This window comes from Amborella trichopoda, chromosome 10 (genome assembly GCF_054954075.1).
Source record: "Amborella trichopoda isolate Santa Cruz 75 chromosome 10, AtrichopodaSantaCruz75HAP2 v2.0, whole genome shotgun sequence".
Taxonomy (NCBI): Eukaryota; Viridiplantae; Streptophyta; class Magnoliopsida; order Amborellales; family Amborellaceae; genus Amborella; species Amborella trichopoda.
Window position 1 is genome coordinate 18,736,373 of NC_142345.1, and position 72,089 is coordinate 18,808,461.

The 72,089-nt window shown below is 36.9% G+C and overlaps 1 pseudogene across 1 annotated transcript; it reads right to left on the reverse strand.

The window, feature by feature from the left end:
* Positions 1-18,082: 18,082 nt before the first annotated feature.
* LOC105421922 (uncharacterized) lies at positions 18,083-49,176 on the reverse strand (annotated as a pseudogene). The gene is made up of 8 exons (XR_016043004.1): positions 48,830-49,176; positions 31,181-31,334; positions 27,234-27,340; positions 26,950-27,000; positions 26,695-26,779; positions 22,462-22,555; positions 18,446-18,543; positions 18,083-18,336 (listed from the first exon to the last, which is right to left on the reverse strand). The product of XR_016043004.1 is annotated as an uncharacterized LOC105421922 (transcript).
* Positions 49,177-72,089: the final 22,913 nt, after the last annotated feature.

Here is a 72,089-nt window from a genome sequence, read left to right on the forward strand (position 1 = left end):
CTCTCTGAGGGGCCTTCACCATTGCCAGATCTTGAAAGCTTTTTCGGATGCTTATGGCAGTGATTCAGATGATCCATCATTATAGTCTTGATGCTTATTTGATTCTGAAGTGTTTGATGTCCTTTGATCGTCTTGAGACAGACTTTTTTCGAGAGGTAGAAATACTGCTAGATCGTGAACTTTTGACTGTCAATGCAATGTGATCAATGGTGTTTCAAGTCTTTATTTTGATTGCAAATTAAAGAGGAGACTACTACAGTCGTTTTGCACCAAATTTTGTCCATTTTGGTTATTGCTTGAAGTTCTTTCTAAATTCGAGAGATCGCCGAAAAAAGGGATTCTGGCGACGGGGTGATCTTCCTTTTCTTCAACCTTAGAATTTGTGATTATCCGACCTTGGATTGAGTGTAAAATTTATACCAGCTTGTAGCCTTAGTGATACAGTCTCAAGAGACTTGTTTTTACGATGATCCGATGTACAGCTCTCAAGTTATTGCTTCACAAAATTCAAGATGTCCTTTCTTCAAAAGCTCTGATTTCCACGGTTTCAGGCTCATCTTCTATATATAAAAGCTTTGATTCTAGGTCATGTCACGATGCGTGCTATATGTCAAAATGACCGGGTTGTCGAGACTAAGCTTGTGTCCGAATTTGAGCTTGTTCCAACTCCAAACGACTAACGTGTGGGTGTTTGTAAGTCATCCCGAGATGTGATGAACATAACCTCCATGATTGGGGATTGGTTTGGTAAGGTCACACCGCAATAGTATACAACCTACCTATTTTGTTATAATTTGGGCCCATAACTTTCTCAGGAGGTCCGATTGAGCCCAAATTTGGTCCTTGGGGGTTTTTCGACATTTTGGATGCAATGGCAGTGGTTTGGTATTGTTTTGAACCCCTTAGTATAGAGATGTAATTTTAAGGTCTCTTTTTGGCATGATAATACTTATTTCCATGGTTGCCTAGTGTTAGGTTTATTTTGCAGTGTTCTCTTGATATGGCGGTGTCTTGGGTACCGGCAGAACTAGGTCATCACTGGCTCTCCTTATTTGTACTAGGGATGTAAGCATGTCAAAAATGATGTACAACAAGTACATCCATTCAACACTCATTATTACAAAAGCAAAACCATTTTCAATAAGTAAAACAATTGACAAAAAGTAAAACCACCAAATGAAAACCATGCGTTCCTTTTTTTCTGGGATATAAACAAATTGTGAAATGACCATGATGTGTTTCACATGATCTTCAAGATTTAGAATATTGTAATATTCGATTTGATGCATCATGTAGAAATGTTCCCTATTTCGGTAATGACAACAATTTGTAATGTTTTTGCAGTGATGGTCTAACAGTTGTATTGATGTGGGTGGGTTTATGCTGGAAGCGTCATGGTTGTAGAGAAATTCATCTTTGCATCTTCGAATGAATGCTTTCTCAGAAATTTTATCCTTTGAAAATACTTGCATAAGTCATTTTCCCAATTTGTATATTCTAATAAAGTTGTTAAGAAGTCTCTGGCAATATTATTTGGATATAATTGTCTTCTGAAAATGATCAAGTCAAACAAAAGTTTCTTTTGAACTAGCCAAATCAATTCAGGTTCCAAAGATATCCATATGAAATTGTTTATAACATTGCTTATTCTTCCTGTAAAGGCTAGAAAGCAATCAATTTTGGATAAGATCCGGCCGCTGGATCTGTTTCCTCAGGTCCACTAGAGAAATATCTCCATATTTTTTTACAAAACTTCTTTGGACCATATTTATCACTTTCATTTCTCTAGTGAGGGTATCTGGTAGATGATGCTCTACTCCTGGAACTTTTTCTATTGACAAATAGTATTAAAAAATGATAAACTACCACCACGCATATCTTTTTAATTTTGGTATGTTAGTGATCTTCTTTTTCATAATAATGACCAGATTAGAGGAATTTGTTTTGAGTATCAAGTTTTCACTAATTAGACTGGTGTGAAACTTCTTTACTCCTCTGACTACAGCCAATATTTCTTTTTCTGCAAGCCAATAGTTTAGCTAATGTTTCTTGAATTGGCCACTAATGGATGTACATATCTTTTCTTCTTTGTTTTCCTTTTTCAATAGGACAACTAGACAGGTATTAGACAAAGCATCTGTAGATAGAATGATAGGGCCTTCAAATACAGGTGTCAAAGGAGGCATATTTTGATCTTCTACTTTGAGCTGTCTTATTTCTTGAGCAGCATCTTCAATCCATCGGATCTTCCTCCATAGCTTTTCTAAGTTTCTTAGTTTTTTCAGAAAGCTTGGGAATAAAATCTCACACATAGTTGAGACAACCAAGAAATTTTTAGGATTGCAGTTTGTCTGGGAGCTTCTCTATTTTTTTGATAACAGGAGGTTGCATTTGTATCTAGCATTTGGAGATATGTACACCAAGAAAATCAATTGATTATTTTGTAGTTTGAAATTTATCTTTTGAAGAAGAAAGTCATATTCCATGTATTTGCACAGTCTTTGCAAATGTCCTGAGATGCTCCAGATGATCCTCATACTGTTAGAAAAGATAACAAAATTATCTGTATAGTTAGCAACAAAATCTGAGCATGGTTTGAATACTGAATCCATCCCCTTTTAGAATATTGAAGGAGTATTTTTTAATCTAAAGGGCATCAGTAGCAATTCATATAATCCCTCAGGGGTAGAAAAAATTGTTTTATGAATATTTTCTTCTTCAATTTTTATTTGATGATAACCTGAGTTACAGTTAAATTTTGAGAAAACCTCTTTTCCAATTGTTGTAAGGTATTTTTAACACACTTTGTCCCTAATGCGCATAAAAGAGGAGGCAGTTGCAACCTAGGCCCGTAGGTACCAAATATGCATATGGACTATGGAAACCCGCATGGAAATAAGCCTAATTTTGAAAAGTTGTTAAAATGGCGTCATCTCGACACCAAAAGGCAAAGTCTATCCTAAATTTTTGCCCCAACCATACAAAGGGCATAGTGAACATGATGAAGGTTCAGTTTGGAGTGTTGTAATCTTATGTGCATGAGCTACCCCATAACTAATGCCCTATTAGCATGATCTCTGATGGTCACCAAACCACACAGACAACTTCAAAAGGCCCCAAAACTCTTAACTACCAAATTTCAGCTCAAAAATACTTTTGTTGGGTCCTACTTTCTTAAAAAAGGTAGGTCGTTTACTATTCATGTGTAAGCAGCAAAACTAGTTACTAAAAATAGTAAAAAACTGATGCACCCGCCAAAAATGAGACAATCTTACGAGGCTTGTATCTCATTGACCTTGAGGTAGATCGAGCTCAAATTTTAGAATGTTGTTCCCCTCATCAAGAGGAAGATTTTGACATATGGCATGCATAGAACCAATCATCGAGCCAAGAGAAATCTTAGAGAGAAGGTTGCTCATAAAACACATTATGCAGATTTTTGTGTGTGGCCTCCCGTCACTCCGACGGACATATCTCAAAGCCCAGAAGTCGTGCCAACCTAAAAATAGAGGCATTTTAACCGTGACTTGAAGGGCTTTGATTTGAGGTAAAATATACTCAAGAAGATGATAGGGAAGGCATCTGTTCTAAGCTCGCACGAAGGCACAATGTTTGGGTCGCTGGAAAACCATTTTTTGATGATTCCCAAAAATCATAAAGTGGTCAATCGGAGTCTAAATCGCGTTGGTATTTATGCAAAACATCCACGATGACTTCCTCTTCGATTTCCCATAAAAAATATGACCAAAGAGGTAGCGATGCAAGACAATCTAGGTTTTCATACTGGATAACACGAGAGAAGCCCTCAAACTTTGTGGATGGGAAGAGGCCCCTTTTCAAGAACTTATTTGTCATTTTGACCTTTTCTTATGAGTATATTTGGTCATTTTTTCCTAATTTCGGGATTTCACTTATAATTTACTTAATTATATTTTCTAGTAACTTCTTTGAGTTTTGAGTGTACACCTTTGTTTAGTCGTTGATGAATGGAGACTTGAAACAGCAACAATTAAATATATGTAAATTGCAATTGTTTGGTGGTGCATGTAACCACCACTACACTAAATGAGCATGTGCATGTAACTTGTAGTTGTTGGTAGTGTATATAACCACTGCTACACTAAATGGACATCATCTTGGTACTCCATATAAGGGGCCCTTATTTCCATATGAAAACACACTTTTGAGCCTCTCTACAAACACTTGCAACACCTTTCTCTGTAAAATTTTGGGGAGCATATTTGTGAACTTAACTCTCTCTCTCTACTTGGTTTGGTCTCTTTCTTTGGATGACCATTGGATCTGCTGTTACAAGCTTCCATTTCATCAACGGCTAGATGACCATTGGATGATCCACACAAGCTGGGTTCACAAAAAGATATCAAACTTTGAGCCCAACCTGTACATGTGCGAGGGGCGCCTCTCGCGCCAATGCGAAATGCAAAGTGCACCGTCACGCGTCTTTGCACCCACACCCTTGCACACGCACATCCTCCATCTCTCTTATAAGTTTGGAAAATTGTTTCATGCGTCGGGGACCATATTTTTACATTTTGCAGTTCCCGAGGTTAAAGCATCCATCTTAAAGATAAACGCAAATAAGTGGTCCATCTAAAAATAATTGAAATCAATCTTGTGGAGATCTATGTGGGTGAGTATCTTGTGGGGTGTATGGAAGGAGAGAAACAAAAGGGCGCTTGAAGGAACCATTATAGAGCTGTTTATGCTTAAATCTAAGGCATAAGTTGCAGACTGGTCTACAGCTCATAAAGGCGGTGGCTCTACTCTGAAGAGTCAAGTTATCAATAATCATTTTGTTGGGTTTATGTGGCCTTTAAAGGCTTTAGGAGTACTTGTAAAATGAAATGATATAATGGAACATGAACTCAGTGGGAGTGTAGTCCCTCGTGGACCATACTAAGCAAATGATGTTTGCAGATACCGGACTGTGCTTGACGATCTAGGCCAGTCTGTTGGAAAAAACCCATGTTATCTAGGCATAAAGAACAAACCGAGAAGGGTTCTAATAGGTTTGCCCTTGATCAGGTCAAAGAATATGCCCAGATGAGTGAGCCGAGGGACTGTGTGACCCTTGTGTGTGATGGTGGTCTACAGAGACCGGGGCCGAAACCTCATCCATGTACCATCACACGGCATGCATATTGATAAATCGTTTGCAACAACCAGAAATCCACCTTTTAGGGTGAAGCGTATGCATGTGCAAGAGATACCCCTATGCGCTATAGAGTTGTGGTCACATAAGGTCTTGGTGACCTTGACTTGTCTCTAGGGGAGAACCTGAAATCCACAGACTGGGATTGCGATCCCTTGGCTTATCGATCGGACTTTGGTGACCCGCTAATGAGCCCCTACTTGGCCTGTGGGTCATGGGAAACACTGGATCGGTCTGATAAAACAAGTGTGGTCTGTAGTCCACAGTTAAAGGTGGAGTGCCCCATGATTGTTGATTCCGAAACTATATGGATCATTTTCCCATCAAATTAATTTAATTACATTTGTTTTATGATGAAAATTATTTTAAGATTATTATTTGAATTTTTATGAACCCCTAGATATTTTAATTATAATTTTTGGATTTATAAAATTAAATATATTAATTTTACATTTGTTTAAAGATGCAAATAATATTTTAAAATCGTTTTATTTATTTTTAATATATAAAATATCATGGGGGCCCATTGTGCACATGGGCCCGCCATATGTTTTTAGAAGGTGGGGCCCATGAGTGCCTCCCTTGGGTGGCACGCCCCACCCTTACTCTCTTTCATATTTTTTGGTGATATGGCATGTGGCCATATGATTGAAAGATATTGACTAAATATTGATTTGATATATCTTTGAAAGATTTTATAGAAAGATTGAGTAGACTTGTGTTATTTTATGGTATGCACAATATTTTGATTAGATTTAATTTATTTAATTTCTATTGATGGAAAAATGGTTTAGGAAATGGTGATAATGGTTCATGCACCGTCCATAATGTTGATGGCCCATCTATAGAATAAATGGTTTAGATCTCTCATCCCACAAGTCACCCTTGATCGACGGTCTACGTTCAATCTCACAAGAAGAGGCAAGCTAAAGAAAACCCTAAGAAACCCTAATCTTATTCAAAGCCTATAAAAAGAGATTATCTCTACTAAAAAATCTCTACACCTTATCTCTTGTACGTAATTCCCATCTTTTTCTCTCATATCCCAAAAAGGGGGCAAGACCTCTCTCTCATGTTTGATCTCTATCTCCCATATTGTAAAAGAACCTAAGGGTTTATATTATAGAGTTATTCTCTCCTATCTATCAAATATGGATTTATGGCTAAGGGTTTTAAGGTTTAGCAAAAAGAGAATTCATCTCTCTCAAATTAGGTTGCTAAGAGAATTCACCTAGGGTTTGAGTTTGTGATCAAAGGGATTCATGTTCCATTGGTGTGGCTTGACCTAAATTTGTTTTCCAGGTTCGAGATTGAAGCTAGACCGTTGATCCCGCACCATCGGATGATGGTGACTCGGTGTGGGGTGTACTAAGCCCAGTTGAGGTAATCTTCGGCACTCTTCCTTTTTGTTTCTTGCAATCTTGTCTTTTATTTCCAAGCACAGTGCATAATTGTTTCAATAGCATCAAGTTGTTAAGATCTTGATTTTATTGTTATGTTAATTTTATTTTGAAATTTATCTTAATATAATAAAGACCACTTATAAGTGATCTTTTGTCAAAAGAAAGGGGTGAAAAAAAAAAAATTGTATTCCCCGGTAAAAGATCACGTAGGTCTTTCTTTCATTGGTATCAGAGCTATTGATACTTGATGGCATTAGTTATCTTTTTTCTTTATTGAGGTTGAGATCAAGCATGGGAATGAGATATAAGAAAGCTAATGACCTTTGTGGTCAAGCAATACACACACGGTTAAGAATTATTGAAATACTCCAACACCGAAAAGGCACTCTGAATAATGAGTATTCTGGACCATTTTGGAGTAGAGATATGAAGAATATAATGAGGTCTTTTTCTATTACATAGTCAGTGATATTTTGTGTATTTAAGATTATGATCTACCTGAAAAATTTCAGTGGGAGATCCTAAGGGAAATGAGAGTTATGGAATCATCAATGAAGGGTGTCAGTTCTGACCCTGCAAAATCCAGGAACTGTCTATTGAGTTCCGTGATTTTTTCTACCAATCATATGATTTTATTTATTGCTAAAATTTTATTTTAATTCACAAAATTGAGTCTACTTTCAAGAAAAAAACTTTTCATCAAGAAATTCCTTGTGGTTTGAAAGATATTATCAATTTATTGAAGGGTACATAAGTGTTGTTTTCTGCAACCAAAACTATTTTTATGACTTGGAAGTCATAATTTTATTTCTATATTTAACATAATATTCTATGGTCCACACTAAATTTTTAGACTTCCATTCTGAGTCTATTTTCTAATAAAATTTATTTTAAAGAGAAATATTTATGGGAAGCGAGGAATAAAATTTTTTGTTGAAGTGAGGTCATCCTGAATTTTATGCAATTTGGTATGTTATTCATTGAAGACATGAATATCTATATTCATCAAGCCTACTTAACAGAGTGATATAAGGCTTGTGAAAATATATGTGTTATAATTATGTATCTAATTTCAAACAAAATTAGTTTGAAAGAGAAACTCCATGATGGTAGAGAGAAAAGACAATTTTACTAGATAGTATTCATCTTGTAATTCTACAGTATGATTTATTTTGTGATGTGAATGTCACTTATTTATTTCTCTGAAGGAAAGTATTATTTGGGATTCAAACTATGATGTTATGATTTATTTTTTAGTCTAGTTTTTAACACAAAAGATTTCAAGAAGAAATTCTTTGAGAATTGAGAGAAACAATTTTTTATTGAGTGGTGCTCAATCTGATTTTCTGCTGAAAAATTAGCTTTGTGACCTAAATGTCACTGAAATGAAGACTCACTATATGGTATGATTTAGGAATGGAACTAATCATTATTTATATTTTTGAGTCTATTTCAATACTCAAAAGGATTCGGAGATAAACTTTTTATGAGTAGACAGATATCATATTTTTATCATGGGATGCTCATGTTCTATGCTGCAGTAAATTAAAAGATGTGACATGCTCATGTTCTATGCTGCAATAAATTAAAAGATACTCATGTTAAGGCACATCCTTTAATTCCCAATTATGGAAACCTTTAATACTCATTTCAAAAGGCTTTATAGTGTGCCATGAGTATGGTTTATTATAGTAGAACTTCAGAGAGATATAATGTAGTGTTAGCAAGATAAGAGACTCTATGTGAAGAGTATTCAATTTGGAAGTAGTAGAAAGAAGAAGAAATACAATACCTATAAAAGCATATTGATTTCTTCGAAATGAAGGGATATATAGAGAGACTTGGTGGTAGCATAGATCGCCAAAGATCAATGGGAGAATCGAAATTGTGGTATTTAAAATAATGGGATGAAGAAGATATTTTTTTTCACGGTGTAAGACAGGAGAATCCAAGTGCCGAAGAGATTGACACTTCGTAACATGTAAAACCAATGACCAATATATTCTCCATCAGTTGCGTACACTTCCAATATTACAAAAGCTTGTCAAACAAGTAAAAGCGATGTATCAAGAAAGCCCAGGTACCACACTACATGGTTTTGAGGTATGAAATCTATCCCACATTATATGGTAAGGTCATATACGGAAAGAGGATTCAATAACTTTGTTTAATGTGCTTTGGTTATTTTTTTGCTAATTGTTTTATGAATATGTATGGAGTGTATGGACATTAAGTGATAAGTGCGAACAAATTTGAAAGTACCGGTTTTGAATACCTTGTGTTTTTGGGTCGCCTTGTGCTTGAGTATGAACTCCTTAAGGTAGTGATACACATGGAGATATGATTTGATCAAGGACTTTGGGCCCTAGGATGAAACACGAGATATGGGTGTGGCTCATTTAAATATGTAAGCACAAAGGGAGTGTTCTGATGGAACTTGGTCTTGGTGACCATCCTCTCAATAATGTCTATAATATAATGTGTTGCATGTGATGATGATCTCTTGATATATTCTTCATAATTGCTAAAAAGGAAGTATCTTGTCAAAGCTTTAATAGACATTATTTAGTCATACTTTATTTTGGATAAAATTATAAAATGGTATATATGATTTGTTTTTTTGACATGAACTTGACTTGGTAGGAAATTATAGGTGAATGCAGTAAATGATTTATGAAGGCTAAGCATGTATTTTAAAATTAAATTGGATGATTTGAAAAAAGCCTAAGTCTATGAATATGGTTTTGAGAAAACCACATGGTCTTGCAAGGTCTATTAAGTCTTTATGAAAATCATTTTAAACTGTCATACTATTATATAACTATTGCTTGTGGATGCATACATATATATACCAAGTCTTTTTTTTTATTATTAAAAGGAAAAACATTATGTCTTGAATGTATTTATAAAAGTGAGAGAAAAACTATCATGTATTTTTTTAAAACACCTATATGCTTTGACCCATATTTCTAGTTATTTAGAATCGTCGATTACCTAAGACTTTGAACCATAAGGAATGTTGGGCTTCCCTAACACATGTTGTGTTGATTAGATAACTTCGTTTATATGAATTTACCACCAAGATGTCTAGTGTGGTTGAACCTTTGTGATTCATAAAGGTTTTTGCATATTGTGAAACGAACAGGTATTGAACTACATCTTGCATGAGACTTGATACGTTATCTCATGATATATGCATAAGAATGTTAAGAATGTATATGTTGTATGTGCAATAATTGAGTGGGAGCTGCTACAGTCCCACATTTTTTTTAGCTGCTTGGATCAGGTATACAGGTGCAAGCTATCTCACAGATCTAGATGATGCGAAGTCTACATCTGAATTCATGCTTGAAGGGGGTGCAGTTTCTTAGAAATCAAAGAAACAGGATGTGACGAAATTATCCACCATGAAGGTAGAGTACGTGGCGTGCTGTTTGGCGATCGAGGAGGCCGTATGGATTAAGAAATTTCTTAATCGACTTCAATTTCACCTCTTGCATTGTGAGGCAGTAAGAATTTTCTACGACAGTACGGTGATGATATGCGTGTCAAAGGAGTCACGATTTCATAAGAACTCCAAGCATATAATACCAGGTTTTTATCACCTGGGGAATGAGGTGAGATTGAGAAAGATCGAGATCCAGATAAATTAAATATTCTAATGGGAGAATCTGCTAGTATTTGACATACCAAATGGAACAACATACTATAATATTGTTCTCCCATGGAACCCAAATGTTTGGTGTTGGTTGTATGGCTACAAAAGGGAGCAGCTTATTTGAATAACTCTTTTGAGCCCATGAACATACGATCCCACGCGCTTAGGGTACATGATGGTCTTTTGCGATAACAGGTCCATGATTCGCGATGTAATGTGAAAGATGAGCTACGACCATTTTTTGGATGAGATCCGAGCAGCAAAGAGAAAAATGTGTTGCCTCTATAAATCTTTTTGTGAAAGGATTGATGGCGAAAGCCATGATTAATGTATTGAGAGAATAAGTAAAAATACTTGAGAGAGATTGTAATTGGGAGGGAGAGATGGGAATGAGAGAAAGTGAGAAAGAGAGAATGTAACGCCTTCAAAGGCCCAGTGGCAGATGTTAGGTTTATGTAGCCTTTAAAGGCCTTATGAGTACTTGTAAAATAAAATGATATAGTGGAACATGAACTCAGTGGGAGTGTGGTCCCTCATGGACCATACTAAGCAAACGATGCTTGTAGATACCGGACTGTGCTTAACGATCTAGGCCAGTCGGTTGGAAAAAACCCATGTTATCTGGGCATAAAGAACAAATCGAGAAGGGTTCTAATGGGTTAGCCCTTGATGAGGTCAGAGAATATGTCCGAATGAGTGAGCCGAGGGACTGTGTGATCCTTGTGTGTGATGGTGGCCTACAGAGACAGGGGTCAAAACCTCATTCATGTACCATCACACATGGCATGCATATTGATAGATCGTTCGTGAAATCTAGAAATCTACCTTTTAGGGTTAAGTGTATGCATGTGCGAGAGATACCCCTATGCGCCATAGAGCTATGGTCACATATAAGTCTTGGTGACCTGGACTTGTCTCTAGGGGAGAACCTGAAATCCACAGACTAGGATTGCGATCCCTTAGCTCATCGACCAGACTTTGGTGACCCGCTAATGAGCCTCTGCTTGGACTGTAGGTCATGGAAAACACTGGGTCGGTCTGATAAAACAAGTGTGGTCTGTAGTCCACAGTTGAAGGTGGAGTGCCTCATGATTGTTGATTCCTAAACCATATGGATCATTTTCCCATCAAATTAATTTAACTGCGTTTATTTTATAATGGAAATTATTTTAAGATTATTATTTGAATTTTTATGAACCCCTGGATATTTTATTTATAATTTTTGGATTTATAAAATTAAATATATTGATTTTACAATTGTTTAAATATTTAAATAAAATTCTAAAATCGTTTTATTAATTTTAAATATATAAAAATATTATGGGGGCCCATTGTGCACATAGGCCCACATATTTTTTTGGAAGGTGGGGCCCATGAGTGCCTCCCTAGGTGGCACCCCCACCCTTATTCTCTTTCCTATTTTTTGGTGATACGGCATGTGGACATATGGTTGGAAAATATTGACTAAATATTGACTTGATATATCTTTGAAAGATTTTGTAGAAAGATTGAGTAGACTTGTGCTATTTATGGTGTGCACAACATTTTGACTAGATTGAATTTATTTAATTTCTATTGATGGGAAAATGGTTTAAAAAAGGGGGATAATGGTTCGTGCACTTTCCATAATGTTGATAGCTCATCTATGGAATGGATGGCTCAGATCTCTCACCCCACAAGTCACCTTTGATCGATGGTATATGTTCAATCTCATAAGAAGATATAAGCGAAAGAAAACCCTAAGAAACCCTAATATTATTCAAAACCTATAAAAAGGGATTGTCTCTACCCAAAAATCTCTACACCTTATCTCTTGTACCTAATTTTCATCTTTCTCTCTCATATCCCAAAAAGGGGGCACGCACCTCTCTCTCATGTTTGATCTCTCTCTCCCACATTATGAAAGAACCTAAGGGTTTAGGTTATGAAGTTCTTCTCTCATATCTCTCAGATATGGATTTATAGCTAAGGGTTTTAGGGTTTAGCAAAAAGAGAATACATCTCTCTCAAACTAGGTTGTTAAAAGAATTCACCTAAGGTTTGAGTTTATGATCAAAGGAGTTCATGTTCCATTGGTGTGGCTTGGCCGAAATTTACTTTCTCGGTTCGAGATTGAAGCTAGACCGTTGATCCCGCGCCATCAGATGGTGGTGACTCAGTCTGGGGTGTAATAAGCCTGATTGAGGTAATCGCCAGATTGAGGTAATCGCCAGCACTCTTCCTCTTTGTTTCTTATAATCTTGTCTTTTATTCTCAAGCACAGTGCATAGTTGTTTCAATGGCATCTAGTTGTTAAGATCTTCATTTTATTGTTATGTTGATTTTATTTTGAAATTTATCTTATTATAATAAAGACCACATGTGAGTGATCTTTTGCCAAAAGAAAGGGGTAAAATATATATATATATATATATATATATATATATATATATATATATATATATATATATATATGTATTCCCCAGTAAAAGATCACATAGGTCTTTCTTTTACATTTGGCCATGGCATCTTTGGGTTTGGTTAGAACCTACCGTAAAACTGCAGTTTGGCTTCCATCACCATCAAATTCAATCAACATAACCTTTGATGGGAGTTAGCTTTGGTAACCCTGGCCAAGCAAGTTTTGGAGAACTCATAAGAAAAACTTCGGGTTACATTTTGTGTACGTTCTCTGGCCCTTGTGGCATCACCACAACTAATGAGGCAGAAGCTCGTCGCTTACTAGAAGGACTTAAATTGCTGTCTAGAAGGGAGGGTGTAAAGATTATCGAAGGAGATTCGACAAATGTGATAGCTTGAAGTAGTGGAATTCTTAAGATTAAGATCTTTATTTTATGAAATTAGAGATAATACATCGCTCTAAAATGTTGATATTCATCACTGTTACAGGGAGGCCAACGAGGAGGCATATTGCTTAGCCAAGGGGGTGTTAACCATGCTTCCTTGGCAGTTAATTTTTTCTAATTTATTATGTCTCTCATGTTTTTCTTGTAAACTGTTGGAGGACTCATAAGAAATACTTTGGGTTACATTTTGTGTACGTTCTCTGGCCCATGTGGCGTCACCACAACTAATGAGGCAGAAGCTCGTTGCTTACTAGAAGGACTTAAATTGCTTTCTAGAAGGGAGGGTGTAAAGATTATCGAAGGAGATTCGGCAAATGTGATAGCTTGGAGTAGTGGAATCTTCTGATTAAGATCTTTATTTCATGAAATTAGAGATAATATATCGCTCCAAAATGTTGATATTCATCACTGTTATAGGAAGGCCAATGAGGAGGCATATTGCTTAGCCAAGGGGGTGTTAACCATGCTTCTTTGGCAGTTAATTTTTTCTAATTTATTATGTCTCTCATGTTTTTTTTGTGAACTTTTGATAGTTAATGGAAAACTTGTATGAACATTCTAAAAAAAAAATCTTAATAGAGTCATTATTTTAAATTTTTAAAATTTATTTATTTATTCATAGTCATGATTTTCATGTTAGAGATTACATGTCTTTGAAAATGAGGTCCAAAAATCCATCTCAAAAATTGATTTTTAAGAGGTGACTCATTTCTGGACTCAGACAAACCATGTCCTCTAGGTTTTTCATTAAGATGAACATGCCGTATGACAAGTTTAAATCGCCGATCCAAACTGCTTTGCCTCTTGTGACCGTGATTTCAATTTTCTGAGCACTAATCAAAACTAGTCGAGACCCGCTACTTATACCAGCCAATCCGACAAGTTTAGACTAACAACTTTTTTATATTTATATTTTCCAGATATATTTTCTGGATACATAGCGCCGGTTTGAACCCTAACCACCCCATTGGCCGGTCCCATACTAATGACATTGAGAAAAAGAGTCTTTTAATCAATTTGCTAATGCTTTCAACTAACAGTCAATAAATTCAATCGGGACATCTAAATGAATCAATCACCATTGACAATAAAAATTGAAGGTTAAGATCAACTCGTGGACCTATTTGAAATAAGAACCCAATTTTTATGCGCTCTGGACCACACCTATTAATATGTAGGCCTTAATGTTCATGGCGTGTGGGGGAGAAAGTCCCCTAACTGTTTTTTATTAATAAAATTAAAAAACAAAGAGTTCCTTAATTTATAACCCTATAATAGGGCCGCTGCGCTAAATCATGAAGTAAAAAAAAAGAAATAAAATCCGGCAATCGAAAACGTCAAATAGTAGCTTCAGAACTAAAAGTAGCCTTCTTAACAAGGTCATTGGCTACCATATTGACTTCACGATAGATATGAGAAATTGACCATATACGATTTAAAAGATTACTTCAACAATTAGCTGCAACCACATGTAATCTCCATGGCGCTCGGCAACGTTCATGAATGGCATTCACAGGTAAGATGAATCATTTTCTAGTTGTAGAGGAAAGTAATTCGCCAAAATAGCTAGGCAGATACCTTCCTCAAGAGCATGAAACTCTGCATAATTGTTAGAGGCATATCCAAATGGTTTAGACAAAAACAGTTATAACAACATCATTATTATCTCTAATAACACCACCACCACCTACCAAACTTGGGTTCTGCATAGAAGAACCATAAATATTCAACTTGAAATATTGGGGCTGAGGGAATGATAATGCCACCTGAATAATGGATCGGGGTCTCTGTTGACGCCATGTGATTTGAAAATTATCAATGATTACTTTCTCTGATAAATGAAAAACCCACTTTTTTGCATCCACCAATTCTTTAACATGAAAAGAGATTCGTTTAATAATATGTTCCCTTCTTGCAGATCTTGACTGAAAGATTCTCCTATTTCGCTCTTTCCACAAGAACCAGATTGTTGTAAAGAAGATAGAAGTCCAAATATTAAGGTCATTTGATTTAAATCGGAATGATAATCATTTCCTCAACATTACAACAGCCGAAATACCAGGAGTAAGCTGCTTACCACACCGCCATGCAACTGATCTCCATACACCCTACGAAAATACACATTGAAACAATAGATGACAAAGACTATCATCATTGTTCCCACATAAGGGGCATACGGAATCCAAGTTCATACCACGTTGATTCAATAAAAATGCCGTGGGTAAACAATTATGGAGTGCCAACCAAGAAAATCATTTGGCTCTAGGGTAACATTTGGAAGACCAAAGAGCTCGAAAAATAGGCTGTTATATTGTTTATCTCGAATAAAATCCCAAGCCTCTTTAATCGAAAATAAACCATTAGCAAAATGCATTCATACTAAGAAATCATTTTTAAGCTGTAAAGGTATAATATAAATCTCAATCTCACCCATAAACTGACAAGAGAAGCTGAAATTGGTGGAAGAAGCGCTCAAGACTGAGGTGAACCTTCTATGTAATCAGAAACTTGCCTCCCAACCCAATCTCCCAAATCCTCATATAGACTGTCACCGATGGAATTTCACCATTGGTCGTTAACATTTCTGGATTTTATGCTCTTAGTATGCATCACATCTTGTAATCTGGTGTTATGATTAATGCAAAGCTTGTGTTGATGTTACAAAAAAACAAAAGAAAAGGTGGATTTTCACGTGGAAAGCCACGCATCCCAAACCCCTTGAAGTGTCCATGCAATAATAGCCTTGTTATCCCATCTTTTTTTTAGTGAAAATTTATTTTTGGCTTTTCTTTACTTGCTATTTCTCTGTGTCAAAGTTTTTTTCCAACGATTTTTTGTCATCTTTATGAACTTTTCGTCAGTTCGAATTTCTCTATACTCTTTTCGGCGAGTTTCCAACAAGTAATAGTTTTCATTTGTTGGCGGCCATGATTTTTTATTTTTTTTTCTTTGTTTTCCAGTGACTATTCTCTCATTCTGAGGTCTTAAATTTTTTTTTCCGGCAGCTCTTTTATTGTCCTTGTATACTTCTCTGCCTATTTATAATTGCCTATTTATAATTGCACCGTATACTTCCCAGAGGGTTTCCAAGTTATAGGAGTCATCTTCCAGTGGGTTTTACCTTTGGCCATCCTTTTCGGGCAATTGTTCTCTCATTCCAGGATCGCACTCCATTTTTTGGTGACTTCGCTTATTTTTCTGGCATTCATTTTCTCTCCATTCTATTTCAAAGAGAGAAATCTTCCCATCAATTTCTTGTCTAGCAATATTTTGTTATCTTTGTTCTATTTCAAAGAGAGAAATCTTCCCATCAATTTCTTGTCTAGCAATATTTTGTTATCTTTGTAAACTTCTTGGTCTGTTTTCAGTGTCTCCTTGCCATTTTGGTGAGTTTCAAGTACAGGTTGTAGTTCTCATTAGCCGGACATTCATTGTCTCCTTTATCCAGCTATTGTTATTTCATTTTCCAATGGGTGCGATTTGTATAGAGCCTAAGCTCTAAACAATCAAATTAAAGCCTACCTTCAAATATTATAGAGAAATGTGGTTTCAAAACTGGAAATCTTTGTGATAGCCTTAAAATATACTTGCATCTTTCTTTATAAAGTTTAAAGCTTCAAAAATAGTGTATATCGACATATCTATGAAAACATGAAAATCTTGAAAATTAACGGTCCAAAAATGCATTACAAAATACACTGTTTTCAAAACTAAACATCTATTTTTTTTCTCATGTCCATATATTATTGAGGTCAAGATGATCAATTTGAAGATATTTAAGCATAAAAACAACCTTTTCTAGTGAATTTTTTATGGGAGGGTCCAATTTGATTGTTTAAGCCTCAGCCGTCTATAAACTTTTTCCTTTTCGAATATTAGTTTATTTTCTGCTTATCAGCCTTTCAGCGTGTCAATTGCCAGCAGCTTTTACAGCCATGCATCCTTTCCTAGCGATTGTTACACTGCCCAATTCCATGTGGCTTCTCCGATTTTTTTACGGCAATCATTTTTTCCTAGAGAGAAAATAAATAAAACGCTGAGAGGTTGGTATCTCCCAATGAAGTGAGAGGCCAGAGGCAACTGCCTCCTAGTGACAGTGAGTGGCCGAAGAAGTTACGCCTCCAGGATCACCAGTTGCATTCTGACACATCACTGTTGAATTACATGGAGGGCTCATAAGACTTTTCCTTGAAATAATCATCGAAGTAAAGGAAAAGATTGCCTATTAGTTGGAGACAGACAGATAGGCCACTAAACCGGGCAAGCAATCCAACTAATAAGAAATTAGTAGGGTTGAATAGTAATAAATTGGTATAACATGATCATCTTTCCAATTAATTTATTTACACAATAAGCCCTGTCAGGTTACTTGCATCAATATCAGTGTTTGCAAAATCGAACCGGAACGGTTAATCGGACATAGGCTTCAAACGGGTTGATTCGGCCTCACCTGTCAACCAGCCGATTCAACCACTCTAACCAAACAAGTCCCGAACGATCAAAAAAGTGTTGAAAAAAAAAAAAAATACAAAAAAATCTAATAAAATATAAAAAACATATAAAAAATGATTAAAACAAAACACATTCAAATGAAGTTGAAAATTAATAAAAAAATAAAAAAAAAAAAAAAATAGATTTTAACTCATTTTATATTTTCCGTTTTAAATTTCAAAAGAAGATGAGAAAATATAAAATAAATATTAATGACCAAAACAATTTTTAATCTTTACCATAATGTAAAAAATATTTAAAAACGCATTACAAATCAAATTCTTTATTTTTGAAAATTTATATACATTTTTTTATTTTTTTTAAAAAATACCGGTTGATCACCCTAACCGCCCAAAACCAACCGGTTCCGATCTAACCGGACGGTAAGCGGTTAGATCAAGCGATTTTGCGAACAATTTTGCGAACAATGATCAATATGCAATTATTTGAATTAATCAGAAACTATTTAAATTAAACAGAAATTTTGGCAAATTCTTGAGAACCCAGTAGGTTTTCTCGATCAAATCAAAAAACCCGTAGATACATAAATTGAAATTGATATACAATGCCCCCATACAAAGTTTTTAAGGTTTTGCTTAGAGAGTTAACAATCTAACAACGTATGTTCTAATAAGATAGATTATTTCATATATTTTTGCAGGAACTTGCGGTGAAAATCATTCCTGATGGTGTCATTGATAAAAGCGCTTGGGAGTCTTGGTTTCCCCACGGGTCTGATTTTTGAAGACAACATCATCATCCCACCTGAAATATCCATGCACCCATCATGGTTATCAAATTGCAATTTCCTTTTCATCGAAGAAATTAAAGTCGATTATTCAGAATGTGAATGTGTGAATTAATGAATGCGTACCTCCTTTTGACACTGAAGGAAGTCGAATTGAGTAGTGGGTTGCCCCTAATAAGTTCTGCCTCTTTGGCTTTTAGCTCCTCCTCTTGCTTTTGCCGCTCCTGCAACACCAAAAAATCATGCAACTCATTCTCAATTGCACTCCAATGTCACTGCAAAAATTTCATAAGCAGACACCAACTTCAGAATGAAGGAACATTAGTACCAATAAATCTGAATTAACTCAGGAAGGACCAATTACAATTACATGCAGTGAAACAGTAACCGGGTCTATCAGGCGGAAAAAAAAAAAAAAAAGCTGCGAAGTAGTTCTATTTACCATACTCAACATGAACACAATTTATGCAGTAGTTAAAACTTAATACACCTCAGTATGAATTCAATTTATATAGCTGTATCCATTTTAAACTTAATACACCCAGTATGAACTCAATTTATATAGCTGTGTCCATTTACATTTTGATAGTAATGGTTTTCCAATTTTATTCAATTAATACTTTGCTGTTTTATTAAAGATATTATCATGGACCATCGATATTCTTTCAAATGTTCGTTTAAAAAATCAAAGGTACAAGGATGGTTGACATATTCAGATATTATTTAGAATTGTCTGATGGAAGACTATCCAAGATCAAGCACATTGTGAACAAAAGAATTTAAGTGCTGTAATTGGCAATGTTAGAATAAATTGCAACAAAATTCTACAATTGAATAAGCACCCTTAGAAGCCACAACCCACCATGCTCCTGCTCTAAACCCTTGGTTCCCCAGTTCAAACAAGGGAGGATGTGTTAATTGACCTGTGCCTGTTGGTCATTCATGCACACAAACAAATGCAAGCATGCACGTGCACACGCACACGCACGCATGCACATGCACACGCACATGCACGCTCACATACACAGTTCAGTAATTCTTATTCAGAATATGCACACAAACAAAGCTTGTTTATTCTTATGCAGCGCATGTATACTATTCCCAATAAACAGAAAAGATGTACTGTACACAAATTGACATACGACAAGAGTATATATAAACAATACAAATAAAAGAGAAAACAATACAAATAAAAGAGAAGGATGCAGTACAGTAAGGTACTAATATATTACATTACATGATAATCCAGAGTATTTCACATTATATCAGTATACCAGGTGACCAAAAAAATATCAAAAAATAGACGCAGATAATGTTGAAAGCACTAAGATATGACATTCCATGTGTAATGTGCCAACAGGGTCATCCACCTAAAGTGAACAACATAGTTCCTAGTATAAGAGCCATAGATACCATTCATACCATTTTGACTGTTTGAAAAGTCGCCTAGTCGAACCGGACTCGCCCGGTTTGACACGGGAATCGGCACCTCCGTGCCGATTCTATCACAATATGCAAAATCACCCGTGTCTAGAGAGAACCGGCCGGTTTGTAGCGATAACTCGGCGAGTAGCTATAATGATACGGGCGATTTCAAAAGTTGGGGGTAAAGGCTGAAATTTTTTTAAAATTCAAGAGCATATTTGTCTCCACACGTTAGGCGTGCGCGGGTCTCAATCTTGCTAAGCAGCCTGCTAAGCAACCAACGTGATTATAAATGGCCCACCAAAAGGATTTATACAATGCAGACTTAGATTACATCTTCGATGTGGGATAATTCCCACATGCACGCAAAATGATTATCATGTTTATACGGCAATTAAAAGCACACTATTATTAAGTGGTGTAGTTGGTTATGATTCTCAAAATCTTCTTGGACATCTCATCTTCGAGCCCCTTGGGCACCATCCAACTCTTGTTTTGTCCTCTACAAGGAAGAAAATAAAGTAAAAGGAAAAAAATAAAAAATAAAAAGTTTTTCAAAAAAAAAAAACTCCTTTTTGTCCTCTACAAGGAAGAAAATAAAATAAAAAGAAAAAAACAAAAAACAAAAGGTTTTTCAAAAAAAAAAAGTGTAAAAGGAAGAAAATAAATTAAAAGGAAAAAATAAATAAATAAAATGTTTTTCAAAAAGAAAATGTAATGCAATATTTTTTTATTTTCTTGTCAAAAAAACAAAAGGTACTATAACAAGTACTAAAAGGTAATATAACAAGTATTTCTTGTCAAAAAATAAAATAAAAAGTATAAAAAAATAAAAGGTACCTTGGTAGATCATTTTCTTATTTTTGTTATCAAAAAAAATGAAAAGTAATACAACAAGAAAAAAAAATGTAGCACAACATCTTATTTTTTTGGATTTGTTATTATTTGTATAATAAAATAATTATAAAATATAAACCAACAATTTCAATTTCAATAGATAATATTATAGTTAATTAGGTTGTAATAATTTGGGGTTTTTTTAGCTGATTAGAGTTTTCCACCAATTCGATTTTAGTGGCCATTTTTTCATCGATTTAATTCACTCTTTATTAAGTCCATGTATGATTATATACTTTATCCATGATAATTCTATGATTTTTCTTTTGTATGACGTAAATTTAATGGTTAACATAAGTTCATATAAGGAAATAACATCTCAGTATTCGCAAATTGATGAAAAAAATGATAGTTAATAATGCAGTACCCCTATTTTTTACTGGATTCCTAAAAAACAACATTTATAATGAAATTTAATAATTTTTTTGGACTTTTTTTAAAGCTTAATCCGATCGATTTGGCCTATTCCCGATCCGAATCGCCGATTCACCGGTCCGGATGGGTTTTTGGAGTGCCCGATCCGGAGCACCGATCCGTTTTTTAAACCACTGATTTTGACACAGTATGAGTGACACTGAAATCTATGATCATGCACATACTCATAAATATGTACCTAGAAAGCGAGGGGAAGCCATAGGTGTGGTACCACATGCCAGGATTGTATATGTACCACAACACTCCCTGTGTTGCATTGTTAACCATAAACACCGCAGAACTTGCAAATGCGTGCACATCCAGTGTACAGGGAGTGATGTAAATGTGTTATCTCTTATGTACGTATTATAAATGTAAATAATGGAATTATGCAGGCTCCATATCAGTAGAAGAAAGCACGCCCAAGGAAGACTTGGACATGGAAACAAGTCAAATGAAGGTAGCCCAACGGCAATCACATATATGACACAATCACACAATGACAAAGGTAGGCAATAGAATCAAGGTTTCAAAAAACGTTAGGCGGCCCCTAGGCAGCCTGCCTGGCGCCCAGCGCCTAGGCAGGCGCCCTGCGGTGCAAATTCTTAGTTTTTTTTTTTTATATATTTGCTATCCAAATGCACATATATGCATATATTTGTGTCAAAATTTGTAATTTATTCCAAATTTTGAACCATACAAAACATTTAAAAGTCTAATAGGCTACTGTAAGGTCTCCAACGCTCATATTCTCCATATTCCATATCCATAAAGTAAACCATAATAACATCCAAGTCTCTAACTTTCTAAGTCATCAACAAACTGACTTCCAAAACTATAAAAAACCAGTAAACCACACAACGAAAATAATTTCAATCAGAAATACAAATTTTTTCAACCCACAATAAGTACTTTTGATTCTCAGCAATTGTTTTAGATTCTCATAAATAAGTTTAAGATTGAGGGTTTCTTGTTTTTTTTTAGTTTGGGGTCGAAAAATAAACCCCTAAACTTCTTTTATACAAACTTGAGGGTCAAAATGACCCCCTTTGTCCTTTTGGGCAAAGTTAAAAAAAAAACAAATTCGTAAACTGTGCTGGGCGCCCACCCAGGTACAGCCGCCTGTGTTGGGGCGCCCAGGTCAAGGCATGCGGAAAATGTTTTTTGGGCGCCTAGGCATCGGGCGGTCCGTTTTTTTAAACATTGAATAGAATATGCATAACCTAGAGAGCTCAGAACTTGAATTGTGAATTAAATAATGCATCAGACTACCTCAATCATCATGATCAAACATCATCAGCAACTGGGTGCAACCAAAAGAATTAAAAAAGGCGAAATTTTGTAGAATTACCATCACACACAAAGAAAATATAAATCTAATTGATCAAAAGATTAACAAAATATACCTTCCGTAATTTCTCTTCAGCTCTTTCTTTCTTTATTTGTTCAAGTTCTGCCAACAAAGCCTCAGTATCATCCTCATCATCATCCTCATCATCACTAATAGATGTCATAAAATTGAGTAGTTCAGCAAAACAATAAAAACTTGCAAGATAAAATACCAAGTGTGCACACATGCAGGCATATGGCACTACTGCAAAGCAATGAAAACATGACAAATATTGGAACCTCAAATATGATGAAAATAAATAAACATTTAAATGTTTTCTGCTTTCCCTAATTAAACAGAGGGTTATCTAAAGTAAGACAATAATCCATAAATGTCCCTAGACCAAAAATGTAACAAGAGTTAGATTAGTCCCTAACCCAGTCATATTATTCTACAAGACATGCAATGTATATATCATCATCATCATCATAGCCATTTCCCAATTATTTGGAGTCGGCCACATTAATCCGGGTCCGTCAGTCAGCTCTATTAAATGTCACGCCCTCAGTGAGCCCACAAGTCCACATATATTTACGGACTACTTCCAACCACGTCCTTTTGGACCTGCCCCTTGCCCTTTTCAATCTTCCCACTTGAACTAACTTGCACCTCCTAAGAGGTGTTATACTAGGTCGGCGCCACACATGGCCAGCCCACTGAAGTCTACTCTCTCTCATCTTATCGCCGATTGGTGCCATACGTAAATTTTTTCAAATGAATTCATTTCGACTTTTATCCCTTCTTGTCTTGCCATTCATTCATCTCAACATCCTCATCTCCACCACACTCACTCTATGGGTATATTGTTTTGTCTGCACAACATTCTGCCCCATAGAACAAAGCTGGTCTCACAGCTTTCCTATAGAACTTGCCGGGCGATCACATAAAATTCCAGCTGCACATCTCTAATTTTGTGTGCAACATCTTCCTCAACTCTCTATTTTCCAGCATTATTAACGCAAGATATCGAAAGTGCGGTCTTTTTTGTACCTCTTGGCCATCAATGTGTATATATATAGGGATTGTATATTACAACACCATTTATCTCTATTACAAATTCGGTCACAATTACTCGTAGCCATTAGATGTCAAATTGGCTGGCTTGGGTGTGTCACAAAGTTTGAAAAAATATTTTTGAATTTTAAATGTAGTCAATGACACTCTTACAACCACCAAATTTAAAATCTAACGGACGAGTGATTGAGACTTGTACTAGATTGTAAATGGTCTCTTCGTATTTGATATATATATATATATATATATATATATATATATATATATATATATATAAGATTCATAATAGTATCACTAACAACAATGGCTTGTACTTTCAATGCATTATTATCATTATAATTTTCCTAAATATATTATAACATTCAGGAGACAGTAAGAACAACTATGAATATTAATGAAGTGAAACATCAATACTCTTTTGATAGACTAGCAGGTGTTTGTATGGGAACCCCGCCCGCTTATCAATCTCAAAGAGTGTACATTAGGCCCAAGACACTAGACTCCGGTTTATAGTCCAGATGCAAGTGTGAGCACAACAGTCCCGACATGATGGGTTCTCTCTTCTCTTTTTCGACCAGTGTTTCAAAAAGTGCTAGGCAGCACCTAGGCGGTCGGGGGGGTCCAAGCCGCCCAGTGCTTAGGCCGCTCAAAACCTGAGCGGCCTAGTAGAAATTTTTTTTGGGTTTTTTCTCTCTAAAATAGCCTCTAATGGGTTTTAGATTTCAAGTGAACCTAAAACCCACAATTTTTCCCCTTTAGTATTACAAAAATGACCCAAAAATACCCTCAAGGAGCTGCATTTCCGCCCGTAGGCGGGTTCAGGCAGGCGCCTAGGTGGGTTCCCGGGCGCCTAGGAAGGCGCCTAGGGATATCCGCCTAGGTTGGCCGGCCTGGGCGCCTAGGCGTTGGGCGGTCTGCTTTTTAAAACTATGTTTTCGACATCTCTTTATACTTGTATATTTTGCACTAAGTCCCAAAAAGGCCGGCTGCCTCCTTGATGGTGACCTCAACAGCTATTTCTTCTTCTTTCCCGCCCTCTTAATCTCTCCTCCCTCTTTTTATTTCCTACCTTAAAACCCTCCAAGCTATTATTTTCTCCTCCTCTATTCCCATCTTTCTTACCCTGCCCCCTCCCCCGCCCCAACCCCCCTCTTCTTTTTCTCTCCCCCTCTTTCTTTCCTCTTCTCCTTTTGAGCGTTCTTACTCATACAAAATATAAACTCCATGGTTTATAGTCCCAATACGAGTGTGAGCACAAGAGCTCTCGACATGATGCCTTCTCTCTTCACTTTGTCAACATCTCTTTCTACTTGTATATTTTGTAGAGAGTAACCAAAAAGGGCGGCTGCCTCCTCGATGGTGACCTCAGCCGCTCTTTCTTCTTCTTTCCTGCCCTCTTAATCTCTCCTCCCTCGTTTTTTGTCCTACCTTAAAACCTTCCGAGCTATTACTTATCTTCTCCTCTTCTTTTCCCATCTTTCTTACCCTCTTTCCCCCATCCCCCTTTCTTTTTCTCTCCCCCTCTTTCTTTCCTCCTGTTCTCCTTTTGATCCTTCTTACTCATACAAAATATTATTTGTACAAGAGCACTTGGTTTTGTGGGCTGCCTTTGTGATGCAGGGAGAAAATTAACAAACCAGGAAATAACAATAAAAATAAATAGATGAGAAATTATACCCTCTCTCAAGGTTTGCAAGGGAGTCCACCGCAAAGATCTCTTCACAAGATCAAAGGGAACTCTTTCTTTACTCAATTCACATCTCTTTTTTTTACAAAGAAGGGACCCCTTCCCTTTAATAATAATAAAAAATCAAATAAAATAGAAAACTAATTCTATCTCTCCTCAACCTTTTTTCCCTCTCTCCTTCTCTCTCTTTGTTTCAAATCCCATACATATCTTCTTAAGAAAATCTCCAACTAAATACTTTACAACTAGGATTCCCTTAATCTACAATCTTTAACAAAATATATCCTAACTATAACTCCCATAAAAGAACTTGCTATTTTGCCCCTTAAATCTCTTTAAGGAAACACAAAAGTAACTCTACACATAAAATCTAAAAGTAGCAAAAAAAAAAAAAAAGCATTGCATACAATGAGACATTTATCTTTGGTACAAGGTCACAATTACTTATAACCACCTGATGTAAAATCTGATAGCTTGGGTGTATCACAAAGTTCGAGAAAGTTTCTTTTGAACTTTGAGCTTGGTTAATGGAATAAATGCAGCCACCCAATTTCACATCAAATAGTCAAGATTAATTGTGATCACCTTGTATCAAAGACAAATGGTCTCATTGTTGGTACAAGGTAAATGGTCTCATTGTATCCTTTTCCATAATAAAAAAAAAAAAACCACCGCATCACTTTGTCTCACTTCTCATGAGAAACCTTTTTGTACTCCATCCAATTTAGAAATATATTGTCACTATCTTCCAAAAAAAATCATGATTAAAAATAAAAAGTATATAATTTGAGAACTTAGTTTTTACTTATACATGCAAAGAAAACTTATTTATTTAGAGACCAGAATATGAGAGTAAAATTATTCCACGTCCCTAAAATTAAATTGTTAATTATTTAAATAGTAAAATTCATAATTCATAAAAATTTAAAACCTATGACACCATCATATTTCTTTTACTTTTATTTGAAAATCAAAAATAAAAAGTTAGAACATAGATTTTTTTTTTTTTTTTTAATTGAGTTTGTAACTTAATCTAATTCATCAGAATACCATAAGGAGAGATTCCTACTTTGAGGGCTACACAATATATCTGAAATCTCCATTCCACTCTTGACTAGGATTCTCAAATAACAACTAGTATTTATATCAACTCTCTCTCTCCTTACTGCATGATTATGAAATTGACATACATCCTAAGAAATTTAGTATTTGTAGAATTGATCGAACAAGCCCAAGCTGTGTCCAAGCTGCAGTTGGGTTGTGTAATGACTGAGCTAGTGGGCTCACTTGGCTTGCCTCATCGAGCAAGACATTTGTTCAAGCGTGATCAGAGCCAAGCCAGCTTGTGAACTAGCTTGCTTGGCTTGTGGAAAGCCCTACTACATAAAAAGGCATCTAAGCATGCTCACCAAATGTGTACATAATCAATATGATGGATATTTCCTGTCTGGCAAATAATTCCACACTAGAATCATTGTAGATCCACACCAAATTAACAGTACTGTAACACAAATATGTGCATATAATATTAAGTGGGAAGAAGCGTACTCTTCATCTTCACTTTTAGCATCTACATCAGAATCGTCAGCATCTACATTACGTGGAACAAGCCTATCCTCAGCATCTCTTCTCCCTGTATTTGAAATGGTGATAAACAAATGGTGTAAGATAGCAGTTATCTTGACAATGAACCACCAATAAGTAATTGAGAGTGGGCTCTGGGTTAGAGCAGTGAATTAGGAATGTAGTGTCAGGAGTTCCAATTCCACTGCAAACTACTCAGGTGAAAAAAAATAACCTCACCTTCCAATAGTAGGTGGCCTCCACTTCCTCCTTTTCTGCGATCTCTATCTTCTGCAATTAAGCCCATATATTTTTAAGCTAAGCTCCAAACAGAAAAAAAAAGCACAAAATGGCATAGAAATCTCATATATGAGATCGAGATGCCATAGCTGAATAGGATTTATTTTACACAATAGGATTTTTAGCAAACAAGACAGAACTACCAAAGCCACTATATATTTCAAACTCAAAAAGAAGAAATGATTAGGCAAAACATTGTGAGGATGCTTAAAAAGTGTCATTACCAGCATAAGCCTTATCTTTAGAAGCAAAATACCTCCTCTCACGGTCGTCCAACTCCTCCCTAAGGTTCCTCTTTTGCAGTTCCTCTTGCGTATCCTGTCCATCTTTTCTGTAATCAAAGACCGATTATTAAAAATGACAGAGAATCTATCTGAATTTTTAATACATATAAATATAACCTTGTAAATATCCAGAGAAGACACCATTAAGCACAGCAGATAATTCAAATGATAGCTTCAACCTTTTAGGCACTATACAGTAGTCATAATCCTGAACCAAAAGAGTATTCATATAATCTAGTTATCAATATGGTAGTTTTTCATATAACACTTCAGAATATGACACCCCCATTCCACATTTTGTTTAAATGAACTCTGTATCCTACTCCCCAAAGGCAGGGCAGAATAAGAGTAGCACACCCAGCGGGAGTAGCACAGCAGCAAACCACTCATGAGTCAGCCAGTAAGTTATTTTGCCATCACAAAGATAGCCTTGGGAAATACTCAGAAACAGAAAGAATGAATGTCTGAGCAGAAAGAATGTCTGAGCTAACGAGCCAAGGAGGTCAAAATTATTACATTTGTCAACAGGAGGTTCTTTTTTTGTTTTTTTTTTCTTTTATTTTTATTTTCTTTTTTAGGGCCTGTTTGGGTACTTAGAAATCTATTACGTGACAACAAATTAGAAGGAAATATGGGCACAAAGAAATGGAAATAGATTACGCCAGATTTCTCCAAAATCAGGAAATCCATTATGCGCGGTAATTTTAAGAAATCTTTCACGTTCGTTACCCTATCCCTATCCCTGATTAAAAAATTTCGAAAATCTTTCACGTTCGTTTTGTCTACCCTATCCCTGATTAAAAATTTTCGGAAATCTTTCACGTTCGTTTTTGTCTACCCTATCCCTGATTAAAAAAATCATCTCTGGTATGCCCTCTCTTCATAGTCTACCCTATCCCTGATTAAAAAAATCATCTCTTGTAAGCTCTCTCTTCGTAATAACTAGAATACGTGATCCCTCCCTTTTTAAGCTCCTCCCCTTATTATCTGAAGGCATTAATTATCATATAAAAACAACAATAATAAAAATAAAAATCAGTAATCAATAATAAATTACACAACACAATCATAATAAAAAATTTCACACAACATAATTCTCATAAGAGATTACTAAAATCTCAATTGAAATGACATACCTCTTTAGTCTCCTCCAATACCTCAAAATTGTATACTGCAATTACCAAACCTTCTAGTTTACTTATCAAACTTCTTCCCATTTTTTAACTTGTACCATAGAGATTTTGAATTTAGTATCATAAATTTATTATTTATTTGAAATTATATAGAGAAACATTTGAAAGACTTCTATAAAAAAATAAATAAAAATAAGGCTTATCATAATAAAATCATGTTATTCCAATCATATTGTTCCAATGACTTATCATGTTGAAACCAATGTCATGTTAGAAGACATGTGATTCCATGTGACAAAAAAGAAAGAAATGATAGTTTATAGGCGTAAAATGTTGGTAATGCATTTCCTATATTTCTTCCAAACATAGCCAAACAATAACAATGTATTTCCCAGGTTGCATCTAAATACTACCTAAACAGTAACAATCCATTTACAGGTAATGTATTACACAATAATGTATTACGCCAGTAATATATTTCACGAACAATATATTTCCGGATATCCAAACGGCCTCTTAGAGAACATTTGACTAGATTAAGTAACGTATAAGTAATACATACTATAAGGAACGGCCACCCATAGGTCAGAAGATCCATACAAAAGGAACAAAATGGGCACTAACAGGCCACTATATCTCACATCCAAAAAATTGCGGCCAGAAAATAGGCTCCTGTACAAAAATGAGACATTAGAGCAAGTGGAGGTATGGAGGTGTTGGCAGAGATGGAGGAAAGAAGATGCCAAAAGATGGGAAGATGAACAATGTTTGTCAACTAAGAGTCTGATCTCCATGATTGATATATCGATTCAAAACCACAAGCCCTCACTACTTAGTTGACTTGGGGTCTCATTTCCAGAAAACAAAATAAAATCCAAGTTTGTTTCCTCATCTATACCCTTTGAAAACAATTAACTTGTGTGACCATATGCTGAAATAGTTCCCAAGGACCAAATTTGTGGAATTGGTATTTTGTTTTTTTTTAAAAAAGATTGGTTTGCACATTTATTAGATTATATAGAACATCTTCTCCAAATTCAGGAAAATGGCATTCTAGCATTGAAGTCTTGAATACAGACCAATGAAAAATGGCATATGAATAAAACCATAGCCAAAATAAATGCCAAAAGGCAAATAGACATCCCAGCAAAGAAAAAGAACAAGCTACCTACCAATGCAAAACGGCATATGAACAAAATCTAAGTCATATACTGCAAAAGCACAAAAACGAGAGATGAAAAGCAGAGAAACAAGAAAAGAGGATGCGATCTAGAACCATCATGGTACAACTGATCTATGAAGGGGATGAAAAGAAGGCATAAGGAACATAGGTGGAAAGGACAAAAAGAAATATTATGAGGGATGTAGAGATAGAGGACACCGGATGTTTGTGGGTATGTTACAAAGAGGAGCTCCCCAGCCATCTTAAGGGGCTGGAAGGAAAGAAATGATGGGATGCTTAAAGTCACCCATGTCAGAGCTAGCAACTCAGTCCAACAATGAAGGTGACCAACCTAGGAGAAAAATTAAGGGTGGAATAAATCACCAGATGGCTACCTCAAGCACAGCCTTTGTTTTGAAGCTCTTGAGGGAATTCAAAGATATTTTTTGCTGATGGTTTGATACGAACAACATCATTAGGGCTCTTAAACCTTCACAAAGATGATCAACATCAGAAATCTTCTGAAAGCAGCAACAACAGCTTTGTTAACAATCTTTCAATTTGTCCCAAAACCTCGTGATTGGGGAAGGTCAATTCATAAAATGTCACCAAATGGAAGTGCAGAAAGACAAAATACTCTGGAAGATGAGTTAATATAATAAGAGCATCATCTCCTACACCTGCATTCTTAAAAAAGCTAATGGGGACGCGAATTGCCTTGGCTGGAAGGGAGTTACCTACCTTACGGGGGTGTTGAGGTGGGAAGGATGACATTACTAGCGCTTGACATCTTTATTAGCATACCTATTCTACCTATAGTACTTCTTTCACTGTCTAATTACTCGTCTTTTTTTTTAAGATATACCTCCTGGCTGTCCTGGGAAACTTGATTTCATTGGCCCTCTTAGTTTTTACTTGTCAAAGAAACTCTAATGCTCCTTTCAGTAATTTGAAGTTGTTATGTGATATGTAGGAAGTCAAGATGCATAATTGATAACAGATGATAGAACTAGATGTTTATTATAGAAGCAACATTTCTCTAAAGATCGGATTATAACCAAGTCTAAAAGAATCCAAGGTTGAAAAACATCACCAAGAAATTGGTATTACAAACATTAATGAACCAACTTAAAGAAGCATTTCAGATGGTTTTATGCAATTAGTGCACTTAAAGGTAATGTATTTCAAGCTCCTCTAGTTTGTAAGAGTTATAACAACTAAAACAATTAGCACATAGCATGAGCAAAATTAATATGGCTCAACCACTGTGACACCCAACCCAAGGCATTATTTGGTGTTTGATAAATTACCAAGAAAATTCAAAAGCTTTCAATCAAATGCAACACAGGTGCAGTACCCCTGAGGCAATACATGTAGATAAACCACAACATGTGACGAGATCTCAACTGGAAGCATGGCGATGCACACGTTTTTTTATCAATAGAAATATATGAATTTCTAAAATAGAATTTCAAAACACAAAAAAATCATAAACACATCTTAAACCATGTTAAATATTCATAAATTACTAATAATAGTCATATCTCAAAAGAAAGCATAAAAGAGAAAAGTTATCCAAATAAAATGTCTACCTGGGCTTCAGGGTTGTGTGCGAAGCAAGGTCCCTAGATGAGTACTTCTGAGAAGGTCCAAAAATGCGAGTACCACCTTGCTCATGGCCACCTTTTGCAGGTGCCCATGTAGGTCGAGCAGCTGTCGTCATGTCTCGTTTGCTAGGACTTCGTACTACAGTTATTAGGAGACAATATATACATTAGCTTATCAGAATACATACATAAAATTTACAGGCTGGGAAAAAAGATTAAATGATAACCTTTCTCATTAGTGAGAGGAAGACAGAAGCCAAAGTGGAAGATATATTTTGTAGAAATTAAAGAGGAACTCAAGGATAAGGATATTGAACTAAATATCAATATTGGTGCAAGAATAAAGCAATGGAATAGAGAAAGAGAACAAAAGTACCATCATAAGCATATGATTTGGGTATAGTTTAATTTTGTAAGAAGATGATGGAAAAATGCTGCCAGTGCCATAAATTTCATGCAGTTGCTTATAGCTAATTCTGACTAGAGAAGGCCACATATGGAATAGAAGTCCATATATCAAAAACAAGAATAAACTCCAAAGAGAAAAACCATCCATGCTAAAAATCCAACATAAACATGGAAAGTTAAAAAAAAATACATATATATATATATATATATATATATATATACACTCTTTTCAACTTATGATACTGAAGCATGAACCAATTCTTTAGAGGAAAGAAAAAGAAAAGAAATCACAAAATGGAAAAAGATCATGAAGTGAAATTGTGACTGTGTCGTCCCAAGTCAAATTGGAACCAGATATACCCAAATTGCTGCAAATAGAAAGAATAGAAGCAGCAGTAGCAGCAGCAGCTGATGAGTTAGGGTTTTCTATTATTTTTGTAATTGTCACATAAAATGCGGCACAGCAGATGAGACTATTACAGTTCCCCCACAATAATTTAACCATTATATGGGAGAAAAACCCTAGCACCATAACTGAGAACCCTGTTGTAGGACACTTAAATCAACACAGACACCAGAAAAAGAAACAAAGCAGCAACGAGAACACTAGGAGGCCCAAAAAATCGACAAAATTTGAAACAAAATAAGAACGCTGCGAGGTAGCTACCAGGTTTCGTTCTCCCCCTCCCTCCTCCACCTTATTACTCTATTTTTTGTCTTCGACTTCAATAAATACGAGAAAATATGTAGAGAAAGGGACAGCGATTCTGAACATCAGAAGGGAAATTATAGATTATATCCCTGGAATTTTCAAAAAAAATTAAGCGCACATTTTTCTCCACGATTTTATGAGAAAAATGACTTCGATGGACCTACTCATAGCCTTTACAGACCTATTACATCTGTGTGGGCCCAAAAACTTGGGGTGCTTTACAACCATATTAGGTCCGTGAGGATTTTATGGACCTATTAGGTCCGTTAAAGGCCCTGAGCCTTAGGATGCACTTGCATGGGACCGTTACAGCCTATTAGGTCTGTAAGGACCTCACATATCGAGTCACATTTCGGATCTTCATAAAATGACTTTGTCACTTCATAACTTGAAGATCTGAACTGGTGGCATTTAGAGAATGAAAAAAATGGTAAAAAGGAACATGCACCTAAAATAGAAAAAACGGCAGTTTTCTTTAATAGAACTAATTTTGGATATATTAGATTAGTTACTTAGCACAATAAATTAACGTTGCCAAAATAACTAATAGAGTCAAGATAGATTTTATTAAAGATAATTGTGACTATGGTCATGTACTAACCTTATTTGAATACTGTATCAAACCCACATTGCAAAATCTCTCAACTTGCTCCCTCTCAGTAAAATATTATATTTTCTTTGATAAACACTTCCATCCCTTAAAATCCCCGTTTTCTCTGCTTTTTACAAAATCTATTTTTTCTCTCTAGTATAATCTTCTCTCGAGTAAACACCTCTCTTTCTCACACACATACACTCGGTATATGAATGCTCCTCTCCTCAAGTATAACCAGAATCTCTCTTTATCTCTAAAAGCTATTTGCACTCTACAGGAAACTCTGAACTACATGTGATTCCAATCAACATGTTTCTTCTTTAGGAACTAAAAAAGGAAGGTAAATGAAATAAAAATATTCAAAAAAATCAAATTTCATTGCTCATGCAAGCTTTAAAGATGCCAGTCGAATACAAATATTAGAGAAATAGTATTATTATTATATAGGGTTACCATAAATTTCCTCTTTAACTTTTTTTAAACTCCAAGTATCCATTCCTTTAAAAAACCACCACCTCATACGAGCTTTCTCTTAGAAAGCACCTATTTCCACACCATGAGAAATATACATGAAGAAATACACTCAGGGCCACAATAAATATGTAGCAATGATATTGATGCAAGGAGAAATAATTAAAATAAAAATAATAATAAAGGTTGAGAGAATATACCCTCTCTCTGGGTCTGCAAGGAGAATTCACTCCAAAAGATCTTTTCACAATATAAACGTTTTACTTAATCACCAATTCTCTGTTGTTTAAAATGAAGGAGTATCCCCCCTTTAAATACACTTAGAAGAAAGAAAAAATAAATAAATAGAAAAAACCCAAAAAAATAAACTCTCTCTAAAACTCATATTCATCTCTACCTCCATATATTCTCTCACGTTAAGCCTCCATATCTCTTCCTTATCTCCCTATTTTCTCTCATGTGAATCTCTATCCTTCCCAAATCTTTCCTAAAAGATTAGTTCCTAATCTATTCCACAAAAGCCTCCTAAAAAGAACAACTCACACCAAACTTAAGATTTATCTTTTTAAAACTAACCAACCCAATTGCTACCCAATCATCAAAATAACTCACGCACCAAATCCTCCCACTTAACAACTCACGCACTAAAATCCTTCCTCCTCCCACTTAAATACTCACGCACAAAAATCCCCCTCCTCCCACTTAACTTATCCTAACGCACTTCCTATTCCTAAGAAAAATGAACAAAAATAATAATAATACTAAAATTTTGAATTTTCCTAATTTTTTATCTGCATTATTAAGAAGCTCGACCTTGAGCTTATCGAACTCAAATCTTTTAGAGGCCTTCTCAAAAGTTGGCGATGAAGTCCCACCATTCTCCTTAGTTTTTTTTCTTTTTTAATGATCCAACTGAGAAGACACTTGGAGTACAATTTGTAGAGGAATTTTGAACTACCGAACTATGTAAAACCAAACTGAATCTTGAACTCTCCTTCGATATCAAAAGGTTGTATTTCATGTATAGCAACTAATGCATTTTGTTTTTCAAATTTGTCAACATCTTTAGCACTAGGAGTTACCTCTTCATGTTCTTCCTCTTCCTCCGATTGCAATCTATGAAATAGATATCGTAGAACTTGTTCTACTACTTTGCTAATATGCTCTACTAGATCTTCTTTGAGTCTCTCAAATATTTGATCTAAGCTCTCCATAACTAGATCATAAGGGATCTCAAAGCTCTGATACCAGATAAAAAATAAGGAAAATTAACAATTTCAGTGTTATTATTATTTTTGTTTATTTTTCTTATGAATAGGAAGTGCCCTAGGATAAATTAAGTGGGGGGAAGGAGGATTTTGGTGCCCGAGTTGTTAAGAGGGAGGATTTGGTGCGAGAGTTATTTTGATGAAAGCGTAGCAATTGGGTTGATTAGCTTCTTTTTTTTTGTGTTTTTTTTTTGGACGACGTAAGTGGGTTGATTAGTTTTAAAAAGATAAATCTTAAATTTAGTATGAGATGTTCTTTTTAGGAGGCTTTTGTGGAATAGATTAGGAACTAATCTTTTAGGAAGGATTTGGGAAGGATAGAGATTCACATGAGAGAAAATAGGGAGATAAGGAAGAGATATGGAGGCTTCACATGAGAGAAAATAGGGAGGTAGAGATGTACGTGAGTTTTAGAGATTTTTTTTTTTGGGTTTTTTTTATTTGTTTATTTTTTTCTTTCTTCCAAGTGTATTTAATGGGGTGATACCCCTTCATTGGCAAACAGCAGAGAATTGATGCTTAAGTAAAAAAAACTTTTTTTTTTTTTTTTGAGAAATGACATTTGTATTGCTTTGAGAATGATGCTTAAGTAAAAAGTTAATCTTTTGAAAAGATCTTTTGGAGTGGATTCCCTTGTAAAACCAGAGAGAGGGTATACTCTCTCAACCTTTATTATTATTTTTATTTTAATTATTTCTCCATGCATTAGTTGGTATCAGAGCTTTGAGATCCCAACTGATCTAGTTATGGAGAGCTTAGATCAAATATTTGATTGACTCAAACAAGACCCAGTAGTGCGTATTAGCAAATTAGTAGAACAAGGTCTACGGGATCTATTTCATAGATTGCAATCGAAGGAAATGGAAGAACATGAAGAGGTAACTGAGTTACCGTAACTCTCAATGCTAAAGATGTTGACAATTATGAAAAAGAAAATTCACTAGTTGCAGTACATGAAATACAACGCTTTGAGATCGAATGAGAGTTCACGATTCAATTTGGTTTATAGAGTTCGGTAGTTCAAAATTCCTCTACATATTGTACTCCAAGTGTCTTCTCATTTTTTTTTGAGAAAAAGGTTAACTGCATTTAAAATAAATGTATTACAATTATTCTAATCCAAAAGAAGGCAATCCCACAGATTGGGTGCTCAGACAAGAGAGAGAGAGAGAAGATAAAAGAGATGTTAGAGGTAGGGGAAGAAAAGAAGAGAAGAAGAAAAATAAAGGAAAAGAAAAACCCAAAGAAGGAAAAGTGGGCAGAGCCCTACATATGTATAAAAGATGCAATCTTGAAACGCGTAACAGAGTGCCAAAAGGTTAGAGGTGAGGGCCTCCATTTGTGGTAGCATTCCATGATGAATGTGAGACCTCTCTAGGCTAACTATAGTGAGTTTTGGACCTCGGTAGCTGACAAGAAGATATGGTGAGTATTGCAGACCGCTGCAAGATGATATAGAAGCTATTGACTCTGTTTTGTGGTGATGACGTATGATTTCTGGTGATGAAGAGATCACACTGCAGTATGGAGTGTAGTGCCCCCAAGGAGGTTGTATTAGGAGGTGCCTTTGTAGATGATGACGTAATACAAGGGACACCCACTGACCATAGCATAATACTCCCTATATTGACTATACCCATTTCTTCGAGTTGAGTGTTGATGGGTGACGGATGCAAATAGAGACGATGAGAAAGGGAGTGTATGACCATCCCTAGATTTTCTATTCCCACTACTTAGAGTAGAGAGTGAATAGGTAAAGGATGAAAAGAGAAAGGATGAGACAGGGTATATGAAGTGAGGCTGTAGTGGGTTAAGTAAAGAGAAAGATTGTAACCAACTTGAAGAATGAAAAGGGGCTACAGTGAATATAGTGGAAAGAAGATTGGATCTAGAGATAGAGAAAAAGGTAGAAGAGGAGATGGGTGTGTGGGAACACAACAACTGTGAGAGTTTTGGTAGGACCAAAAATAGGAGTAGAAATGGAAGAAGAGAGTGGGGTTGGAAGGTAGAGGTTATAGAGGTGCGTACCTTAGAACTTCGACCACCGGCGCAGTTGACGGAGAAGTAACAACAGGGTCCAGATGGCTAAGCTAGGCAAGGACCACAGGCTTGAAACGGAGCAAGATGCAGCAACAGTCAGGAGAGAATAAAAACAACCTCAAAGAAGATACCTTTTTTTTTTTTGGGGGAGGAAGAAGTTGTCATGGGTTAAGAAGAAAGAGTTGGGGAAGAGGAAAAGAGAGAGAATGTTAAGGAGGTCATGTTTGTTGCTGCTTCGATAGACCAAAAGAGGCTCATTCCCGGGCCAAACGATCAGCCACTGAATTGCTTGCCCAAGAATGTGAAAAGGAGACCTTGTAAAGGTTTACCCAACTGAATAGAGTAAGCCAATGTTGAACAGTTGAGAAGGCCAAGACCGTGGGTCGTAGAAGCGAGACTCAGTGCGAAAATTCAACCAAGGTAAGAAGTAACTTTGTTGCGAGAGCACTGCAAAAAATGCAGGGACAGGGAACCAGCAGGAAGAAAAGGCCACAACCTAGTCCACCACGAAGAAACCATCCTGCTATTCTATTTTATTTTCCCTCTTCACCTTTTTTTCTTTTTTTTTTTTTTTTTCCCGAATTTGACTTCAGAGACAAAGCTAGATAAGAGAGGAAGGAGACAAAAGAAGGAGAGTGAAGAGGTGAGATTGAGAGGAGAGCAGAGAAAAGAGATATAGAGTAGAGAGAGGCTTCACATTCTACAGATTTCTGATAAGGCTCAGCAAACTGACTGAGCACCTATCCGAATGATTGCTCATGGGCCACGAATTGCACCTTCCCTAACTAGTCGATCGGCCTACGAATTTGCCCCTTTGTAGATATGGGTGAAGGACACCTGAGGAAGGGAATTACATAAGAAATCGATATGGTCAAAACTAGCTGAGAGCCTCCAGGGAGGCTGCTGCATCTGCATGGCCCAGTATACTGTATTGAAAGAATTTGATTGTACTATGATGCCTTGTGTTGCTGGTGCAAGCTCAGATAACCTTTTTAGGCCAACCAGAAGGGCCATTGCCTCTGTGAAACTAGAATCATGGTAACCAATGTAATCTGAGAAGGTCCAGATGGTCGAATTAGGATCAGACAGAGTTCCTCCTATGCCCCAAGGGCCAGAGTTCCTAAGGAGAAACCATTTACATTAAGCTTAAGGTAACCTATGGGAGGGGGCGACCACAATGGTGTTGGTCTGTTTGTTTGGGCTGCAAGAAACAAAAGACAATCCCAGTTGTTAAGAAAATGAGATATGGGAAAATTTGAAAAGATGGGTAGGGATTTGGCCCAAAAGGCAATAAGTGCGGTAATAGAGTCGGAAACTACCTCTATCGTTTTCTATACTCCTCTAAAGGTCCTGGAGTTTCTTTCTAGCTAGAGACTCCAAATGAGACTAGCCACAGCAAGGTGCCACAGTCTCCTGCCATTTTTGGAGAAGGGAGGTGAGAAGTAGGTTTCGAAGGATTGGGTCAAATTAGCTGGGGTGACCCATTGAAGGCCAAATAGGTTAAGAAGGGAAGACCAGAGGCATTGAGCCACTTCACAGTGAAGAATGAGGTGAGGAATAGTCTCTTCTTGGAGGCACAGGATGCATCGATTAGGGAATGCAAAGCCCCTCTTTTTGAGTTAATCGAGGGTGAGGGTTTTGCCATGTAAGATAACCCAAATAAAGGCCTAAACTTTGTGAGGTAAAGGTAATGACCAAGTTAGGTTAATGAGGGTGTTGGGGTGGGGTTGGGTAACAGGGAGGAGTAGCAAGAAGATACTGAAAAAGTACCTGAGGGGGCTGGGGACCAAATCAAAGAATCTGGTCTACACAAAGTACTGAAGCAAGTCTCTAAGGTTTGAAAGAGGGAGATAAGGGTGGAGGATTCTTGCTCACTTAGTTTCGTCTAAATATTGGTGTCCAGACCAGGTGGAGCCAGTGAATGCAGAGTCAACGATAAGAGCCGTTGGGTCGCGAGCAATAAGGAAAAGAGAGGGGAAGGTTAGGGAAAGTGGAGAAGATCCTATCCAGGTATCAGTCCAAAACTTAATTCTCAGACCAAGCCGGAATCGAGTTCTGGTTATGAGCTCAGATCTAGTGGAGGATATGTTTTTCCAGGCTCCTAAGGATCTGTGTGGAGGGGATCTAGACAACCAGTCAGTGTCGGTCATCCCATATTTTGCTTGAACAACTTATTTCCAAAGTAAGGGGTGGGGTGAAGAGAATTTCCACCCCCACTTGCCTAAAAGGGCTTGATTCATGATTCGAAGCTTTTTAATTCCTCAACCACCAAAAAACTTAGGAATACAGACAATATCCCATGCCACTAAATGAATTTTCTTGGTGTCATCAACCCTAGACCAAAGAAAATCTCTCATGAGTTTTTCCAATTTTTGAATGACCGAGATCGGGATTTGAAACATTGACATGTAAATTGGAATGCTGGCTAAGGTTGCTCGGATAAGAGTAATTCTACACCCAAATGAAAGGTATCTACCTTTCCAAGAGGCAAATTTCCATGTGAATCTCTCAGTGAGGCTATCCCACATGAGACTGTCCTGTCAACATGAATACCCATCATATTGGTCTTGGAAAGATTTACTTTCGCTCCAGTAAGCAGTTCAAAGGTTCTCAAGAATCGCCATATCCACTTGAGTTGGATTGGCATCACAGAAAATGTGTGCATCGTCAGCATGGAGAAGGTAAGATATTGTTGGACCAAGGGATGAAGTTTTGAAGCTCGACAGAGACCCATTGGCCTTTAGTCTTGAGATAGACTAACTGAAAAGTTCACCTATAAGTGTGAAAAGGAAGGGTGACAAATGGTCACCCTGCTTAAGTCCTCTCTGTGCTTGGAAGAAGCCTTCAGGTGATCCATTAATTAAGATGGAGAAAGAGGGGTTAGATATGCATTCTGGTATCCATTTCCTCCAAATCGAGCCAAAGCCCATCTTAGCTTGGAGGGCATCTAGGATACCCCAATCAACCCTATCACAGGCCTTCTCCCAATCTAACTTAATAACAAGGCCTTGTTGTCGAGAAAGGGATCTCGAATGAATGGCCTCATGAGCTGTAAGAACCCCATCAAGGATTTGTCTGTTACAGACAAAGGCGGACTGAGAAGGGGAAATAATGGAGGAGAGGACCTGTTGAAGCCTCGGAGCTAACACTTTAGCTAAGATTTTATACGAAGAATTCAGGAGGCTAATAGGGCAAAATTCTTTCATCCTATGGGCACCTTCTACTTTGGGGATCAGAGCTAAAAAAGTACACTTATGTGCCAAGTTGATTCTGCCTCTAAGGAAAACTTCATCAAAAAAGGCTAAGAGATCTGGGACAGTACTATCCCAAAGATTTTGAAACAAGGGGAATCCATCTGGTCCCGAGGCTTTGTCTTTTGGAAGATCAAAGGTAGCTTTCCTAATCTCTTCCAAAGAGAAAGGCCTCTCTAGGATGGCGGCATCTTCAGGAGAGATTGCTCTGAATGGTAAGATGCCTAACTGAAGGCGGGGGTGGATGGGCTTAGAGAAGAGATTAGAGAAGAACCCAATAAAAAGGCGGCTAATATGGTTAGGGTTAGTGAAAGTTTGGGGACCAACAGAGATTTGTGTGATAGAGTTTCCTCTTCGTCTAGAGCTGGCCTTCTTATGGAAGAAGGTCGTATTCCAGTCTCCCAGTTTGAGCCATGTGATCCTCGATCTCTAATACCAATAGATCTCTTCTTGTTTTTGGGTTTGGGAGAGATCGATTTTTGCTTGAATTCTACTATGACTTTCTAAATCAAAAAGGGGTCTAGATTCTTCCAAGTGGTCCAGGTCAGAGATACACGCTGAGATTTCTCCTATCCGAGACCTGATGTTTTGTGGGAAGATTCTGACTCCACTGTTCAAGGGCTGCTTTTAAGTTTTGGAGATTGGGGGTTAGCCTAAAGCCAGCCCAACCAAGGGCATTGTTGGAGGACCATACTGAGGCAAAAAGGGGTGGAAAAGTTGGTTCTTCGAACCAATTCAGTTCAAACCTAAAAGGTTCGTTAATGCAAGGAGAATGGTTGGTGTCTAGGTAAACTGGTTTATGGTCGAAGATTGCTGTGCATAGAACTCGGGAACTGGTACCAGGGAAATAAGATTCCCATTTCTGGTTAACTACGAACTTGTTTAATTTGGACATGATTGGAAGAGTAGCATGGTTAGACTAAGTGAACGACGCTCATAACAAAGGGATATAGAGTTAAGGTTATGCTTTCTATAAAATCTGAGACAGTCCTCATCGAAGCATCGATATTTCCCCCATTGGATTTCTCATGAGGCCATCTAACAGTATTGAAGTCACCGGCCAAGAGCCATGGGATATTGGGTGGGGGTGCCAAGGTAGAGAGTTCAAGCCAAAGATTAGGTCAAAGGGTTGGACAATTTGGGCCGTAGACGAAAGAAGTAGAGAAATGGAAGTTATCTGCTAAGCGGATGAAGGTAAGGGATACCGAGAATTCCAGAATTTGTGCCAATATACCTTGGAGGATGATTCCAAACCACCCAGATGCCCCCCGAGGCCCCCTATGAATCTTTGGCCTCCCAAGCACATGGGTTTTGGCCCCAAATAGGTCTAATGAAAGACAAATCTGAGGAAGGGAGTTTTGTTTCAAAGAGGGCTAATATGGTGGGATTAGCAGAACGGACTAAAGAGTGGATACCAGTTCTTTTAGCGAGGCTGCAAAGACCTCTGATGTTCCAACATAGAATCTTCATCGAGGGGAGTTAGGATGGCGGTAGGACTTCCTTGAGATTTTGCTCTTAATGGGGCTAACTGAGAGGACAAAGGCTGAGGAAGATAGTTTGACTGAATTCTTAGGGTTGTCATAGTTAACCCCAGAGTGGAGCTTTCCAAGCTCCGTTGAGCTCCTACTTCTACGGGATGAGGAGAGTACATGTGGGTCGCCCGCATTAGCCCTTAGTTGGTTGATTAGATTAGTGATATCTCCTTGGAAAATTGGTCCAGCTTTAGAGATGGTGCCAGCCAAGAGAGGTTCACCTCTTTCAATTCTTTCAAGCTCCAACGAATCAGTTGATGTTGGGGACTGGATGTCTGAGCTGAAATCTGACCCTTGGTAAGAGATAAGGGTGTCGGGTGGGTTCTGGGAGAAAAAGGAACTTGGGAGGTAGGGGTCGTGAATCAAGCAGTGTTCAGGCTGCGGTTGTGAGGGGCTAAAGATGGTTCGAGGAAGAAAAAGTTAAGGGGAGGGATGCAGGGTGGCAGTCGACCTCCTGTTTGATGGGCTGCATTTAGAGCAAGCCGCATTTCTAAAGGCAAGGGCACAAGCTCATCTAGATAAGTGTTTTGTAATCCAATACCAAGTAGGCTAGGTAGGGTAGAAGCGAATCTACTAGAAGAACAAGGGAGAAAATAAAATGGGAAGGGGAATATTAGAATCTAAGTGTGAGGGAGGGGAGCCAGAGCTATTGAAATTGGACGAGGGTGTTAAAGGGGTAGGAGGGGGTTGGGAGGAAGCATGTAGAGGTGGTGGTCGAGTGAGGGGGAGCATTGTTCAAAAAGGTGGACCGCCAAGCGCCTAGGCGGTCCAGAAGGCCTGGGCGCACCGCCCTGACCTAGGAGGCCAAACTAGGCAGTGGTCCCTGGGCGGCCACCTAGGCGGTCCAGAAGGCCTGGGCGCATCGCCCTGACCTAGGAGGCCAAACTGGGCGGTGGTCCTTGGGTGGCCGCCCGCCTAGGAGGCACTGAACCCGCCTAGGCGGCCGCCCAGGGCCTGCGCCCCGCCCAAAGGCGGAAAAGTCTTCTTTTTTTTTTCTTTTTTTTCAAGATATAAAAGTTTAGAAAGATGGGCTTTAGGTTCATTTGAAACCTAAACCCCCAAGAAACCCTTTTAGAGAGAAAGAAACCTCCAAAAAACTCATTTCATTGGATCGAATCATCGAAGTGTTTATCAAAGTTTGGAATTCGAGCAACCAAAGTGCAACTTTTTGGTTGCTTGTTTTATTTTGAGATGTCTTCTTCAGGAGTTAGTCGGAGTAGAGATCCAGGTTGAAAATATGGATACAACCCGAATCCAAATGACATCTAATGCACTTTTTGCGAAAAAGATTTAAAATGAGGCATAAACCGGTTTAAGAAACATCTTGCCGGTATTAAGGGGGATGCTACCCCTTTTAAAAATGTTCCTGAAGCTATCAGAGAGGAGATTAAGCAATTTATAAGTTATGTAAAACAAAAACAAGAACATTTTTAAATCTATTTCTGCTACTCTTAGAAAAAGTGATCCGGGTTGGAAGTTGGGTACAACCCAAAACCAAATGATAAAAATTGTATAAGGAGTAATTTTTGTGAAAAATATACCAATGGGGGTATTAGCCGATTCAAAAAACACCTTGCTGGTGTTAGAGGTAATGTTGCTTCTTGTATAAAGGTTCATGAAGCAATTTGAGATGAGATTAGACATCTTCTGAATTTGAAGAACCAGAAAAGGATGAAAATAAGCCTTGTTCTATGGAAGTATTTTCTCCAGGTTCTAGACAGAGTGGTGATCCGGGTTGGAAGTATGGTTATAACCCGAATCCAAGTGATAAAAATCGAATTAAATGTAATTATCGTGGAAAGAATACTGATGGGGGCATTTACGAGTTTAAAAAACACCTAGCCGGTATTAAGAGGGATGTTGCCCCTTGTAAAAATGTTTCTGAGGCTACCAAGGAGGAAATTATACAATATTTGAGTTCAAAGAAGCACAAAGAAAAGGGTAGAGCAGCCAAGACTCCTAAGGCCTCATCTGCACAGACTAGTAAGAAGAAGAGAAGGAGGAAGAGACAAATTCAGAAGAAACAGAAGAGGACGAGCATTATATTGAAGAGGGAGATGACTCTGATAATGATGGCCACGACTCTGATGCATATGATGAGGCTTGCCCTATTGATATTCCTTCTGATGATGATGATGATGATGATGACGATGACTGAAGACTCTTGTCTCTTAGTGCTAAGTGTTGAGTCTGTTGACTGTTGTGTTGAGTTATGAGTGTTGACTTTTGTTATACTGTATATTTTCTAAATTTCTGTGGTGTTGAGTGTTGACTGTTATATCCTACCTACACTTGTATGGTTTTACAGTTTTACAGTTTACTGTTTTAACAATATGGATTATCAAAATTCTCTTCTCAACATCTATCTTTTTGTTTTTAACTTGGAATATGGTATTACATTGGTAATAAGTTGGTATGGCTTTTACTTTTTTTCAAATTTTAACGGGCAGCCGCCCAGGTTCTAGGCGTTGGGCGGCCTGGAACCCCAAGCCGCCTAGAACCCACCTAGCGCTTTTTGATACACTGGGGGGGAGAGATGTTGGGGCTATGGTTGACTGCAAATGGAGGCAACCTAGATATGTTGGTTTCTACTATTACCTACAAAGCATATTTGAAGGGGAAGTGTAGCAGTGGAGCTCTTTAAAGGAGGATTGTAAGGGAGGAACAATGGACAAACGTGGTGGGTTAAATTGTGGAGAGTTGGGGGATTGGGGTAGAGGCGTGCATGCAAAAGGAACCAAAGTAGTGTTGCCTTGGTAAGGTATCAGTGCATTTTGATCTTGTTGTTCATTAGGGATGTAAGGAGAGTGGTTTGGGGCTGGATAGGCGATAGGTGTTGAGAGCGGAAGGGGAGGGAGAAGAAGGTGATTTGGACACGTTGCAGTGGGTATGTTGGGATGAGTGGAGAAGCTGTCCAGATTTTCTGGGGATGGGGGGGGACTAGTGGGGAGATTGGGGGGGATTAGTAGGGAGAGACGTTTGGGGGTTGTTTGAAGGAATGTGATTAGGTGGGGAGGTAAGAGATGAGGCAGTGGGGAAGACACTTCGGGATTATTGGGAATTGGGGTTGGCAGAAGCGGTGGATGGAGAGGGGTGATGACAATGATAAAGGGGGGAGAACAAGGGTCATTAATGAGTGGAGGATGGGAGGCAATCGAGGAAGCAATCTTCAAGGGAGCCTTAAAAGGGTGAGTGACACTAAGCATAGTGGCAAGGCATGCAACGCAAAAGGTACAAAGGTACAACGAGTAGAGCCACAGTATCTTGGGTATTTTATGTCGGGGGCGGCGGGGGGTAATAGATGTCAAAGTATTCATGGGAATACTTTTGATGAGGTGGTTGACGAGAGGAAGACGACAGGACGTCAGAGATCTGACAGACTTGGGAATGATCAGTGAGAGGTTCCTTTCCTCGGTCAGATTGAGGAATCTCGGGGCGAGGGGTGGGTGGAACTAACATCGTTGCGTAAACGGTGATTATGGTCCAAGGTGTAAGCAGTTTTGGTAGGCCTAGATCCCGGAGTTTTGTTTCGGTGCAAATTGCTATTGTTGTCCCTAGTGGGCTTGGGAGCAGCAAATGGGGGGCCCAGAGCACAGGAGGCTCCACTAGATTTTCATTGGACCATAGTCGAACCTTTGTGGTCCGGCTGGGGAGGAGTATGGCAATCCAAGCCCTGGACTGATACTGAAATTTTGTAAGAGAGGCCATTAAAGTGCAAGGACAGAGAACTGGGGATTCGGTCTACTGATTCAATAGATATTAAGATGACAATTTGTCCCAAAGGAAGAAATCCCATGGACTTCCAATGGATAGATAGGAATTGCCCACAGCTATTTCCTAGGATTTGAAAGACCTTGTTAGACCAAAGATGGAAGGGAATTCGTTCTAATGTAATCCAAAATTTACTAATTTGTTGGGCTCCCATTGAAGGATTCCATTTTTGTAGGGATAGAATCCCACCTTTAAAGCTTAAGGTGGGATTGGGAGGAATAACCGGTTTAAATTTGTTTGTAAAGGAGATGAGATACTTACCATTTGAGAGAAGCCTGCAAACGACATGAGGGTCACTAAAGACAAGTTGCAACCACAAATTAATCCCTTTGATGTCACTGTGCTGAGGCAGGAAAGTGCCTATAAGGGAATTTTCTCGACGAGAGTCGCTCAGCACTCTCACAGTTAGAGAAGAGCCGACCGTGGGATTCGAGGTTATGGACCGAGATATGATAATCGGTGGAGTTCTTTACACTATTTTGTGATTGTCAAGGTTGTGCAACGTGTTTTCCGGGGTGGAAGCAACTACCTGGGCAAACATATTAGGATATACAGTAGAAGGGTGCTCATTATCAAGAAGAGGTGCGGTTGGGTATTGAGTAGGGTGAGTTGGTAATATTGAGGGGGAGGCATTAGGGGGGTGGCGTTAGATGATTCAGGATATGGGGGTTGTCCCTCATAAACTTATGCGAGAATGGGGGGATTGGGCTTAAGGTAAGGGGATGGGAGAGGAGGTGGTCTAATTTGATGAGCAGAGAGGTATTCGGGATGAAAGGTCTACTTGAGGGTAACGTTGGTGCCTATTGGAAGATGGACGTTGTAGATGGTGATGGTGACTTTTGTTGGGGTTTTGAGGATGGTTGTGGTTCATAAATTCTCTGTAGTAGTAGTTAAAGGTAGGATTCTGTTCGCGCAGCACATTGAAGGTCGGGTAGATGGGCTTTGAATATCTGGTGTCTCTGGGGTAACTGGAGAAGTAAACGCTATAGTCTCACTGATGAATACGACGTTTGTGTAGAGAGGGGTTGTGTCTTGAACGAAGGTTCCTGCAAGGACTGTAACCTCTTCAAGAAACTTCCTACAAGGACTGTATCCTCGTTGAGGAAGAGGAGATCTGTAACTACGATGTGGAGGATTGTTTCCTCCCCTCAAGTGTCTTCTCAGTTGGATCATTAAAAAAAAAAAAAAAGTACCACAAGGAATGGTGGGAAAGCCTCTAAAAGATTTGAATTTGGTAAGTTGGAGGTCGAGCTTCTCTCAACCTAGGGAGAATGATGCAAATAAAAAATTAGGAAAATTCAAAATTTTATTGTTATTTTTGTCTTAGCTTAGGAATAGGAAGTGCACTAGGATAAATTAAGCGGGAGGAGGGACGATTTTGGTGTGTTAATTGTTAAGTGGGAGGAGGGAGGATTTTAGTGGATGAGTTCTTAAGTGGGAGGATTTAGTGTGCGAGTTATTTTGATAATATAGTAGCAATTGGATTGGTTAGTTTTAAAAAGAAAAATCTGATATGAGTTGTTCTTTTAAGAGGCTTTTGTGGAATAGATTAGGAACTAATCTTTTAGGAAAGATTTAAAAAGGATAGAGATTCATGTGAGAGAAAATAAGGAGATACGGAAGAGATATGGAGGCTTCAGGTGAAAGAAAATAGGGAAGTAGGGATGTGAGTTTTAGAAAGAGAGAGAGCTTATTTTTTTGGATTTTTTTATTTATTTATTTTTTCTTTCAAGTGTATTTAAAGGCGAGAAGCCCCTTCATTGTAAAGGGCAGAGAATTGGTGATTAAGTAAAAAGTCGATTCATTGAAAAGATCTTTTGGGGTGGATTCCCTTCAAACCCAGAGAGAAGATATATTCTCTCAACCTTTATTTTTATTTTTATTTTTAAGAAATATCCTGCATCAGATATTCATAGCCATCCAATCAACAAATTGTTAACTTGGATAGTGATGACTATCATGAGCATCTGGAGAGTACAGTTATGATCCACATGACGCTACTGAAATATATCAACAAAACCTACCTTGTAAGCATCCAAACCATTAATTGGACAGTAAATGACCGCACTTATTTAATGCAATTCAAGGTTAGAAGACATTTGATAACCATAATTGCTATATCAAGAAAATAAGGTTTTAACGAAACCATGGAAAAGATTGGGTAAAAACACATGAAAATGGGGAAAGTACTGGAAATGTTGGAGATTACAAAGATGGTCAAAAATATTATTTCACAAAAATACGATTCCCCTATTTTTGATATTCAAAAAATAAATTTGATTTCTAAGGTAGTTAACAGGGGGGATTCGGCCTTGGGTCATACTGTATAGCTATTCTTTTTGTTATTTTCTATTTTCAAGCATTATAAATTAATATTGAGACCTAATAGCCTTGGCATGACACCCATTGCATATGAGTTGTTTTATGGAAAAGCAATCATTCCTACTTGTACAGACTGATTTCGCATACCCGGTTATGTTAATTTGTAGTAACGGGTCAGGTTTAGAACTCAAAAAATACTTAGGATTTTAAAATATCAAGTTCAAAATTCAACTAATTTCAAGTTTCAAAGTGAAACTTGTCCCCCATTCTGCATGTTTAACCTACCAAATCATTCAATAGAATCACAAGATAAGATTTCTAATCTTCTAGAATCTTGGATCTTTTGTTGACGTGTTCAATGATCACAACGACAGTAACAAGGTACTGAGGTAGCCTAGGTAGGGTCGTCAACTTATGTTCAAGTGTCCATCATGTTAACCAAAATACTCCTTTTTTCTTCAAATAAACAATGGAAATTAAAGCAATTTCCCTAAAACCATTTATAATTACCTTAGTTAAAGAAGCTTTGGTTACTACAACCTAATTAGTTTCGCAACACCACCCACAAATACAAGTTTTTTAGAGAATATAGCCTTGGAAAAAATCCAAGAAAAAGGAAAGTAAAAACCCTATCTAGATCAATTTACATAGGAATTAAATAAAAAACCTGTGAAATTGAAAACCGTAAAATTCAAAACCCACCTACTTCCATTTTCAGAGAAAATCTGCAAAAGGACTTTAATACAGTATTCATAAGATTTCCAGATAAATAAAATAAAAAACATTAAAACCATTAAATCAAAATCCTACCTATATCTATTTAAATCTGTGGCTTCAAATATGCAGGAAAAGCAAAAACCAGTGCACATCTATTTACCATTATTCACCACTTAACCATTAAAAATAAAAAGTAAGGAATAAACTAGTATGCATCTCTTTACTAAGCTGCAGCCTCCACATAACAAAAATCAGCACAATATCACCAAAATTGACTGCAGCCAGTCACTAGAAAACAGTTGCATATGGAAAGTCCCTGAGATAGAAATCAGTTTCATATAACCAAAAGCAAGTTACTAATCAATACAATATCAGCAAAAATGTCACCCAAAATCCTACAATATCACTGAAAATACTAATTAAACTACAACAATAAGTACAATATCACCGAAAAGTTGCAGCCAGCACAATATCACCAAAAAAACTACAAAAATCAGTACAATATCCTTTCAAATCTCACCACAAAATATAAAAATCAAAAGTGCACCTGATGCTTGACAATTTGGCGTGATCAAGTACTCTCCGGTTTGATCAAATTGAAATATCTTGAACCTTGTACTATCTGCAAGCTTGGAGATTAAGGCAGACAATGTTTCTTTGAGGGACTATGGTCTACGGCTTTTGTTTTGATAGATCTGAGTTTTGAGGGTTTCAGGAGAGGAGGTTAGGGCTTTTGAGCCTTTAACGTTAGAGAGAGATCGAGAGAGAGAGAGCGCGCGGGTTACCAGACAAGAGAAGGCTTGGAGAAAAGGGGATATATATAGCCAGTCATGAATCCTTTTGACGGTATAATACTTAGGTCGAGACAACCCCCGGAGCTTTCGGAGAACCACTCATTTCGTATGTACTAGGGCCGTTAAATTTAGGTTAAGTGAGCCATTGACCGTCTGATCAATCTGTTATAGTATTTTATTTTTAATTTGTTTTATAAATTATACGCGGGCTCTATGGCGTGTACTTAAACAAAATATTAACAATAAATTTTTAATAAAATATAATAACTAAATTACCTTTTAAAACTTTGAGAGGTATTTTAGTCATTTTATTTTATTAATAATATTTTTTTATATAGTTTTTACCTATGCAATTTTAAGAAAAAAATGGATGTCTAAAATTTGGTGTCAAAATAGTTTGTAAAATTAAAAAAAAAAAAAATAGTATAGAGACGTGGTATTGTTATTGGAGACATCTCAGCGATCAATTCATAATAGACGATGGGATAAGAGGAAGTATATAGCATAAAAAGTTTGTTACTATTTGAACAAAGGCAAGCTTTCTATGATTTCCCTACTCCATAAAATTTACCCCTCTTAAAGTTGTATTGGTAAAAAATATAAAAAACATATTTGCAATAAAACAAAATAAGTAAAATACCCCTGAAAAAAATAACCCTCAAAGTTTTAAGAGGTATTTTGGTTATTATATTTTATCAATAATTTGTTTTTATTTTTTTTTTTTAGGTGCACCCCGTTAGGAAGATGGTACGTACCAAATTTTATGTTCATATAATTTGTAGAAAAAACTAAAAATAAAATACTATAACGAATCAAATCTAGATCAAATGATCAGTGACTCACTTAATCTAAATTAGAGGGCGAGATGGGTGAAGCATATGTCTTCTATGCAGTAAGGGAAATATAAAAGCATTTTCCTTAAAGAAAAACAAACAAAAATTTTGACTTCCCCATCTAGACATATTAAACAATTTCATTTGATTATGTTAATATAAAGCATAAGGACACGATTTCTACACGGCTAGCCCGCATATTGTAGAAATGTGGGCTTCACAATAAATATATTTTTTACATTTAATTTGATCTAAATTTTTATATAATATACAATATTTAACATGGAAATCATGAATATAAAAAAAAAATTTGAAAACTAAAAATAATAATTATCTATTTTTATATATTAAGCCAGAGGGATACCCCCTCTATTTTTTATCACGTGTCTCATTTTTCCTCTTATTTAATAAATCTCTCCCCTTTACCTACATGATTTCCTCTCTTTTTTTCCCTCTCCTCTATTTCTGTATCATGTGCCCCATTTTTTCTCTTCCTTAATAAATCTCTCCCCTCATCCACATAATTTTCTTTCTTATCTCTCTCCCTCTTACACAATTTCTTATGGAAAAATATCTCCTTATTATATATTTTTTAATTCTATATTTCATGAGACTTAAGGATTGAAAATATTATTCATACGTAAAAGGCTTTCATCGTTTCTATCTTACAACCCCTAAATCCCTTTGACCATGAATTTTTTACCCAAAGAAACACTAAAATGACACCATCTCTAAAAATTTTTTTTTTCTGTTAACGTTTTTTCTCAAATCACTATCTCTCTCACAACTCCATCTCTCTCTAAAACCCAAAGTTGCAGAGAAGTTCCCCTCTCTACAACATCTCTCTCTCATCTCTCTAAAAATGATCTCCCCTCTTTACATCGACTCTCTTTGTAAAGACATATCAAAGTATGAGACTGACCGTACCGATTTAGCATAACTTTCTTTGAAGAGGGGAATTTTTAGAGAGAGACGATGTAGATAAGGGAACTTCTCTGTAACTTTGGCTTTTAAAAAGAGATGGAGTTGAGAGAGAAAAAATGCTAACAAAAAAGAAAAACTTTTGGAGAGAGTATCATTTTAGTGTTTCTTTAGGTAAAAAATTCATAGTAAAAGGGATCCACGGGGTTGTAAGATAAAAAGATGGAGACATTTTTTTTACAAGTAATATTTTCAATCATTGGGTCTAATGAGATATAGAAGTCAAAAATTGGGGATAAAGAGATATTTTTCCTTTTTTTAAATCTCTTTCCCTTGCTTTGTGTCACGTGTCTCATCTTTCATCCTTCATAATAAATCACATGTCTCATCTCTCCATCGTTTCTCTCTCCCCCCCTCTTTCATAAAATCTCTCTCCCATTTATTTTCTTAAAATATCTCCCTCTCAAAAGTCTCTCTGTCTTTATTTTCTATATCTTGCAGTAAATCCCAAAAATATAAAATAAAGAAACCTATTTATTTCTTCTTACCACGTTAGCCTTTTTTTTTTTTTTGCTACCCTTTTTATTTTTTCTAACTTGCACTGCTTGCAATTAATGCATCTATATGATAACTCCCATCTTAAATTTCTCCTATAATATTTCTTCTATTTCACTCATCTCTTTCTCCTTTAATCTCTCTCTCCCAAATATATTTTTTTTTAGAGAAAACCTCTTCCATCCTCTCTCACCATAAACCCTCACGTCCAGCCCAAAAGCTTATCACACTGACTTTATCTTATGAAAAAAAAATGTATTCATCTCTCTCTCTCAAGTTCATTTATTTACTGTTCTCTCACAAGGATTTTTTAACTGTAAACTGTTTTTCTAAGAGAAAAGTAAAAGATATGATATATGTCTCTATCTCTGTAGTATATATGGTTTTTTGATATGAGAAATAAGTGGTTTGATATCTCTCTCACATAGGTCATGAAACTTAATTAGATTAAAAAAAACTAAGAATTAGATTCTTGAATAGTTCTAATTTTTTATTATAAATATGAACATAGTAATAAAATAGTAGTATATTTTCCAAATTATAATATGATTTTTTTACATGAAGAAAATAAGTGATTTGATCTCTCTCTCACAGGTCGTAAAATTCAAAGATATTGAAAAACCTAAGGATTTAGATTCTTGATCGGTTCTAATTTTTTATTATAAATTTTAACATAGCAATAAAATAATAGTATATTTTTCAAATTTGTAATATAGTTTTTTTTTACATGTAGAAAATAAGTGGTTTGATCTCTCTCTCACAGTCCGTGAAACTCAATTAGATTGAAAAAAACTAAAGATATAGATTCTTAAATAGTTTTATCTACCTATCTTTATATATTATGGGAGAGAAACACCCTCGTTATGTTTACGCCAGGTCTTTTTCTTATTCCATAATTATCATCTCTCTCTCCATTCTCTCTCTCCCCCTTCCCACAATCTAAAGTTCCTAAAATTGGTTCATAGAGATCATTTAAAATGAGACTCTTTAAGAAACATGATATTACTTATTAAAATGAGACTATTTAGGAAACATGATATTACTTAGAGATCATGAGAGAATGATAGAGAGAGAGAGAGAGAATGTTCCTAAAATTGGTGTGTGGAGATCATAAAAAAATGATATAAAGAGAGATAAATCTAAAAAGAAAGATAAGGTTCCCAAAATTAGTACGTGGAAGAGAGAGAGCATTGAGAGAGAGGCAGAGATAAATATAAATGTATAATTTTAAAATGTGCTTATTTAGAAAACATGCTATCTCTCTCTCTCTAACAAACGATTTATATCATCATCTTAAATTTCTCTTTTCTATCTCTATACGGTGAATTTATAAATTTGGAACATATATCTCCGACAAACTCTCTTTATCATCCTCTTTAATTTATCTCTTCTCTCTCTTTATACAATGTGTTATTGACTTTGGTTTTTTTTTTAATGTCATTAGTATTACTTTTCTATAGTTATAGTATTGATATTTCGTGCATATGACAATGACAATATATTATCTAGATTGTAGTTTCTAAGTTAGAGGTACTGATACATGTATTGATATCTTGAACTGGTTTTGTAGATTGGTTTCATCTACGTGCATTACGTTACAGATTCAAAACCTTATGAGATTGGTACCCATGCAATTGATATTATTAATATGCTTTTTTCGATTTAGTATGTATGAGGTGTGCATTAATTATCTATTATTTCTTATATGTCTTTTATTTGACTTTCATGTTTTCTATTGTCTTTGTTTTGAATTGGTTTTTTGTTAGCTACGTTTTATTTTTTAAAAGCCTTCAAGAGGAACAAGTAAGTACCTGCATTTCTCGTCTTTTGTGCTGAATATTTTTGTAGGTCAGACACGTGATATTTATGATCCATTGATGTACAAGTTAAGGTTTTGATCATGGAAGAATATTTTTCTTCCGTTTTTTTTTTAAGTTTAGATCACATATACATACAAACATTATGAAATTTGAAAAGTGATAAACTGTTAATAGGAGTTTTTTTAGAGTAAGCATGTAGGTACTTAAGGGGAAGAATAATAATCTCAATGCCATATGTTGTCATACAAAGTATGATTTATGTTATTGCTTAAGAAATTAGAGTTTTGTTGTCGCCTTTGATTCTTTTATACTAATTTTAATACTTTTTATATATTATTTTAATAGGGATTTTTAAACATCCGATCTAGGAGATTTACTTTGATGTATTATATTGTTGGGCTTGAATAATTTGTAACATTAATATTTTATTTGGAAAAAAAGGGCTCACTATTTTTTTATCTTTTTTTTTTTGGAGGGCATTTGGGTAAATGTGGCAAATAATGGATATAGAAGTCAATGTTTACTTTTTGCATGTAGATTTTTTTAGCAATTTTAGATCCCTATATATTAGGGTATTAGATCTAGAATAAATATTTCAGGATTTTGCTTTGAATTATTATAGTGAAATAAAGGGTTTTGGTTTGATTTATTATGATATTTTTATTATTTGCTAATGTGATTTGTAGGGAAAACATAAGGTAATAATTACATAGTATTATCAATTACTAATCAATATTTCAATTAAATATTACTTATGCTATTTTGATTGCATAGTGATAAATATATAAATTTAGTGAGAAATAATGAAATTTTTATATTTTAAATCAATTAATAGTATTTGTCAAAAAATAGTTAACATAAACATAATGAATCATTCTTATTTAATTAAAAACAACTTAATAATCAAATGATGCCTTCTTGAAAATTTTATTTTGAATTGAAAATTTATTCAATTATAACTAAATCATATCACGTGTAACGCACGTGCGTAACACTAGTTATGCATTAAGCAAGAGGGATACCGTCTCTATTTTTGTGCCACGTCTCTTATTTTTGCACTTACTTAATAAATCTCTCCCTTTACCTACATGAATTTCTCTTCTCTCTCTCCATCTCTTTTATTTTTGTGTCACATGTCTCATTTTTCTTCTTCCCTAATAAATCTCACCCTTCACCCACATGATTTTCTCTCTTCTCTTTCTCCCTCCTACACATTTTCCCGATTTTGTGACATGTGTCTCATCTTTCCTCCTTCCTAATAAATTATCTACCCCCCATGTTTTCTTTAGTAATAAATCCCCCTCCCCCCACACCAACACTATTTTCTCTCTCTCACTCACTCTCTCTCCCTCTTACATAGTTCTTTAAATATGTTACATGTTTTTTAAATTCTCTTTTATTTTTCTCTTATTTGTATCATTTATGGTTTCGTTTCTATCTTTGCCTCTCTCTTTTCTAAAATAACTCCCATTTATTTTTTTAAAATATATCATCTCTCCCTTATTTATATCATTTACGGTTTCCTCTCAACAATTTCTATTTCTCTCTCTCTCTTCCATAAAATCTCTCTCCCATTTATTTTTTGAAAATATCTCCCTCTCAAATGTCTCTCTCTCAATTGTTTTTTTTCTTTCTCTCTCCCCAACCTGTTTATCTCTCTATTTATTTTATCTATCTTATAATAACTCCAAAAAACATATAATAAAGAAACCTATTATTTCTCTCTCCCTACCATGTTATCTCCTTTTTTTATATATGCTACTCTTTTTTATTTTTTCTAACTTGCACTATTTGTGATTAATGCCTCGATAACTCCTGTCTTAAATTTCTCCTATAATATTTTCCCTATTTCACTCATTGCTTTCTCCTTTAATCTCTCTCTCAATCTCACCCTCCCAAAATTTCTTTTTAAAGAAAACCTCTTCCATGGTCTCTCACCATAAACCCTCACCTCTCACGCCCAACCCAAAAACCTATCACACCCCACCTTATCCTATGAGAAAATAATGCATTTATATATTTATCTCAAGTCCATTTCTTTACTAATCTCTCATAAGGATTTTTTAGCAAGAAAATTTCTTTCTAAGAGAAAAGTAAATGGTACGATGTATGTCTCTTTGTAGTATATATGATTTTTTCATATAGAAAATAAGTAGTTTGATCTCTCTCTCACACGGCGTGAAACTTAATTAGAATGAAAAAACTACAAATTAGATTCTTGAATAGTTCTAATTTTTTTTATTATAAACTTGAACATAGTAATAAAATAGTAGTATATGTTTCAAATTGTAATATGATTTTTTTACATATAGAAAATAAATGATTTGATCTCTTTTCTAACAGGCCATGAAACTTATATTGAAAAACCTAAGGATTTAGATTCTTGAATAGCTCTAATTTTTTATTATAAACTTGAACATAGTAATAAAATGATAGTATATTTTTCAAATTTGTAATATGATTTTTTTACATGTAGAAAATAAGTAGCTTGATATCTCTCTCATAGTTCGTGAAATTCAATTAGATTGAAAAAACTAAGGAATTAGATTTTTAGATAGTTCTATCTATCTATCAATACTACATTATTAAACAAATTTAATTCTACATTTTAAGGTTGCAACCTTATATAAACTTTTTCTTTTTTTTTTATCTAACACTTTCCTAAATTTTGTGCGTGAAGAGTAGAGAGAAGAGGATCTCCACCCTTTCCTACTATTTTATGCGTGAAGAGTATATATTTTAGGAAAAGAGAGAAAAAGTAGAGATTTTAGGAACAATGTCTATCTCACATAGCTCATGAAATTCAATTAGATTAAAAAAAAACTAAGGATTTAGATTCTTAAATAGTTTTATCTATTTATACTACACTATTAAGCAAGAGTTAAGGGGGGAACAAATGTCGCGAAAATAAAAAAGGACCATAATGTTTTAGATGTTGTAGGACATATTCCTCATGTTTGAGGGAAGAGAAAGACTAAAATTTTGTGCTTGTAGAGTAGAGATATTAAGAAGAGAGAGAAAATAGAGATTTTAAGAAGAGAGAGATATTGTTTCCATAACTTATTGAGAAATAAGATAATTTTTTTAGGGTGCGGTTTCTATAAGGTTGTAACCTTAAACAATCCAATTAAGGCGCACCTCCAAATTTTATCATAACGTACAATTTTGGTGTAAACAATTTTTAAGATTATCTAAAAATCTATTATCATATCTAATTATGAAATTTTAAACTCCCAAAATGGTTAATATCAAGTAGATTTATAAACATATAAAATTCTTGAAAATGAACGGTCTAGATAATTTGTTGCAAGATGCACTATTTCTGGGACTCATAAAATTATTTATTTTTCATATTCATACATATCAATGTTGAGATGATCAATCAGAGGGTTTTTCAACATTAAAACAACCTTTTTTGATGGATTTTTGATGTGCATCTTTAATTCCACATTTTAAGGTTGCAACTTTATATATACTTTTTCCTTTTCTTAATCTAATCATTTCCTAAAATCTGTGCGCGAATATTAGAGAAAAGAGGATCTCCATTATTTCTTAATATTTTATGTGTGAAGAGTATATATTTTAGGAAAAGACAAAAAAAATAGAGATTTTAAGAAGAGTGACATTGTTCCAATATCTCAATTTGAGAAATAGGAGATTTTTTCCCTATATTTCGGTTCAAACTTAGGAAAAAAGAGAAATATTGTTCGAATATCTTAATTTGAGAAGTAAGAGATTTTTTCCCTATATTTTGGTTCAAAATTCCTAAAATAAGTACATATCCCAAACTCAAATTCAAGAGAGACAGATATGTGTACATATCAAGCTATCTATACATATCTAAGATGGTTTCCATATCTAAGAGGATTCCCCATTCAAATATGATAACATCTTTCAATGGAAGCACACCCCACTTTTATTTGGAAGAGATAGACTTGAAAAGAATATTGATTGGAGAAAGAATACCTAGAGAGAAAATTAAAAGAGAGAGTGATAGAGAGAAAATTATGGAGATACATTGGCTTCCATCTTCATTCCTCATATTTAGGGAGGGAGATAACTCTTTGTAAATAAATTTATATGTTTATTTAAAAAGGAAAGTGAGAGGGAGGAGAGAGACGTGGATAGATAGAGCTACCAGTAAAGCCAAAATTATAGGGAGGTACAATCAATTAAAATCTAAATAAATATCTTATAGTAGACATTGTGGAAATTATATGATATATAGTAATTGAGAGGTGTGAGAGAAATTGGTTTAGAAAGGCATGAGAGACCCTCCCCCATCATATGGAGAGAGAGTGAGAGAGTATGCATTGTTTATTATTAATTTTATTTATTTGTGTTTGATATCTTTAAAGTGTTTTGTTCTTTTGATTTGTCTATTCTCATATATTTTGCTTTGTTTATTATTGTGCAGGTATTGATTGATTTCGTTATGCTTAATGATGCTATAAAGATCTCTAAAGGCCTTTAAAGGCATGTCAAAAATTTTGCTTATTTGTTTAATATTTATTTATTTATTTATAACTTTAACATCATGCATATTATAATGTAATTTGTTGAGAGTGAATATCAAAGAAGTTCTTATTTTTTACATTAACTTCTTATGCTTTTAATTTTTTCCCATAACTCATCATCTTGCTTTGTTAATGCATTGAATATGAAATTGAAATTTTTAGTGAAAGCTCTATGCCTGAAAAATAGATTATGACCAATTTTTACATTTATTATTATGAATTCTTAGATATATAAAAAATATTCTATTGATACAACGAGATGAAAAAAGTATCCATCTTTTATCATTTATTTTTTCTTAAATACATTTAACAATCCCTTTCGTATTACTTTTCATGATTATTTAAATTACTTTATATGTTTTATTTCTAATAATTAATCCCTGCACTTAAGAGTTATTCTTAAAATTGCTTAAGAACTTTTCTGTTTTTAATGACATACTTTCGTACTCCTTATATTTATTTTAACTTTATGAGAGGGTAAATAGTATCATTACTTTACAAGACAAATTTTCCTATTAATTAAATTAAGTGGAGTTAAGGGGTGGACACAAGTGACGAAAAGGGTCATAATTCTATAGAGATTGCAAGACACCTTCCCATATTTAAGGGAAGATAAAAATAGAGTATGCACTTAAAGTAGTATATACCATATTTTGTATCTTGACATTGTGGAAAGAGAGACGACATCATATTTGATAGTAATCTATAAAACTGATTATTATCAAAGCTAATAGAAAGCAAGAGAAATCCCAAATTCTAAGAGCTTTCGGTCAGATTTTTAGGAGCTTTAGATGGGTTCTACTTTTTAAAATTATATATGACATAAATTGTATTTTTGTCTCTTACATATCTTTTCTTAATTTTTGAGGAACATGATATTTTTTTTAGAAAACCAAATTTGAGAGAGAAAGAGAGAGAGAGAGAGAGCATTTCTATACAAAATCACACAATTTCTGGGATAGACTAAATTTATTTTTAAAATTTAGACTAATTTCTTTTGTTTTAACTTCCAAACTTTTTCTCCATGTAAAAATCCACAAGATATTTGTGTGCCCTAATATATGAACTGCAGAAACATAGGTTAGGGAGAGAAATTAGTATGTTTTTTCCCCTTTTTAATAAATATATGACATGAAATTATCAATAGAGATGAAAACATTAGAGACAAAGCATCTCCCACCACCCAACGTTGCTTATTTTGTTGACAAGTGTCATTTTTTCAATTTTATTATCTATTTTATTATTTATGAGATATGTATGTAAAATACCTCTTTGTATGTCCTCTCACTCTCTATCCATATTTAAAATCACATTGATATACGTGTAAATTTTTATGACCTAACTCTCGCTATATTTAAAACCCTATTAGATATGCATGCAATTTTTTTTAGATGATCCCACATTAGATATACATGCAAGTGAAAGTTGGACAATGTGATCAAGCACGGTGTATATATATATATATAATGTTTTTATTTTTTTATTTTTTCTTATTCTTTCATTGGCAAGACCACTTACAATGTTCAATTACAAATAAATAATTATTGAAACAAATAAATGAAAGAAAGAAACATGGTTATCACTTGCTACCACTATTGAATATAATTTTATAAATCAAAACCTTAACTCATTGTTTTATAGGAAGAGAAGATCAAATTACAAATAAAGATTCAAAGAAGTAAAATTGTCGGAGATTACCTCAACCAAGCTTAGTACATCTCACATTAAGTCTCTTTCTTTCAATAATGTTCGGGATCTATGATCGATATCTTAATTATCCTACAGCAAAACCCTTTCAATGGCATATGGATCTCGATCTAAAACCAACCACCTAAGGCCTCAATGCCTTAGTATTGCTTAAGCTCTTTTAGCTTTATCATTAGAGCCATGGTTCTCAATCTAGAACCAACTATCTAAGGCCTCAATTTTTAGTCTTGTTCAAGCCCCTTTGACTTGATCTTTAGAGAGATAAGAGATAAATTAAAAAGAGATGGAGAGATTTACAAAACTAATCTTAGCTTGGGTGTGACACTTAGAAGAGAGAGAGAGAGAGAGAGAGAGAGAGAGAGAGAGAGAGAGAGATTACTTGGACGTGCCCCCTTGGCTTGAGAGAGATTTTGGTTGGGGTGTACCTCCTTAGAAAAACTTGGGAGAGATCTTGAAGCCTTAGGTAGGTGTGCCACCTATAGAGAGAGAGAGATAAACACTTAAAGAGAGGAGAGAATAAGTTGTCGAGATTTTATGAGGTGGAAGAGCCTCTTTATATATATTTTCCATGCCTTGGGGTTTGTCTCCGTAGGGTCAAATCTTAAGCGTCGATCTAAAGAGACTTGTTGGATGAGAGATTTAAGCCATCCCTATCTTTGATCCACAACCAAGATTCAAATAGATGAGTTAGAGCTTTATCCTCAATTTTCTAAATCTACGTCCATCAAATCTTTAAATAAATAAACAAATATCTTACTTTCTATTTTAGTATATCAAATCATCTTGATTCAAAGATTTACTAAATATTTTAAATATTCAATCTTTTTATGTAATTGGCTATACCTAAAAAATAAGCTAACCAAGATGATAACTATCACCCAATCTTGGAGAACAAGTTAATCCCCATGAGTGGGGTGTACCACCCTTTGGTGGCCACACGTGAGCCCCACCCAATCCCACATGTTCTAAATTGGGCCCCTATATTTATGGAGGGTCCCATATAATTTTAAAAAATATTTTATTTTGTATTTAGAATTTTTAAATCTTATATTTTATTTAAAACATTGGAAAATTAGTTTATCTTAATTTATAAATCTAAACGGAAAAAAACAAATATCAAAAAATTCACAAAAATTTAAATAAACATTTAAATAAACTTTAATCATATATAATTAAAGCTAATTAATTTTGATGGGAATCATATCTGTTAGATTTAGGAATTTATAAATATACGGGAGCACTGCACGTTCAACTGTGAGCCACGATCCACCTAGCTTTCTCAAACTGACCCAGTAGTTCCCATGACTTATAGTCCACAACAGGGGCTTCCAATTTATGGATTTCAGGTTCTCCCTTAAAGACAAAAAAAAATCATGGTCTTTTAAACTTTGATACAATCATGACTCTATGGTGCATAGGCTAATATCTCGCATATGTACATACTTCACCCTCATTGGCAAATTTCAAAATGACTATCTATGTACGCGTTGTGTGATGATATAACGATGAGGTTTTAGCCCTGTCTCTAAGGCTATTCATTACACGTAAGGGCCACATAGTCCATTGGCTCTCATCTGGGCATACTTCGACCTCATCAAGGGCTAACCTACTAAACCCTTCTCGATGGATCCCTATGCCGAAGTATCTTGAGTTTTTTCAAACTCGGCTAGCCCAACACGTCGAGCCTAGTCCGAGTATCGATAAACAACATTTGCCTATTATGGTCCACAAGAGGACTACACTTCCACTAAGTTTATGTTTCACTATATAAAATGCTTATACAAGCTCTCATAAGGTCTTTAAAGGCCGCATAAACCCAACATCTCCTGCTTGGCCTTTGGAGGCTTTATAATATCTCTTTCTCACAGTCTCATCCCTCCAATTATAATCTCTCTCTCAAGCATTTTTCACTTATTCTCTTTTATTACATTAATAATGGCTTTTGCCATTAATCATTTTATAAAGGGTTTACGAATGCAACGTCTACTTCTCTTTGCTGCTCGGATCTTATTCCGAACGTGGTCTTAATCCATCTTTCTTGTCGTATCGTGAATCATAGACCTGTTGTCACATAAGATCATTATGTATCATCATCGCATGACGTTGTATCTTCATGGGCTTAAAGCAATTCTTCAATCAAGCTGCTCCCTTTTGTAGCCATACAACTAGCGCCATACATCCGGGTTCTATGGGTGAACAACACTATGTTGTTCCAGCTGGCCCTTTCAACACAAATAGGTGCTCCCACTGGAATATTGAGTTCATCTGGATCTATCGTAATAAGATATTTGTATATCTAAATATCCAAACAACTAAAAATAATCGTGGGACTGTAGTAGGTCCCACTCAATTGAAGCACATTTAACACATACATTCTCAGCATTCTTATGCCTATGTAATGAAGTAGTAGAGCAAGTCTTATGCAATCAGTAATTAAATGCCCCTTGGTTTCACAATACCCTCCTGAACCACAAAGGTTCAACCACAATAGTCTTCTTGGTACTAAACTTATACAAACCAAGTTATCTATCCACACAACACGTGTAAAGGAGACCTAGCAAGATGGCCATCATTTGACATACCCTATGGTTCATGGTCTTTGGTAATTGAGGATTATAAAGAACTAAAAACTAGGTCACATAATCAGTACTATGAAAACGTGAGTCAAGACATGTGGGTATTTGAAAATAGTTCATAGATTAATAACATTTTTTCATATGTACATAAAATATTTTGAAGATCCAATGTTTTTCTTTATATCAAAAGCTCTTGACTTGGTATATTTTCACTAACAATCGTTAAAAAATAGCATAGTGGTTTAAAAACGATTTTTCTTAAATACTTAGTAGACTTCGCAAGACTATATGGTTTTCTCAAAACCATATACATAGACTTTAAGTTTTTCACAAATGATACGATTTAATTTTAAAAATACATGCTTAATCTTCATAAATCGTTTTTATCACATTCACCATTAATTAGTTGCCAAGTCATGTTTGTAGCCACAAAACAAATCATAAAGTCAATCTTATAATTTTGTCTAAAATAAAGAATGACTAAAGAATAGTTATCAAAATTGACAAAAACATTGTTTATTGGCAAATATGAAGACTTTATCATGAGATCGTTATCACATGCCACATATAATATTACTGGACATTATTGGGAGGATGGACACTAAGATTGGGTTCCATTGGAATACTCCATTCGTGCTTACATATTTGAACGAGCCATACCCATCTCTCGTGTTTCATACTTAAGCTCATAGTCCTTGATCAAACCACATCTCCATGTATATCACTTCCTTAAGTAGTTCATACTCAAGTACAATGAGGCACAAAAATACATGATATTAAGAAAACCTGGCTCTTTCAAACGTGTTAGCACTTATTTCTTAATGTCCATACACTCCATACATATTCATAAACAAACAACCAAAATATAATCAAATAAGTATATAAAACATAAAATAAAAAGTCATTTGAATCTTCTTTCCCTATAAGACCTTACTATGTAATGTGGGATAAATTTTATACTTCAAAACCATGTAGTATGGTACTTGGGCTTTCTTAATTCTTTACTTTTACTTGTTGTCGAGCTTTTGTAAACTTGGAAGAGCACACAACTGATGAAGAAACACTTGGTCATCATCTTTTATACGTTGATGAAGCGTACACCTTCTCGGCCTTTTGGATTCTCTCATACATATATAAAAAAAATACTTTTCTTCATTCCATTATTCCAAAGATTACAAATTTAATTTTCCCACTGATCTTTAGAGTTTCTATGTTGCCACAAACTATCTCTACATATCCCTTCATTGCAAAGACACCAAACTGCTTTCACATGCATTGTGTTTCTTCTATATTTTGCAATTCCTAAATTCATTTCTTCACATAGAGTGACATATCTTGTCAACCTTGTATTACTTATCTCTGAAGTTTTACTGTTATAAACCATACTCATGGCACATTACAAAACTTTTGAATGACCCTAAAAGAACTTCAATTATGATGACTACAAAGATGTGCCTCAACATGCCACATCTTTTAATTTACTGCAGAATAAAAAATGAGCATCCCATGATACAAATATGATTTCTTTCAGCTCATGAGGAGTTTATCTTTGAAACATTTTGAATATTGAAATAGACAAAAAAATATAAAATAGTATTGTAAGTCATTTTTGACGTACTTATATCTCTGATACAAATAAGGAGAGAGCCAATGACGACCTAGTCCTATCGGTACCCAAACACCACCAGATCAAGAGAACACTACAAAATAAGCCTAAGACTAGGCAACCCAGTGAAAAGTATTATCACACAAAAAATAGATCTTATAACTACAGCCCTATGCTAGGGGTTTCAAAACAATACCAGACCACTGCCATTACAACCAAAATATCGAAAAACCCATAGGGACCAAATTTGGGCTCAATCAGACCTCCTAAAAGCATTTTGAGCCCAAATTACCACAAAACAGGTAGGTTGGACATTAGTGCGGTGTGGCCTCACTAAACTAATCACCAATCATGGAGGTTATGATTCTTCACATCTTGGGATGACCTACAAATGCCCACACAACGATCGTTTGGAGTCAGAACAAGCTCAAATTTGGACACAAGCTAGGTCTCGATGACCTGGCCATTTTGACATATGGTACGCATCATGACATGACCCAGAATCAATGATTTTCTAGAGAGAAGATGATCTCAAAACTATGAAAATCAGAGTTTTGAAGAAAAGACATCTCGAACTTTGTGAAGTAATAACTCGAGATTCATACAACGGATCATCGCATAGTCAGGTTCGATGCGACCGTATCATGAAAGGCTACAAGCTGGTATAATTGTTACACTCAATCTAAGGTTGGATAAATAATGAATTCCAAGGTTGAGGAAAGCAAGATCACTCAGTCGTCGGAATCCCTTTTTTAGCTATCTCCCGAATTCAGAAAGTACTTTAAGCAATAACCAAAAAAGACAAAAGTTGGTGCAAAACGACTGTGGAAGTCTCCTCTTTAATTTGCAATCAAAATAAAAGACTTGAAACACTGTGGATCGCATTGATGGCCAAAATTCACAATCTAGCCGGATTTCTATCCCTCGGTAAAAGTCTGTCTCAAGACGATCTAAAGACATCAAACTCTTCAGAATCAAGCAAGTATCAAGATTGCGATGATGAATCAGCTTCCAAGATATGGCAATGGGGAAAGGCCCCTTAGAGAGGGAAGGTTTCATCATTAGCATAGAAGGTTTAAGGGGCATTTTGGTCACTATTCTTATATTTGGGATTTTATTGTAATTTCTTTTAATTGTTATTAAGCTTAGTTTTGAGCATCCACCCTTGTTTGGTGGATCATCTATATAAACAAACTTAGGTCAATTGTAAAAGGGCCGGATCATTTATTAATGAAATAGAGGAATTGAGCTCATTTCTACTTGTCTTTTGCTCCTAACTCTTGGATCCAATGCCAAAGAGAGAGAAAACTTTTCAGAGAGAGAACAAGTACTTCTAGTCCACCCTAATCATGCGGCTTCATTCTCTCACTCTCTATTGCCTTGCGCAGTAACTCGTGCCCATGGCATACGCATGCCTGTCTCTTTTCCCTTGCATCTCTAGCGTAAACACAACAAACCTGCTGGCCCACATAGTGTCTTGCTATCTGACATACGCTCGACCTAATACCTTTCAGAGTCAGCCCAAGAATTCCAACCCTCAAATCATCGTTTTAACTTCCTCTTTGTACAATCGAGTTGAGTTGTGAGAGATGCATACTCTCTCACGCTCAGTCACTCGGGAGGAGTTTTCTTGAGCCGATAGTCAAGAAAGTTCTAACCTTTCGGTTGCCTTGATCGCTCGAGCGCGTAGCGTTTGCACATATAGGGGGAAGCTTGTCACCATTTCCCCCTTCATTCTATTTCTTTCCAGCCAGCCCCTCGTTTGATTGAAGGAGTATTAACGAATCCGCATTACAGTTTCTAGCGAAAGAGAACGGAGAGACGTGTTAAAGCTTGAGGAGAGTTCGTGTCCAAATCGTGCTCGCAGACAGCTGGAGGGCTCGATGATTGTTCTAAGAGGGTGAACTGCCCAGGTGTGTCTTGAACCCTAAAACGACGAGGTAAGTGCCTAAAACACACCCCCGTCGTAAAATCTCTCTCTTTGTTGGTTCCTATCCATGCATAAGAGAGCACGCGTGCATATACTCACAAACGTACAGCATATGTGGACCCTCCGTAATTGTTTGAGAGAGGATTTTCTCTCATCGTACGCGCGAGAAAAAATCAGGCCTGACAAATTGGCGACTCCACTAGGGACACGCCACTCTATAGTTGGCTCAGATTGTTCTCAGGCAAACATCTCTCTTCTTTCTCTCTTTAAAACTATAATGGAGTCTCATTACTCCTCTTTCATCCAAGTTGGGGACTTCATTATCGCCATATTTGTGACCTCTTTTATGGAGAGCAGAGCTGTTAATCCTGCTTCTCCCTTGTCCTCCTCAAGCGGCCTTAGCTGACCCTTCCATTCTAGTTCAGGCTAAGAAGACAAGGGGAAAAGGTGCTTGAACTCCTTCTCCCTCCTTCTCCAACATCAAAGGAAAATCTATTGATGTCACCTGCATTGGTGGCTCTGAAACCACCTTCTCTCATAAGCACTCTGTTACTGGTGGGCATCCCACTAGTCGTAAGCTTAAAAGTGGTCCTCACGCGACTCCTCCTCTTCACCTGGTGGGTCCTAATGAGACCACCGTCTTAGCGGGTAACCAAAAGGTAACCCCACCTGCGCTTCACAAAGGTGTCGCTAGTACTAACGCATCACCGCACACACCTCACTCTAGCAACTCCTACATCAATCCGCGTGGATTCAAAGATGCCGCACACACATTTATACACGTTGCGGCTGATGGTTTAACAATCACTGTGACAAGATGGGAAAGGTAAAACCTTGCCCCAGTCTCCTCACCTTCTTCGAGTCTCTTAAGGCTCGGACTCATCACTAGTGGTCTTCAGGCCACTAATGCACCTCATGATATCTCGTAGCTCAGGGCAGCCCAAAAGTTGGAACCAAATGAGCACACGACTTTCGAGGCGATCGAAAGTCTTCCAGGATAATGGGCATACCTGCTGAAGGCCCTATGGCCTCTCCAACTAAATATGTGAGTATTTCAAATACTCAGCCTTTGGTCACAAACCACCCCGAACACTTTTGTGGGCCATGCACACATCTGCAGATCCAATGACTCTACCAGCGAAAAGAGGAAGGGAGTGTCAAACACACCCCTCACCACCCCGAAGCCACTTAGCACGTGGTACTCAAAGAAATTCTCTTCGAGCACCATCCTGTCCACTCCTCCTTCTCTATACATGCGAGCTAGCCCTCGGGGCAGGGCTCAGGGCAAGATACTCTCAAAGACGGCCGGTCAGCACCCCCCTTCTCCAAGCAAGCCTATTCCTCCAAAGTCGACCACGCGCTCCCTTCTTCCTGGATGTCATATGTTGCAAGAGTTGATCAATTTTGCACTCATCTCCATAAGGAGAGCAAGTCGGGAAGGAAATTGAGATCGTTTTCGATTATGGGAAAATATCTCTCTGAGCTTGAGAATTAAACAGACGACAGAGATGAGGGTGTCACTCTGAAAGCGAAAAGCAGAGTCTTCAGCCTCAAAAGACTTACTAGAACAAAACTGGTTCTACTTGCTGCAAGCCACAAAAGAACCAGAAATGAGCGACACTATTCATTGCTATGTCCTCGAGGTACATGAGGAAGAACTCACTCCATCCAATCTGCAGCCCCAAGGCTGTCACGAGCAAGCAACGGAGATATGGTCCCAAGGCCTTCTCGAGCTCATTCAGATTGAACGATGGCCTCAAGGCCTTCAAGCATCAGAATCAGTAGTAATCTATCCCCAAGGCCGCTCAGAGCTACTGCTTAATCGCACTGCAAGGAAATCCAAGCTCCATTTGGGCATGCTCAGCCCCTATTGGTCGGATTGCCATATCGAGGTGTGAAGAGGACCAGAATCACCCCAACTGCTGAATTATCTGACCAGGTCGAACAAGTCGAGGTAATGGTAGTAAGCCATGACGAGGATGAGCCCGAAAATCCAGTGGCCAACTTCGAGGACATGTTGAATAACATTCTGGACAGGCTCAAAGGACTCGAAGACGCTCGACCTGCAGTGTCTTTTCATCAAGAAGAAAACTCCCCTCTTGAACCTCAACATGAAGAGGAAGAGAGACCTCAGCCTCATCCTATGGCCCGAACCCTAAGGACTTTAAACCCTCCTGTCTCCTTCGATGACCGGCCCAATGTAGCCTCTCAAGCTATGCCATCGATGTTCACTCAAGAAGACGTCCAGAGGATAATCAATAAAAGTATCCAAGGCGTACAAACGTCGAAGACACAAGAAAGTGTCCAATACAAGAAGCCTTTCCTGTAATTTCATTAATAACAAAGCTAACCCTCGGGCTAGCTAGCAAAGGAATCTAGTCAGCACGGTGAACACTGCCACTCCTCTTCATCCTGAATCCCCAGCTAATGTTACTCCTCTCCAAACATCAAACACCTCTCGAGGGTTGCCACCTAGGGGGGAAGCCCCAGTAGCAGCAGCCTCAAACACATAATTACAATAGGGTACCTCTGCCACAAAGCTACTATCGGACCAAACAATTCATCCGAAGATTGAACCAACAACTTCAACAAAGCATGGGTGCCAACTCTCTTGAAAATGCTGATTGAACAATGCATGATGAACCTTCATGACAATAGAAATCCATGACTCATCAATCATGCCAACTATTGCGCCTATTAACGAATGTTAGGCCACCTTGTGCAAGATTGCCTCTAGCTCAAAGAGCACTGTGAAGCCTTAATTCAAAAGGGGAAAAATCAACTTGGAGTGCCTCAAGAAGGCTTTTGAAACTTCGGAAGCTTCACATATGGTCACAGTCCAAGAAGAGTCAACCGACGGTGCCCTTGTAGCCGAACTGCCTCCTCACATGTTCCCTCTTGGATGTAATGATACAACACAAAATGATCATGCCTTTGTACCCAAGAAACATAAACAAGTGGCAGAAAAAGATCAAGACTTGAGGTGCCGATATCATCAACTGAAAGGGCACGACTCGTGTCACTGTTTCACATTCCGATCTATTTTGGAGAGGTATATACGAAACAGTGAGATAGTCATAAACAACGCATCATCTCCACCTCTAAAGGAAGCTCATGAGGTTGAAGCCCCATAACAGGAGAAGTTCGAGCAGGCTCAAAACCCCGCCCCCAGGGTCTCGGAAGCACTTGCTCTTCGTAACCTTGCAGGAATGCCTAGTCCATGGGAAGTATATTGCGGTGAAAAGCCTCAAGAGGGAGGCTATTCGCCAAGTGAACGCGGTACCCGCACCCCAAGGTTAAGAACCCGATCTGCCCAAAATAAGAGAGGAAAACAAAAAGGCTGCGCGAGCACAACCCTACAAATTGAAACGCACTCAACACCCAATTGAAATGGCTCCCCTCTTCTTACTTTGTACGACTTCATCCCAAGGCAATTTCTTTTTGCAGAGGTTGGTCAATACATGACTATGAGGACGATCCACGATACATCCCATATAGGGGAGGATGCAAAGGAGGCCCCCGCAGCAGTCTGATAAAAGTATGATTCTCGAACAAAGGTCTAAGCTACACGACCGCTAAACTGCTAGCGCATGTCTTGGCTGTATGACACTAAAACTACGCCACCCATGGTCACGACAGTATGACCTTAAAACTACCTCCTCAAAAAAAAAGAAAAAAAGAAAAAAAAAAGAACCGTCAGGCATTCAAGTTAAGTGTAGAAGAATTAAGATGCACTTCTGGCAGGCCCCTAGGCTCATCCCTTATTCCTGCTCTTGTGAAGATAAAAAGATAAGCGTAAAAAAACATAGACGGAGGAAACAAGCCATTAACAAAGGAGACGTGGAAAGCAAAAGAGAATCATTCCATACATGAGTTAAAGAATTACAAAAATTTGGATGGGCCTAAAAAAGGTCAGCAAAATAAAATAGAAAAAAGGGGGGGAAGAAAATAGGGGCAAAGCTTAGAAACCCTTAAAAATGGTCAAGAGCTTCGCAAATCTTTGCTTTTAGCTCCTGTGCGTACCTCAGTTCAACTTGCCTTAGGTCTTCAAGATGGGAAATACTTTTGATAACTTCCTCGGCCAAATCATGGACCACCCTCGTCTCAAAACTCAGCTGCTCTAGTTGCTGAGACTTCTGGAGTATCATCGCTCGGTGATAGCTCCGGCGGGTTTTCAAATCGGCCGTGTGGGCTTGCAACATCGCAATCTCATCCTCTATGGCCAGGATCTAGTTAGAGAAACTCGCCTCTTCCTCCACGAGGTGAGCTTGACGAAAAGTGAGCAGGTCCTTTCTCTTCTCATGGTCCTTCATGAGAGCCTATTGTTTAGCCAAACTCTCCTTTAAAGCTGCCAGGTACGTCTCATGAGACACCTGCACTTTAGTCTCACATAGAAGAGCCTTGGCTCCCCAATCCGCAAGGCTCTGTAGCAATCCCTTCAGCTGGACAAAAGTTCCCTCATCATAATACAAAGCCTTTAAACTAGTTGTTCAAGCCTCAACAGCTTCTATCTCTCCCTAGAGATCTGAAAAAGCGCACTTCCGAATCCCTTGGAGACTTGATTGAAGCATGCGCCTCATAGCAAGTGCCTTAAAACTCAGCTCTGATGAAGGCGGGGTTGAAGAACCAATTGCAGCAAGTGGAGGAACATCAAGTGCTAAATCCCTGACCATGAGAGCCAAAGGTTCATGGAAGACGGTGTGAGGCTCAGATGAAGGCTCTTTAGCTTGCATCCCTGAAGCAGGTACCTCCGGAGCCAATGTTGCCGCCGACTCCAAAGGAGGAATTTTCGGGCAAGATTTTGCCCTCAACTCCATTTCTGGGACAGCCGGAATAGGCACCTCTGAAGTTGCCACTTTGGTGCTCAAGACTTCATCTACAGTCTCAACGTTCCCCGCTTCATTAAAAGTCTCCACAAAATCTCTTGGGCTCAAGGAAGAACACGCAGGAGACCCAACGGGGCTGTCGACAGGAGGTGTTGCTACCACATCTATTCAAGAGGGGAGCCCTTCTGATTCACGCCTCAAACTGAATGAGGTCGAGCTTGACCTTTCGGGCCGAACCACAACAATTTTTGGCTTCACTCTCGGAGCTGAAGCAGATGCCGCAAGGGGTGGAGTCGAGATTGTACGTACCTCCACTCTCACACGCTTGACAGGTAAAGGCGGCGGTGACATCCCGGCAATGGACAAGCCCTTTTTACTCACGTGGTCCCTCTCTTCAAAACAACGGAGACATACTTGGGACCCTGCGTCTCCTTTCTCTTTCTTCTTCCATGCTTCTCTTCTCTTTCTCTTAGGGACTCACTTCTTGACCCTGCACCTGAGGGAGTTCTCTGGCCACGTCTAGGCCTAGCAGCTAGGCCAAAGCTTGGCCCACTTCCTATCGGGCATCCAGGTCTTAGACCGATCTTCCTTCACGGCCTAAGACCACATCTCCCTTGGTCCATCCAAAGATGGAGCTGAGGTCATCAAACAAGGATTTTGTCTTACCCTCTAGAGACAAATACTCTATGCTAGTATCGTCCTTGTTCAAAGAACGAGGCTTAGCAAGCTCTCTCCAGTTGGCAGGACACTGGCTCAGCTCAAAAATCTGGGAGAAAGAAGGGGGAGCAAAGCGTTTCCTAGCTCTACCGTCGCTCTTGGCGCTATTGACAGCCTGCCATGGGTGGTCAAAGCACCAGTACATGCAGTTGGTAGCATCCCACCACTGTAAATAACCCTCTGTCACGTGACCCACGCCACCATAATAAGGGACCACAAACTCGCTCAGCCCAGTCAGGAGAAGGCAAGTCTCCCACGCCATCGTCATGGTGAGCTCGGTCCATGCCTCACGACTCCCGTCAGGGGCCTCATGATCGTGCAATGCCTCCTTTTTCCCATACTTCTTCTCAAAGAGTACGACAAAACAACACCCTTGATCCATGCCATGTTGATGCGCGAAGCAATGAGGGAAGTAGCCCTCCAGCTTTCTATCTCCCACGCCTTTGTATGGAAGGATGCAGCCCCTCACACTTAAGAGGTACATGGCCTCCTTTGTCTCCGTGGTCACCCCGTTGAGGACCTCACCGAAAGCATCAATGTACACACTAATAGTAGGGCCACCTACTGGAAAGGGGGCACCCACTGGTAAAGAAAGGGGCATTAATCAAAAGCTCACAAGCCTCCCCCGGCTCCCTAAACACAGCCTTCATCCCAACAATTTTTAGCATGTAGGGACATGTGGCATCCGCGAGACTCCCATTAATCTTGTATGTCTAAGGGAAGTATGCCGAAAGCAACCCAAGGATATAGTGGACTGGGAAGCTTGTTGTGAAGAGCCCGGGCAGGCCTTCTCTTGCTAGGACCTCGCTCTTGTTCTCCTTCGAGGGGGCCTTGCAGCGTGCAATGGGCCCCAACCCATGATATATACTACACATAACAGACTGTGCCACTGCAAAAGCCTCCCCCTAGGCCATCATGCAACTTACATAGAAGCAGCCCGGTCGAATGATGTAACCCCTCTCCCCTGACAAAGCAAGCTTACACAAGAAAAGGACCAAGTAAGCG